Source organism: Anthonomus grandis, chromosome 2 (assembly GCF_022605725.1).
Source record: "Anthonomus grandis grandis chromosome 2, icAntGran1.3, whole genome shotgun sequence".
NCBI lineage: Eukaryota > Metazoa > Arthropoda > Insecta > Coleoptera > Curculionidae > Anthonomus > Anthonomus grandis.
This window is the reverse complement of record NC_065547.1, coordinates 31,421,660-31,493,748: the sequence shown is the minus strand read 5'-3', so window position 1 is coordinate 31,493,748 and position 72,089 is coordinate 31,421,660. Positions and strand designations below refer to the sequence as shown.

Here is a 72,089-nt window from a genome sequence, read left to right as displayed (position 1 = left end):
ATAGCTATAGAAACCCCTATCAGTGGCTTATTCCCATCACCTACATCACGAAAACACCGGGTTATAACGGAATTCGACCGAAACAAGTGGAATTATAGCACTTTGAAAATTCGGAAAAAAGTCAATTTTTGACCCCGTTTTTGAGCCCAAAAATGGGCCCTAAAAATGCAAGATCTTAGCTAATATGAGAGCTACGACCTTGCGGACGGTCTCGTTAGATTCAAAAGGACGAAACTAAGACAAAACCGTTGGAAATTTCCCGATAGCTCCCATAGAAGTTGAGATATCGGCCTTCAAAGTTTGGGTTTTATCATTTTTCGGGTATACCCCCCCGTATCGAATTTTTCACCAAAAATTGATTTTTTTCGTATTTGAACTAATTATACCAGCGGCTTTTTCCCATCACCTACAACACGAAAACACCGGGTTATAATGAGTTTCGAGAAAAACTAAGGGAATTATAGCACTTTGAAAATGCGAAAAATCGATTTTCTTTAAACCTAAAAATAGCTATAGAAACCCCTATTAGTGGCTTATTCCCATCACCTACATCACAAAAACACTGGGTTATAACGGAATTCGACCGAAATAAGTGAAATTATAGCACTTTGAAAATTCGGAAAAAAGTCAATTTTTGACCCCGTTTTTGAGCCCAAAAATGGGCCCTAAAAATGCAAGATCTCAGCTAATATGAGAGCTACGACCTTGCGGATGGTCTTGTTGGATTCAGAAGGACGAAACTAGGACAAAACCGTTGGAATGTTCCCGATAGCTCCCATAGAAGTTGAGATATCGGCCTTCAAAGTTTGGGTTTTATCATTTTTCGGGTATACCCCCCCGTATCGAATTTTTCACCAAAAATTGATTTTTTTCGTATTTGAACTAACTATACCAGCGGCTTTTTCCCATCACCTACAACACGAAAACACCGGGTTATAATGAGTTTCGAGAAAAACTAAGGGAATTATAGCACTTTGAAAATGCGAAAAATCGATTTTCTTTAAACCTAAAAATAGCTATAGAAACCCCTATTAGTGGCTTATTCCCATCACCTACATCACGAAAACACCGGGTTATAACGGAATTCGACCGAAACAAGTGGAATTATAGCACTTTGAAAACTCGGAAAAAAGTCAATTTTTGACCCCGTTTTTGAGCCCAAAAATGGGCCCTAAAAATGCAAGATCTCAGCTAATATGAGAGCTACGACCTTGCGGATGGTCTCGTTGGATTCAGAAGGACGAAACTAAGACAAAACCGTTGGAATTTTCCCGATAGCTCCCATAGAAGTTGAGATATCGGCCTTCAAAGTTTGGGTTTTATCATTTTTCGGGTATACCCCCCCGTATCGAATTTTTCACCAAAAATTGATTTTTTTCGTATTTAAACTAACTATACCAGCGGCTTTTTCCCATCACCTACAACACGAAAACACCGGGTTATAATGAGTTTCGAGAAAAACTAAGGGAATTATAGCACTTTGAAAATGCGAAAAATCGATTTTCTTTAAACCTAAAAATAGCTATAGAAACCCCTATTAGTGGCTTATTCCCATCACCTACATCACGAAAACACCGGGTTATAACGGAATTCGACCGAAACAAGTGGAATTATAGCACTTTGAAAACTCGGAGAAAAGCCAATTTTTGACCCCGTTTTTGAGCCCAAAAATGGGCCCTAAAAATGCAAGATCTCAGCTAATATGAGAGCTACGACCTTGCGGATGGTCTCGTTGGATTCAGAAGGACGAAACTAAGACAAAACCGTTGGAATTTTTCCGATAGCTCCCATAGAAGTTGAGATATCGGCCCTCAAAGTTTGGGTTTTATCATTTTTCGGGTATACCCCCCGTATCGAATTTTTCACCAAAAATTGATTTTTTTCGTATTTGAACTAACTATACCAGCGGCTTTTTCCCATTACCTACAACACGAAAACACCGGGTTATAATGAGTTTCGAGAAAAACTAAGATAATTATAGCACTTTGAAAATGCGAAAAATCGATTTTCTTTAAACCTAAAAATAGCTATAGAAACCCCTATTAGTGGCTTATTCCCTTCACCTACATCACGAAAACACCGGGTTATAACGGAATTCGACCGAAACAAGTGGAATTATAGCACTTTGAAAATTCGGAAAAAAGTCAATTTTTGACCCCGTTTTTGAGCCCAAAAATGGGCCCTAAAAATGCAAGATCTCAGCTAATATGAGAGCTACGACCTTGCGGATGGTCTCGTTGGATTCAGAAGGACGAAACTAGGACAAAACCGTTGGAATGTTCCCGATAGCTCCCATAGAAGTTGAGATATCGGCCTTCAAAGTTTGGGTTTTATCATTTTTCGGGTATACCCCCCCGTATCGAATTTTTCACCAAAAATTGATTTTTTTCGTATTTGAACTAACTATACCAGCGGCTTTTTCCCATCACCTACAACACGAAAACACCGGGTTGTAATGAGTTTCGAGAAAAACTAAGGGAATTATAGCATGGAATTATAGAATGGAATTTTCCCGATAGCTCCCATAGAAGTTGAGATATCGGCCTTCAAAGTTTGGGTTTTATCATTTTTCGGGTATACCCCCCCGTATCGAATTTTTCACCAAAAATTGATTTTTGTCGTATTTGAACTAACTATACCAGCGGCTTTTTCCCATCACCTACAACACGAAAACACCGGGTTATAATGAGTTTCGAGAAAAACTAAGGGAATTATAGCACTTTAAAAATGCAAAAAATCGATTTTCTTTAAACCTAAAAATAGCTATAGAAACCCCTATTAGTGGCTTATTCCCATCACCTACATCACGAAAACACCGGGTTATAACGGAATTTGACCGAAACAAGTGGAATTATAGCACTTTGAAAATTCGGAAAAAAGTCAATTTTTGACCTCGTTTTTAAGCCCAAAAATGGGCCCTAAAAATGCAAGATCTCAGCTAATATGAGAGCTACGACCTTGCGGATGGTCTCGTTGGATTCAGAAGGACGAAACTAAGACAAAACCGTTGGAATTTTCCCGATAGCTCCTATAGAAGTTGAGATATCGGCCTTCAAAGTTTGGGTTTTATCATTTTTTGGGTATACCCCCCCGTATCGAATTTTTCACCAAAAATTGATTTTTTTCGTATTTGAACTAACTATACCAGCGGCTTTTTCCCATCACCTACAACACGAAAACACCGGGTTATAATGAGTTTCGAGAAAAACTAAGGGAATTATAGCATGGAATTATAGAATGGAATTTTCCCGATAGCTCCCATAGAAGTTGAGATATCGGCCTTCAAAGTTTGGGTTTTATCATTTTTCGGGTATACCCCCCCGTATGGAATTTTTCACCAAAAATTGATTTTTTTCGTATTTGAACTAACTATACCAGCGGCTTTTTCCCATCACCTACAACACGAAAACACCGGGTTATAATGAGTTTCGAGAAAAACTAAGGGAATTATAGCACTTTGAAAATGCGAAAAATCGATTTTCTTTAAACCTAAAAATAGCTATAGAAACCCCTATTAGTGGCTTATTCCCATCACCTACATCACAAAAACACCGGGTTATAACAAAATTCAACCGAAACAAGTGGAATTATAGCACTTTGAAAATTCGGAAAAAAGTCAATTTTTGACCCCGTTTTTGAGCCCAAAAATGGGCCCTAAAAATGCAAGATCTCAGCTAATATAAGAGCTACGACCTTGCGGACGGTCTCGTTGGATTCAGAAGGACAAAACTAAGACAAAACCGTTGGAATTTTCCCGATAGCTCCCATAGAAGTTGAGATATCGGCCTTCAAAGTTTGGGTTTTATCATTTTTCGGGTATACCCCCCGTATCAAATTTTTCACCAAAAATTGATTTTTTTCGTATTTGAACTAACTATACCAGCGGCTTTTTCCCATCACCTACAACACGAAAACACCGGGTTATAATGAGTTTCGAGAAAAACTAAGGGAATTATAGCACTTTGAAAATGCGAAAAATCGATTTTCTTTAAACCTAAAAATAGCTATAGAAACCCCTATTAGTGGCTTATTCCCATCACCTACATCACAAAAACACCGGGTTATAACAAAATTCAACCGAAACAAGTGGAATTATAGCACTTTGAAAATTCGGAAAAAAGTCAATTTTTGACCCCGTTTTTGAGCCCAAAAATGGGCCCTAAAAATGCAAGATCTCAGCTAATATAAGAGCTACGACCTTGCGGACGGTCTCGTTGGATTCAGAAGGACGAAACTAAGACAAAACCGTTGGAATTTTCCCGATAGCTCCCATAGAAGTTGAGATATCGGCCTTCAAAGTTTGGGTTTTATCATTTTTCGGGTATACCCCCCCGTATCGAATTTTTCACCAAAAATTGATTTTTTTCGTAATTGAACTAACTATACCAGCGGCTTTTTCCCATCACCTACAACACGAAAACACCGGGTTATAATGAGTTTCGAGAAAAACTAAGGGAATTATAGCACTTTGAAAATGTGAAAAATTGATTTTCTTTAAACTTAAAAATAGCTATAGAAACCCCTATTAGTGGCTTATTCCCATCACGAAAACACCGGGTTAAACGGAATTCGACCGAAACAAGTGGAATTATAGCACTTTGAAAATTCGGAAAAAAGTCAATTTTTGACCCCGTTTTTGAGCTAAAAAATGGGCCCTAAAAATGCAAGATCTCAGCTAATATGAGAGCTACGACCTTGCGGATGGTCTCGTTGGATTCAGAAGGACGAAACTAAGACAAAACCGTTGGAATTTTCCCGATAGCTCCCATAGAAGTTGAGATATCGGCCTCCAAAGTTTGGGTTTTATCATTTTTCGGGTATACACCCCCGTATCGAATTTTTCACCAAAAATTGATTTTTTTCGTATTTGAACTAACTATACCAGCGGCTTTTTCCCATCACCTACAACACGAAAACACCGGGTTATAATGAGTTTCGAGAAAGACTAAGGGAATTATAGCACTTTGAAAATGCGAAAAATCGATTTTCTTCAAACCTAAAAATAGCTATAGAAACCCCTATCAGTGGTTTATTCCCATCACCTACATCACGAAAACACCGGGTTATAACAAAATTCGACCGAAAGAAGTGGAATTATAGCACTTTGAAAATTCGGAAAAAAGTCAATTTTTGACCCCGTTTTTGAGCCCAAAAATGGGCCCTAAAAATGCAAGATCTCAGCTAATATGGGAGCTACGAGCTTGCGAATGGTCTCGTTGAATTCAGAAGGACGAGACTAGGACAAAACCGTTGGAATTTTCCCGATAGCTCCCATAGAAGTTGAGATATCGGCCTCCAAAGTTTGGGTTTTATCATTTTTCGGGTATACACCCCCGTATCGAATTTTTCACCAAAAATTGATTTTTTTCGTATTTGAACTAACTATACCAGCGGCTTTTTCCCATCACCTACAACACGAAAACACCGGGTTATAATGAGTTTCGAGAAAGACTAAGGGAATTATAGCACTTTGAAAATGCGAAAAATCGATTTTCTTCAAACCCAAAAATAGCTATAGAAACCCCTATCAGTGGCTTATTCCCATCACCTACATCACGAAAATACCGGGTTATAACAAAATTCGACCGAAACAAGTGGAATTATAGCACTTTGAAAATTCAGAAAAAAGTCAATTTTTGACCCCGTTTTTGAGCCCAAAAATGGGCCCTAAAAATGCAAGATCTCAGCTAATATAAGAGCTACGACCTTGCGGACGGTCTCGTTGGATTCAGAAGGACAAAACTAAGACAAAACCGTTGGAATTTTCCCGATAGCTCCCATAGAAGTTGAGATATCGGCCTTCAAAGTTTGGGTTTTATCATTTTTCGGGTATACCCCCGTATCAAATTTTTCACCAAAAATTGATTTTTTTCGTATTTGAACTAACTATACCAGCGGCTTTTTCCCATCACCTACAACACGAAAACACCGGGTTATAATGAGTTTCGAGAAAAACTAAGGGAATTATAGCACATTGAAAATGCGAAAAATCGATTTTCTTTAAACCTAAAAATAGCTTTAGAAACCCCTATTAGTGGCTTATTCCCATCACCTACATCACGAAAACACCGGCTTATAACGGAATTCGACCGAAACAAGTGGAATTATAGCACTTTGAAAATTCGGAAAAAAGTCAATTTTTGACCCCGTTTTTGAGCCCAAAAATGGGCCCTAAAAATGCAAGATCTCAGCTAATATGAGAGCTACGACCTTGCGGACGGTCTCGTTGGATTCAGAAGGACGAAACTAAGACAAAACCGTTGGAATTTTCCCGATAGCTCCCATAGAAGTTGAGATATCGGCCTTCAAAGTTTGGGTTTTATCATTTTTCGGGTATACCCCCCCGTATCGAATTTTTCACCAAAAATTGATTTTTTTCGTATTTGAACTAACTATACCAGCGGCTTTTTCCCATCACCTACAACACGAAAACACCGGGTTATAATGAGTTTCGAGAAAACTAAGGGAATTATAGCACTTTGAAAATGCGAAAAATCGATTTTCTTTAAACCTAAAAATAGCTTTAGAAACCCCTATTAGTGGCTTATTCCCATCACCTACATCACGAAAACACCGGCTTATAACGGAATTCGACCGAAACAAGTGGAATTATAGCACTTTGAAAATTCGGAAAAAAGTCAATTTTTGACCCCGTTTTTGAGCCCAAAAATGGGCCCTAAAAATGCAAGATCTCAGCTAATATGAGAGCTACGACCTTGCGGATGGTCTCGTTGGATTCAGAAGAACAAAACTACGACAAAATTGTTGGAATGTTCCCGATAGCTCCCATAGAAGTTGAGATATCGGCCTTCAAAGTTTGGGTTTTATCATTTTTTGGGTATACCCCCCCGTATCGAATTTTTTACCAAAAATTGATTTTTTTCGTATTTGAACTAACTATACCAGCGGCTTTTTCCCATCACCTACAACACGAAAACACCGGGTTATAATGAGTTTCGAGAAAAACTAAGGGAATTATAGCACTTTGAAAATGCGAAAAATCGATTTTCTTCAAACCCGAAAATAGCTATAGAAACCCCTATCAGTGGCTTATTCCCATCACCTACATCACGAAAACACCGGGTTATAACGGAATTCGACCGAAACAAGTGGAATTATAGCACTTTGAAAACTCGGAAAAAAGCCCATTTTTGACCCCGTTTTTGAGCCCAAAAATGGGCCCTAAAAATGCAAGATCTCAGCTAATATGAGAGCTACGACCTTGCGGATGGTCTCGTTGGATTCAGAAGGACGAAACTAGGACAAAACCGTTGGAATGTTCCCGATAGCTTCCATAGAAGTTGAGATATCGGCCTTCAAAGTTTGGGTTTTATCATTTTTCGGGTATACCCCCCCGTATCGAATTTTTCACCAAAAATTGATTTTTTTCGTATTTGAACTAACTATACCAGCGGCTTTTTCCCATCACCTACAACACGAAAACACCGGGTTATAATGAGTTTCGAGAAAAACTAAGGGAATTATAGCACTTTGAAAATGCGAAAAATCGATTTTCTTTAAACCTAAAAATAGCTATAGAAACCCCTATTAGTGGCTTATTCCCATCACCTTAATCACGAAAACACCGGGTTATAACGGAATTCGACCGAAACAAGTGGAATTATAGCACTTTGAAAATTCGGAAAAAAGTCAATTTTTGACCCCGTTTTTGAGCCCAAAAATGGGCCCTAAAAATGCAAGATCTCAGCTAATATAAGAGCTACGACCTTGCGGATGGTCTCGTTGGATTCAGAAGGACGAAACTAGGACAAAACCGTTGGAATGTTCCCGATAGCTTCCACAGAAGTTGAGATATCGGCCTTCAAAGTTTGGGTTTTATCATTTTTCGGGTATACCCCCCCGTATCGAATTTTTCACCAAAAATTGATTTTTTTCGTATTTGAACTAACTATACCAGCGGCTTTTTCCCATCACCTACAACACGAAAACACCGGGTTATAATGAGTTTCGAGAAAAACTAAGGGAATTATAGCACTTTGAAAATGCGAAAAATCGATTTTCTTTAAACCTAAAAATAGCTATAGAAACCCCTATCAGTGGCTTATTCCCATCACCTACATCACGAAAACACCGGGTTATAACGGAATTCGACCGAAACAAGTGGAATTATAGCACTTTGAAAACTCGGAAAAAAGCCAATTTTTGACCCCGTTTTTGAGCCCAAAAATGGGCCCTAAAAATGCAAGATCTCAGCTAATATGAGAGCTACGACCTTGCGGATGGTCTCGTTGGATTCAGAAGGACGAAACTAGGACAAAACCGTTGGAATGTTCCCGATAGCTTCCATAGAAGTTGAGATATCGGCCTTCAAAGTTTGGGTTTTATCATTTTTCGGGTATACCCCCCCGTATCGAATTTTTCACCAAAAATTGATTTTTTTCGTATTTGAACTAACTATACCAGCGGCTTTTTCCCATCACCTACAACACGAAAACACCGGGTTATAATGAGTTTCGAGAAAAACTAAGGGAATTATAGCACTTTGAAAATGCGAAAAATCGATTTTCTTTAAACCTAAAAATAGCTATAGAAACCCCTATTAGTGGCTTATTCCCATCACCTTAATCACGAAAACACCGGGTTATAACGGAATTCGACCGAAACAAGTGGAATTATAGCACTTTGAAAATTCGGAAAAAAGTCAATTTTTGACCCCGTTTTTGAGCCCAAAAATGGGCCCTAAAAATGCAAGATCTCAGCTAATATAAGAGCTACGACCTTGCGGATGGTCTCGTTGGATTCAGAAGGACGAAACTAGGACAAAACCGTTGGAATGTTCCCGATAGCTTCCACAGAAGTTGAGATATCGGCCTTCAAAGTTTGGGTTTTATCATTTTTCGGGTATACCCCCCCGTATCGAATTTTTCACCAAAAATTGATTTTTTTCGTATTTGAACTAACTATACCAGCGGCTTTTTCCCATCACCTACAACACGAAAACACCGGGTTATAATGAGTTTCGAGAAAAACTAAGGGAATTATAGCACTTTGAAAATGCGAAAAATCGATTTTCTTTAAACCTAAAAATAGCTATAGAAACCCCTATTAGTGGCTTATTCCCATCACCTACATCACGAAAACACCGGGTTATAACGGAATTCGACCGAAACAAGTGGAATTATAGCACTTTGAAAACTCGGAAAAAAGCCAATTTTTGACCCCGTTTTTGAGCCCAAAAATGGGCCCTAAAAATGCAAGATCTCAGCTAATATGAGAGCTACGACCTTGCGGATGGTCTCGTTGGATTCAGAAGGACGAAACTAAGACAAAACCGTTGGAATTTTCCCGATAGCTCCCATAGAAGTTGAGATATCGGCCTTCAAAGTTTGGGTTTTATCATTTTTCGGGTATACCCCCCCGTATCGAATTTTTCACCAAAAATTGATTTTTTTCGTATTTGAACTAACTATACGAGCGGCTTTTTCCCATCACCTACACCACGAAAACACCGGGTTATAATGAGTTTCGAGAAAAACTAAGGGAATTATAGCACTTTGAAAATGCGAAAAATCGATTTTCTTTAAACCTAAAAATAGCTATAGAAACCCCTATCAGTGGCTTATTCCCATCACCTACATCACGAAAACACCGGGTTATAACAAAATTCGACCGAAACAAGTGGAATTATAGCACTTTGAAAATTCGGAAAAAAGTCAATTTTTGACCCCGTTTTTGAGCCCAAAAATGGGCCCTAAAAATGCAAGATCTCAGCTAATATGAGAGCTACGACCTTGCGGATGGTCTTGTTGGATTCAGAAGGACGAAACTAGGACAAAACCGTTGGAATGTTCCCGATAGCTCCCATAGAAGTTGAGATATCGGCCTTCAAAGTTTGGGTTTTATCATTTTTCGGGTATACCCCCCCGCATCGGATTTTTCACCAAAAATTGATTTTTTTCGTATTTGAACTAATTATACCAGCGGCTTTTTCCCATCACCTACATCACGAAAACACCGGGTTATAATGAGTTTTGAGAAAAACTAAGGGAATTATAGCACTTTGAAAATGCGAAAAATCGATTTTCTTTAAACCTAAAAATAGCTATAGAAACCCCTATTAGTGGCTTATTCCCTTCACCTACATCACGAAAACACCGGGTTATAACGGAATTCGACCGAAACAAGTGGAATTATAGCACTTTGAAAATTCGGAAAAAAGTCAATTTTTGACCCCGTTTTTGAGCCCAAAAATGGGCCCTAAAAATGCAAGATCTCAGCTAATATGAGAGGTACGACCTTGCGGATGGTCTCGTTGGATTCAGAAGGACGAAACTAAGACAAAACCGTTGGAATGTTCCCGATAGCTCCTATAGAAGTTAAGATATCGGCCTTCAAAGTTTGGGTTTTATCATTTCTCGGGTATACCCCCCCGTATCGAATTTTTCACCAAAAATTGATTTTTTTCGTATTTGAACTAACTATACCAGCGGCTTTTTCCCATCACCTACAACACGAAAACACCGGGTTGTAATGAGTTTCGAGAAAAACTAAGGGAATTATAGCATGGAATTATAGAATGGAATTTTCCCGATAGCTCCCATAGAAGTTGAGATATCGGCCTTCAAAGTTTGGGTTTTATCATTTTTCGGGTATACCCCCCCGTATCGAATTTTTCACCAAAAATTGATTTTTGTCGTATTTGAACTAACTATACCAGCGGCTTTTTCCCATCACCTACAACACGAAAACACCGGGTTATAATGAGTTTCGAGAAAAACTAAGGGAATTATAGCACTTTAAAAATGCAAAAAATCGATTTTCTTTAAACCTAAAAATAGCTATAGAAACCCCTATTAGTGGCTTATTCCCATCACCTACATCACGAAAACACCGGGTTATAACGGAATTTGACCGAAACAAGTGGAATTATAGCACTTTGAAAATTCGGAAAAAAGTCAATTTTTGACCCCGTTTTTAAGCCCAAAAATGGGCCCTAAAAATGCAAGATCTCAGCTAATATGAGAGCTACGACCTTGCGGATGGTCTCGTTGGATTCAGAAGGACGAAACTAAGACAAAACCGTTGGAATTTTCCCGATAGCTCCTATAGAAGTTGAGATATCGGCCTTCAAAGTTTGGGTTTTATCATTTTTCGGGTATACCCCCCCCTATCGAATTTTTCACCAAAAATTGATTTTTTTCGTATTTGAACTAACTATACCAGCGGCTTTTTCCCATCACCTACAACACGAAAACACCATGTTATAATGAGTTTTAAGAAAAACTAAGGGAATTATAGCACTTTGAAAATGCGAAAAATCGATTTTCTTTAAACCTAAAAATAGCTATAGAAACCCCTATTAGTGGCTTATTCCCATCACCTACATCACGAAAACACCAGGTTATAACAAAATTCGACCGAAACAAGTGGAATTATAGCACTTTGAAAATTCGGAAAAAAGTCAATTTTTGACCCCGTTTTTGAGCCCAAAAATGGGCCCTAAAAATGCAAGATCTCAGCTAATATGAGAGCTACGACCTTGCGGATGGTCTCGTTGGATTCAGAAGGACGAAACTAAGACAAAAATGTTGGAATTTTTCTGGTAGCTCCCATAGAAGTTGAGATATCAGCCTTCAAAGTTTGGGTTTTATCATTTTTCGGGTATACCCCCCCGTATCGAATTTTTCACCAAAAATTGATTTTTTTCGTATTTGAACTAACTATACCAGCGGCTTTTTCCCATCACCTACATCACGAAAACACCGGAATATAACAAAATTCGACCGAAACAAGTGGAATTATAGCACTTTGAAAATTCGGAAAAAAGTCAATTTTTGACCCCGTTTTTGAGCCCAAAAATGGGCCCTAAAAATGCAAGATCTCAGCTAATATGAGAGCTACGACTTTGCAGATGGTCTTGTTGGATTCAGAAGGACGAAACTAAGACAAAACCGTTGGAATGTTCAATCAAAATGCCATATCTCGGCTATCGTAAAAGCTACAACCTTGCGGATGGCCTCGTTGGATTCAGAACGAATCGAAGACAAAACCGTTGGAATTTTCCAGATAGCTCCCATAGAAGCCGAGATATCGGCCTTCAAAGTTTGGGTTTTTTCATTTTTCGGGTATACCTCCCCGTTTGGATTTTTTTTTTCAGAATTTTTTTTTTTTCGAATTCGAACTAACTATACCAGCGGATTGTTCTCATTAAGTAGATCATGAAAAAACCGGGTTATAAAAGAATCCGAGCAGAACTAAGAAATCGAGTATTTTTTCGACCTCGTTTTTGAGGCCAAAAATGGTAAAAACTACGACCTTGCGGATGATCTCGTTGGATTCAGAACGACGAAACTAAGACAAAACCGTTGGAATTTTCCAGATAGCTCCCATAGAAGTTGAGATATCGGCCTTCAAAATTTGGGTTTTTTCATTTTTCGGGTATGCCCCCCCGTTTGTATTGTTTTCAGATTTTTTTTTTCGAATTCGAACTAGCTATACCAGCGGATTGTTCTCATCAAGTAGATCACAAAAATACCGGGTTATAAGGGAATCCGAGCAGAACTAAGAAATCGAGTATTTTTTCGACCGATTTTTTAATCTTTACTTACGTAGGCAATAAAGGTATATTCTATTCTTACTTGAATAAAAACATGTTGAATTAAATTGAAATGAATTTAGATTTTTTTATTATAGGCACAATTTTTTTTTTATATTTCATCCAAACCGGGTCAACAGGTGCAAACCTATCTTTTCTCCAGCTGGAGTAGCACATTTATATAAATTACTTACTTTTTACGAATCGTACGAAAAATTGTGTCCAAATGTAGCATTTTATTTTTCCATTTAAATTGGTTTTTACTAAAATAAGCTAAATGCTCTATTAGTTACTTAAATAAATCACAATATGCATTGTTTTTAATTATCAAGAAAATAAGGCAACAATTTCTCATGATTAATATAACTGAAATATATTTTTATTGCTTATCTTAAAGTAGTAAACACCTGTTCGGTATACTGGCGGCGCTGGTATCGCTATGCCGCGGATTTCTTGATTTAGTTGATTTTTCTCCCTTCTTTGGTTCTTCATGGGTCTATCACTTGTCAAGATCGATATCGAATGCCACTTCCGATATTTCCCTTGACAGGGTTCCGGTGTGTTGGTAGGAGCGCACGTAAAGCTTTACGGCCCAACCAAAGAAGTAAAGATGCAAGTTATATGAAATATTTCTTAATTTTGATTCATTGGAACCTCTTTTACTCTATCAAGACAAGATTTGGTAATTTCTTGGCAGGATGCCTAGAGTTTAATTGGAAACCTAGCAAGGTGAGTGATTCTTTGTTTGTACCGGCATTGTGACATGGGCTTTGTTAATATCATTGAAAAATTATTTCAGTGTTTTCTTTTCTTTTTTCTTCATTTCTTTTCTGTTCTTATCTTCGATTGCTTCTTAACCTTACTACTGCCTTGAGGGTGTGATGGTCTAGAGTTCTGTGAAGTGCCGCCACTGACACCAGAACTATGGAATTCATTTCATACAGATAGGACGTGGACAGACTGCCCAGCTTGTCTTGGTAAAGATCCAAGTGTTGCTGACTGGAGACTAGGAAAATTCAGGCCAGTTTCATTATATTAATTAATTTTTAAATCTTTTTTTCTGTTTCTAATTAATTTATTAATATGTACTATTTTCCATACAATTAACTTTTATATACTTTGTCAAACTGTTGGGTATTCGCTAAAAATTCCATATTTTGGTAGTAATTTTAATAATACAACCACTAAACAAGGTTCATGAACTTTTCCTGTGGTATTCCTTTAATTATTTTCATTTAAATTCAATCTGATGAAGTAAAGCATTGAATACCCATAAGCTATAATCTAACCGAAGGTGTAACATAATATTTCAAATTATTAATCTTTAAGAGTTATCATTGATTATATTTTACAAATATTGTAAAAGTGTAAAAAGGGGTTTGTGAATAAAATGGGTTATTGTTGGGAACTGTTGCCTCTGATTGCCACAGCATAATCCAAGTCTTACTTTTAGTAAAACTAAGTGGCGCCTATTTGGTTCTCTTTATTATTAATTTATTAATTTGCCATCTGTGACTTATATTGAATCCTTACCTCAGCCTCCAATAATTTTGAGCTACCGTCTGCAATACTTGTGTACAATTTAACATTGTGCGACACTACTTGAAAAGAATCATTCCCATTTTTTCATATAAAAATAAATATTTTTAAGATATATCTTAACCGGGTCAACAGTTGCAGGTCCTGTTATCTTTAACTCGGGTATAGCATTTATCAAAATAACTTATAAGAGTCGTATGAACAATTATATAGATATTAAAATGGTCTTGCTCGACAAAACTTATTTGTACTTTTTTTTAATATAGAAATTACAATTTTTTAAATATTTCGTTTAAACATACTCATTAGTTGCAGCCTCCTATGGCCTTGAATTGGTGGATTAACATTATCCATTTTAATTATTTTCTATCAATCGTACGAAAAAATATGTAGATATCAAAATTCTTGGGCAATTTCTGCTCGACAAAATTTATTCATATTCTTTTGTTATAGAAACAATTCTTTTTAAGATATTTCACTTAAACCGAGTCAACACTTCCATGCTCCCAATGCCTTGAGCTGGAGGGTCATATTATCCAAATAACTCGTTTCCTACCTATGAAAAATTGTGTGAATAAGAACTGTAGGGAAGTCTTGCTTGACGAAAATGATATATATACACATATATCTTTATTATCAAAGTAAAACTTTTTTAAATATTTCATCTAAGACGGGTCAACAGTGGCAGGAACCTATTGGCCTTAGCTGGGGTCACAAATTTCTCTAATCAACTCACTTTCTACCAGTCGTTTGGAAAATTAGGAAGATACCAAAATTATAGGGTAGATCTTGCTTAGCAAAAATCAATTATGCATTTTTGTTACAAACATAATAGGTTTTTAAGATATTTTATCTAAATTAAGTTAAGATTTACAGATCTGCAGTAGCGATAATTTTTCAAAAATTACTTTGCTGCAAACCCAATAATATTTTAAGATAACGGGAATGTCGGTATGTTATTATGGCGCTTAAACTAAACACTATTTCCAATTAACCGGCCATATATTGCATTTCGCTAATAATACAATCGGGTTTATCTTTCGGCCATAGAGAGAGAGTTATATTTGTATTCCAGTTTAAATTGGAAATGGTGGCTGAAGCACTGATTGCTGTCGAAAATCTATCATGAATTTTAATTTCATCACGTCACATACCGGAATCGGCTTTGGGAATTAAATAGTTTATTAAAATTACTGTACTCTGCGGTCTATGATTGACACAGATCCTTAAACTTGGACCCACATTACGCCAACAAAACTTAATCATAACTTTCACCCAGTCTCTGAGGGAAGAGGTGAGGGAGGAGGCTCTGTTTGAAATTCCGGCCGGATCGTCATTGTTTGTCCTCACAAGGAAACTTAAATGTTGTTTAATTCCAGTTTGGAAACTCAAACTGCAGAACGGAGACTTCGAAGATGCTTTTGTGTGTGTGCAACAATAAGAACGGAGACACTGAAATTATCTTTGAGACCCTCACGAACAATATTATGGAGCGTATATGAGTTACAATCGTGGCATATTGATGAAATATTGAGGTGATTGCTTTAATATTATTGATGTAAAAATATGTAAGAAGAGGGTTAATATTTATAATAAAAATATGGCTGTACAGAGATGGAAGAATATACAAATATGACTTTTGTTTTTATCAGCATATTCATAAACCAACCCATGTTGGTCGTTGGTGGTTTAATTTCAAGTAAGGCTTGATAGAATTGATCAGTTCTTTACCGTTAAAAGTACAGATGTAATTCAAAGGCTGGAAAATGTTTCAATCAATAAAGTAACTTTTATGCATAATCATAATTTGTCTTTTACTGCCATTTTTGTGTTTCAGGTGACTTTGTAAACTTAATAATTTCCTTGCTTTTAAAGATAAAAACGTGATTCAAACACTGGCATGTGCTTCAATCAAAGAAGTAACTTTAATACAGTAACAAAACAGTTTGAGAAATACGTACATAGTTTCTTAAGAAAAATCACATTTTTTTTCTAGTTTTTATGTTTTAAGTAATTTCCACGAAACTGCATTTATAAACCCTATGCATCAATAAAAAATCTAGGAAATCAATAATTTTGAGAAAAATCACAATTTTTTGCCAGTATTAATGCTTGAAGTAATTTTTAGGAAACTCCATTACTAAATTCTATATACATCAATGGTAAGAATAAAAATTAACCTTATCAATCAATCAATCAATCAATCAATTTATTAATGCCAATATACAAAATAGTATTCACACAAGTCAAGAATTACAAAGTTAAAGTTAAAAGTTAAAAAATAGGGTGACTGTTTATAAAAACTGATAATAAAATTTTTCCTAAAACACTACATAAAACTCATTAAAACCAAAACACAGTGATTGATACATACTATGAATAATACACAATCACAATGTCTTAAATAAAATGCAATATACCATGCTTTTCTTTGAAGTCCCCCCCCCCTATTTATTTTTTGAACGGGTCAAAAAAAATTTTTGAAACTTGGCATAAGTAAATTGGTCTATAGATACTATTTTTCACTGTAAACTAGGTAGTTGTAAATTCCAAGATGGCGGCTGAGCGACATCTTGAGAAAAAAATTTAAATAGGAAGGGGGGTCGTGTGGTACCTCATTTAAAAGGTCTCAATGAGTACTTTATAACCCTAAAATATTAGACCCATATCTTAACTCGTTTCAAAATGGCGGCCTAATAAAAAAGTATTTTTTTTATTTTAACGTTTTACATTTTTATGATTTTTGAATAGGTAAAAATCAGTGTACGAAAATAAATGCGTCACTATTTTATTTTGACATAAAAACGACAGTTCTAAATGTCAAAATAACACATAAGCGCCATCTTGAATAAATGCATTAAATAGAAATCTTGTGTTACCTCATTTAAAAGGTTTTATTGAGTACTTTTAATATTTATTACATGGACTCGGTGGACTCCGTTTTGACCTGTCTAAAAGTAACAGCCAAAAAAATACACTGTTGCGATTTTATTAACGTTTTTAATAATAATATACAAATAATTTATAATTTTTGAATTTTGGATTTAAAGATTAACTTTTTGGTTTCTAAAGACTTACTGAACCGCCCTCGTATGTCACATTTCACGTTAAAGGTTATTGAACATTATTTAGACATTCCAAAAACCAAATAGCTATTAAAAAAAACTCGAAAAAAAATTTTAAGATATTTTTCCTTAACCGGTAAATTACTCTTGTATCGGTCATTGTTAGATATTGTTTAGTGTGTTTGGCAGTTTGAATTTATTGTTTTTTTCAAAATGGTTAATTCTCGTCCATTGGAGGAAAAAGTAGAAGCAATTTTTATTTATGGAGCAACGCGTAATTTTCCTGAGACTGGTTTTCAACGAACGTTTTCCTGATCGTCCTATTTGCCGTAAATATTTAAGGGAACTTGTAAATAAATTTACAACTACTGGTACTGTCCAGGATAAAAAACGCCTAGGCCATATGTCTATTTCAGAAGAAAAGCAAGTCCAAATAATTGGCGAAATAATAGAAAATCCCCAACATTCTACTCCAACTGTTGCTGATATCTGTGAAGTTTCAACTTCGACGGCATGGAGAGTTTTAAAAAAAAATAAGTTTCACCCATACAAGATCCAAATAGTCTATCAACTGACTGAAGATGATCCTGACCGAAGAGTGCAATTCTGTGAAATTATGGCAGAGAGAGTAGAAAGGCAACCTACGTACGTGCGCAACATTTGTTTTAGCGACGAATGTACATTTTTTTTAAATGGTAATGTCCACAGACAAAATTGTCGATATTGGAGTGATACCAATCCACACATTTTTCGTGAAACCCGATCTCAGTATCCGCAAAAAATCAATGTATGGGCAGGAATATTAGGGAATAATATCGTAGGGCCTCTGTTTTTAGAAGAAAATTTAAAAGGTGAATTGTACTTAAATATGCTGGAAAATGCTATCGATCCTCTCATAACAGAAATTGTTGAGGCTAATGTACATGAATTTGACATGGAAATTACATTTCAACAAGATGGTGCTCCTCCGCATTTTGCCAGGAATGTGAGAAATTATTTAAATGATAATTATTGTGGTCGTTGGATAGGTCGTCGGGGTCCTATTGAATGGCCAGCTCGGTCACCAGATTTAACGCCGCTAGACTTTTTTTTGTGGGGATACCTAAAGCAAAAGGTATACGAAACAGAACCTGCCTCAATTTTTGAGCTACGACAAAGAATCACTAACATTTGTCAAAATATTGAGGCAGATGTATTTGAAAATGTTCGACGTGAATTTTCAGATAGGTTATTTATGTGTCAAGAGGTACAAGGAAATCATTTCCAGCATCTTTTAAATTAAATATTGTTTTTCTTTTGATAAATTGTTTATTTGCTAATTGTAAATTAGTATTTCATTGTATTCTATTAAAAACGTTAATAAAATCGCAACAGTGTATTTTTTTGGCTGTTACTTTTAGACAGGTCATTGAGACCTTTAAAATGAGGTACCACACGACCCCCCTTTCTATTTAAAATTTTTTCTCAAGATGTCGCCCAGCCGCTATCTTGGAATTTAGAACTACCTAGTTTACAGTGAAAAATAGTATCTATAGACCAATTTACTTATGCCAAGTTTCAAAATTTTTTTTTGACCCGTTCAAAAAATAAATGGGGGGGGGACTTCAAAGAAAAGCACTGTATAGGTAGGTACTCAATATCACAGATAGAATGTGAAGTTTAAAAACTCTTCAGAAGAATGAATAGAAGGCATCGGAGACTAGAATTTGTTTTATTTTATTCTTAAAACGTTCCAAATCTAAATCCACATAGTCGGTAGGAAATTTATTATATATCTTAACAGCTAGAAATCCGGGACCACTCTGACACCTTGTTAAGCGTTGGTAAATTGGAACTAGCCAATTTATGTTTCTAGTACCATAGTTGTGTATATCACCATGTACTTTATACCGATCCCTATTCCTGTGTACCCATAAAAGATTTTCCAATATACAGTGAGAGCCAAAAGTTCGGAATAAATTCATTTAAAATTCAGGGGTATGTTAAAAAAAAAACGCTCGGACACGTCGATTTTTATTTTTAACTGCGGGTTTTCTTACTATAATTTTATGTATACAGGGTGGTCCAAAAATAAGTTACGACCATCAACTTCAATTTTTGAAATGGAAATACCTATTTTTTATTCTGTATTCTTAAAGAACAGAACATTCTAGACATATTTCATGTACAATATTCTATACTTATCTTCATTTGTTTTTGAGTTATTGAGAGTTGAAGATCGGCATATTTGCACTTTTGACATGTTATAAAATCCAAACGGTTAGACATAGACAAAGGCGGTTTGCACTTTTTATCGAAGCTTTTTTAAAACCATCTGTTGACACTAGCTAGTAAGTGTCTAGGTACTGAGAAATTTACGGTTGAATTTCTAAAGAAACATTCAAAATATTAATGTATTTAATTAAAAGTATTGTATAAACGTTGAACAACAATAGAGAAGATAAATCGCAATACCAATTTAAAATCAATTTGTAGACAGGGATTATTAATGGTGAAATTATAGGAGGACCGTTTGAGTTGCCGCAAAATCTCAATGCTGAATATTATCTCCATTTTTTTGCAAAATATTCTCCCTATCCTTTTGGAAAATGTTCCTTACGACATTCGCAGAAATATGTGGCTGCAACACGACGGATATCCTGCGCACTACGGTGTGCAAGTTAGAAATTTTTTAAATGAATCCTACCCTAACCGATGAATCGGACGTCTAGGACCTATACTGTGGCCCTTACGGTCACCTGACCTAAATCCTCTTAATTTTTTTTACTGGGGATGCCTCAAAGAAATTGTATACAGGAAACCCATACAAAACATTGAAAATCTGCGCGAGCGCATCCAAACTGCTGCTCAAGAGATAAATAGAGCTGGCCACGCTCAACGGAATAAGCGATCCTTTATAAGAAGGTGTAGGGCGTGTATAGCAGCAGGTGGTTGCCATTTTGAACACCAAAAAGTTTTTGTCTTTAATACGGCATAGGATAAATAGGTTTTTACGCTAATGGGCACCAAGATTCTATTATTATTTTATTGCGTCATAGGACTTCAAACTTTTTGAAAAAAAAAAAATCCGATATTGCAATTTGAAAATTTTTTTCTGTAAAAAATATTTGAATAACTGAAAATTTTAATACGCATCATAAAGCGCATCTATCGGCAAATAATATCCAACCGAAGAAATTGTGATTTTTTTTTCATTTAGTGACACACCATAAAAAAACTGATTACAGGTAGGTAGGTATTTCTTAAAATTTCGCAAAAATCAAAATATATCGAAAACCGTAACACTTTCGTTAGAGCTATATTGGATTATTCTGATTGGAAATAGTCCAATCTATTAGGAGTTTATTTACGGACCACTATTTACGGGACACCCTGTATACCGGACTACTCTATTCGAACGCTCATTTTCTTATCCGATTTCTAAATATTATAACAAAGTTTCAGCCGAACTTAAAACTTTACGAGTGCCGTATTTCAAAGCTAAAATTAGGAGAATAATTCAATCAATAATCTAACTTACTTGCGTTGTTGTATTTCTATTTTATTTACCACCAAATCCAAAGTCCGACAGCCGATTTTCAATGTATGTACTATTGAACTGCATTTTTTTAGACAAATTTTTGTATATTCATTTGGTAAATATAAAGTGCTCTACATACCGGGTAGTGCGTCGCCAAGCGGAACGCGTATTGTATTTGCCTCAGCGTTGCAGAACCAGTAGTAAATACTGCCACCCGGTTGGTCACGTACACATTCGTTTCCACCGAATCGCCCGCTTAATGTATCATTGGAGGTGCGACACGTCCACCAAACTGTAAACAAAACCAGAACCATACCATTTCTATATTTTCATTTTTTTTTTCTGTGTTTTCAAAACACTGTTTTGTATTTTTTATTTTTATAATTATCTTTTGAAAACCCAATTGGGGGCTCCGGTAAAGTTAAAGGGACGTCTAAAATCGATTTTTTTTGAAAATTTTTACATAGAATGTTGAGATTGAACATTTTATTGATAAAAAAGTGAGGATGAAGTCAAAAAATGTAAAATTTTAAAAATTATAAAGGATTATCTACTTACGTATAATTCACAATTACACCCGGCTTAACTACACTCTATTTGCGACTAGGCATCACGTTGACTCTTATATATGCTAATAATTTAAATTTAAAGCCTTAAGTAACAAAATTCTGTAATTCTACATCAGTTTTACATCACTTCTTTAGGTCATAAACACAAAATTTCACACGCAAATCAGGAATATCAAATATGTAAATACGGATTTATTCATAGATATATAAAAAAGACTGTCAAATGTCACTTACGTTAACTAATATTATTTATTGGGAGTGGCTACTCTACTAGTACTATCGTAACTTTCTGTCCTGTCTCATTATAGGTAAAGTCTGGCAAACTAAAGAGTAACGCGTAGCGCGTAGCCGATCGATAATTCTAGCGTTGATTGAATATTTGGGAAGATACGCAACCTTATAGGCCAAAGCGTGACCGCAAATATGCGTGAAAAATAGATGGCGATTCTCTCCAGTATGCGCGAAAATAATTTCGTCCGTCGCTTCTCTTTAGTAATCGGCCGATCATCCCTGAGACGTGTGGGAGAGTTTTTGCACAGGTTCGTGTTTGCCGTATTGCAATTTGGTAGTTGTTAAAAAATTTTCTTGGATATTAAAATCACAAATAGATAGGTATATGTAAATGTGTTTAGTTTGTGAGACAATGGCTCCTTTAGGCAAAATTAATCAGTGTGCGTATCGTGGGTGCAATAATGTAAGAAAATGTAAAAACAATGTTCTCAGTTTTTCAAATTTCCGATTTTAAAACCAGTGTTGCTTAACTAGTGTATAAAAAATATAGGCAATGCGGAAACATATGTTATGGATAAAAATGTATTAAAAAACAAAGTGGTTGGCCAGAAACATTTTGACAAAATATATATTGCAGTAAGTAATAAGCGAAAGAGACTTTTAAAATCAGCTGTACCAATTTCATGGAAAGGTATTATTTTTGATATTTTACTGTTTCCTTCCAAATTAGTGTTATAAATTTACTCTAAATTATAGAACCGGCCTCTAGAAACACAATTTCTTTGCCTGATACCTCATGTAACGCTCAAAGCCTTGAGAATTTAGATGCAAAAGTTTCATCCATAAATTGGGAAAATGGTAAGTAAAGAATATTATAATATTACTTAAACATGACACTTTATTTTTTAGAGGCAGATTTTTTTAACTGTTGTATTAAAAGTACATGAGTGGGTATACTTTTAATGCTCATTATCGTGCTCGCATTACTGAAAATATTCCTATTTGCCCTTTTGCATATTTTCAAACTCTTTTACAAGTTGGTGACAAACCTTACCTATTACGACAATAAGTATTATAATATTATTATAACTATAATTATTATTATATATTACTTACATATAGACAGGATAATTCTTTTAATGCACAAATGTAAATGGACGATAGATCTCATCATTTTAGGATAAAAAGTTTGTTTGTTTTTTAGCAAAATTTGGAAATGCCTATTTATTTTAAGAAAGCTTCGCTTTTCAAAAAAAGTTCTACAGAAAACAAATATTTTAAATTTAACAGGCCACTTAATTTCCTAACTAGAAGATGTTAAAGACGTATCACAAAAATTTTTGGGCGGGATAAAGAAGCTTTTTATAGGATATTACTTTTCATTTATAGGGTCTATATTTACATCTATAGGTATATCTATAGGTATATATTTATTTATGTAAGATTTATTTTCATTAATTCTTATTGGTAATGGTCTACAGGTTTCACCTATGTAAAATTTACCACAAGTACAAAGAATTTTATATATTAGATTTTTATTAAGTTCATTTTAATTGAAAGGTTAAGTTTTTCTTAATAAATATCGTAATGAGTTTTGTGATTTAAAAATAATTCTTATGTTAAATTTTTTAGCAATGCTTTTTATCTTAAATAATCTTCTTAAATAAGACTTGTCGTAAAAATTGGTTGATTCAATTTTATACGTGCATTATCAAACTCTAATTAAACTAACAAACTAAAATAATTATTTTGTATTAAGATATCTTTATTAAAATCTTTTTCAGTTGTTAAATATTGATTATTACAAGTAATGTATTTTTAATAGTATTTTCTAAATTGATTTTTGCTATAAGTGACGTAATACCCAATAAAATAAGTAACTTATAACAGATCTAAGTAATAAAATACAGTGAAAACTACTTTTGGGTGATTACTTTTCAATTTTCTGTTAGATACTTTAGCCTTTGACGGTGTTTCGAAAATCGTAATATTATTATATATATTTATAATAATCCTAATATATAACAAACAAAAAACTGAATGCACTGGTCAATTTTGAGCACTTGTACTTAAATGTCTCTAAATTTACCAGATAGTATAATACAAGTCTTTACAAAGTTTTTATTTGTAGATACAATTGATACAAATGTATTGCCTGGCACGCATATTCAAGTTGATATTTTGCAGCATAGTCCAAAAAATGGTAAGTGTTTGGTAAATTTTTCCAAATTTGCTTTTGTTTGCAATAAAATCTAAATAAGAAATGAATTACTTGAATTTTAAGGAGATATATTTTCTTTAAAAATTAGTAAAATTGGTAACACTTGATCTATTCTGGTCTTCGAATAGATCAAGCATATGTCAACGAGTAAGCATATGTGAGAATGATCAACCATAAACCATATGTTTCTAAATAAAGGAAGTTAAAATTTTCTTTTAAACTTTAGTGTTTTTATAGAATTTGAATATTCTTTAGCAATTGTCCAAAAATAATTCTACACCTGTTATTTTTAGTGATATAGAACAAATTTAGCTTTAACTGGCTGGTTGTAATATAATGATACAACTTAAGAGAGAGGTATATAATATTTAATAGGGATGATTCCAACTACTCACTAGAAATTACCTCGTTGAAAAGGTAATTAAAAGGGTTATTCAAAACTGCAAGTGGCCAACATGGCGTCGACAAGAAGAAACAAAGTTGATTATGACTCTCTAAAGAAGGAACGTCGTATTTAAAAGTTAAAGATGTTAACTTGTAAATGAGAGAAAGTGTTTACAACAATGTATAAATGATTTTATTTTATATTTTCAAATAACGCCAGAAAAAAATAAAGAACCATTTTGGCAAATTTCACCTTTTTCCTGAATATTAGGAAGTATTTGGCATTTTTCTAATTTTTAGATTGCATTTATTCAATCATTGCATTTATATTGCGCAACTTTTGCCTAATTAAATATTTACTGCTCATCCTTATTTTGGACATCCTGTATAATCGCGATGAGACCCTTCATACTGTTAAACAAAATATTTGTTTTTTTTTCTTATTAACTTTTTCTAATTTTAAGAATTAGTAATTAAGTGTTTGCCTGTATTGCAAATTAAAATGTGGCCTATTTTCTATTTCTATTATAACATCCTCACTCACAACCCCTTACTTTACAGATCTCACTACTCTGCACAATTTTTCAGATATTGAATCACATGACAAAATGGGTTACTTTTTACAAAAAATTATTGATCAAGAAGTTATATTACCATCGGTATTAAGTCTTATGAATTATTTCAATTATTCTTTATAATATTTACGTGAAACCTACTTATATCTTAAAATTTGTTCCACATATTTTTTGTATATTAGTTTTTAGTTAATTAAGTGCAACGGGTTTTTTTTTTTAAACTTGACCCTCTTGAACACAAAATGGAGGAAACATAATGTTTGTTAGAATTATAACTTGTATTAAACTTTGTTGGTAATTTTGTAAAAATAGCTTTTTATATATATTTTTGTATTAATTTTTGTCTCAAAAACATATTTTGGTAAGTAATTATTTGTTTATAAAATTTAACTTTTAAGAAATTTCAATATGCCTCCACCCTTAAGTATATCACTTATCACTTGACCACCACATAAATGACACCGTGTTGTATGTTCAAAAAAAATTATAAAAACATAGTTGGCAGTTCCCATATCTTAAAAAAATATCCAACACCCGGCCGCGTAACCGGAGATTCCAGCGTCGTTGAAAACCTGACTCAAAGAAGCCAAAAGCCAAGTCCACGCAGCTAAAATAAATCGTTCCTTGATTTGACGCTTTGCGGCAGCACCACACGGTGCACAAAACTGAACGGCAATCCGATAGTCGACCGGGTACACTTTTTAACATAGGATTGCGTATCTTCCCAAATATTCAATCAACGATTCTAGCCTGGACATTTATTCCTTGCTTCCATCGATACCTCACAACAGAAGCCGAAATCATGCGAGGCGACGACCACATCGCGATAGCAAAAATTCCGCGCTGGGGCACATATTTTGCGTTGATTCGAAATAATATTTTACTGCAGTTATTATTGTAGTTTATAGTAAAATTACGCATTTAAAATTTTAAACTACCAAACTATTTTGATACTCGCTTTGAGTTTTAAAAATTAAAATTCGGTATTTAAATTAGGTGGGTAAATTAACAATTTTATTTTTAACTTACATTTTACAATCTTAATTTTATTTAGAATAATGCCTACCTCTTGCTGCATTCCTGGGTGCAAAAGCAATTATAAAGTGCTACTATTAAAGCTCAGAAAAAATTAAAATGGATTTTTAATTTTTATTTTTTTTTGGTTTTTTTTGATTATCTTCGGAATCATTCAAATTTTCGATTTTTTAAATAAGCAAAAATTTGGCGTAGATACCTACCTAATTTTGTTTTCGGCATTAACATTTTTACGAAAAAGTAATACAGCAATGCACAAACTTCCCCATAGCAACCAAGATAACCCACAAGTGTCAAGAATAAGTTTTTGAAAATTTTGTTTTTTTTTCTCAAATAATCTTCAAAACCACATAAAATATATATACAGTATCGGGCAAAATTAGAGAGACTCGACTACTTACGTCTTTTATGTAAGATAAAAATGATTAAATTCCTCTTTTTGTGCTGAAGGATGTTATGTTTTGAAGTAGTTTAAAAAGGCACTAAAATAAATTAAAAAAAAAAAAACATTTCTCAAGATTTATTAGGAAAAATAAAAAAATGCAAAAAATTCTGTGCGACAAAATTAAAGAGACTTATCCTTAAAGTACATTTGTACCCTATACTAATGAAACTAACCTAATACTTTGTCCAGTACCCTTTATTCTGGATAACTTTTTCACATCTATTTGGCATCGATCCAATGAGATTCGAAATTACAGCCGAATCCATTGATTTCCAGGCATTTCTTCAAATAATTGAGCACGATTCCCGATGTTTTTAGTGCGAATCTTTTTCTCTATAATCTCCCAAAGATTTTCAATTGGGTTCAAGTCCGGCGATTGCGGTGGCCATTTTAAAACTTGAATTTTGTTAACCATTCCTTCACAAGTTTGGCCGTATGTTTGGGGTCATTATCGTGTTGGAACGTGAATCTTAGCGGCATTTCCCATTCGGCGTAAGGCAACATTACATCTTCCAGTATAGTCCGATACATAAATCTATCCATAGTGCCCTCAATTTTGTGGATAGGACCCATTCCATAACCCGAAAAACAACCCCAAACCATTAAATTGCCACCTCCGTGCTTCACAGTACCAGAAACATATTTTGGATCAAGCCTTTTGTTTGCTGGGCGATGTACGAACTGCGCTCCATCACTTCCAAAAATATTATATTTAGACTCGTCACTAAACAAAACCTTATTCCAGTCCTTAGCTGTCCAGTAACGGTGACGTGTTGCAAATAACATTCTAGCAGCTACATTTTTTTTTTGATAGATGGGGTTTTTTTGCTGGTCTCCTTTCAGGAAGCCCCGCCTCCACTAATCGCCGCTGCACAGTCCTGGATGAAACCCCAGGCGCCTCCAATTCAGCCAAAATCTGTGTTGAAGATAGACGCGGATTATTCTGACTTAGTCGTTTAATTCTCCTGTCCAGCAGTACTGAGGTTTTTCTCTTGCGGCCACCTCTTTTAGGGTTTGTCACTCTTCCACGGAGCTGATAATTTTTTATTGTTCTGGAAACCATTTGTTTACTGACGTTGAATTGCTCTTTTATTAATTTTTGTGAGCGACCTGAGTTATAGGCTTCTATAATTTTTTCTTTTAGGTCTATGGAATAATGTTTACCACGAGGCATTGCTAATGATATTCTCAAACTAATAAACAGAAATTAAACTAATCGCGACTTCAGCGAAACTAAATACAAAATGAGTCTCTTTAATTCTGTCGCAGTAATTTTTTATCAATGTTAAAAACATTCTTTAAATAAATGTAAACATGAGCTACAAAAATGAATTGTTGATAATAGAATTCTTATCAACTCCGGTATATACTGCTTAACAAATATTAATATTATTTCAAGTACAAAAAATTGGAGTTGGCAAATAGAGAAGTCTCTCTAATTTTGTCCGATACTGTATATTTTTTTATATGGCATATTCTTTTATAAATAAATAATGTGCAACTTTGGGGTAAATTATCCATTTTCGTATTTTGAGGGTAGACGAATTTGAAACACCGTTTATGTATATTTTTCCAACAAAAAAAAAATAAATATTTAAAACATTTATCATATCGACGGCTATATTCCAAATGTAGCTATCTACAAAACCTTCATTTTTCAGGAAATGAAATTTAAAGTTTGAGAGGCTCCAACAAATCAGGTTTCGAGAATTTAATAATAAATATTTACCAGTATTTTCGTTTAGATGTTAGTAAGTAGATTCTAAGAAATATCCTTCATTATTTAACTACACTATTTTTTTGGACCTAAATTTAAATAAAAAAAGTCGGATAGCCATATTTGGCACTAACATTTTATTCAAAATATAAGGTTTCACAAAGTAGCCGCTTAACAGGTAATCTAGAATTTAACAATCTATTATAGATTATTACTAAAAAAGTCGATATCTTCTTCGTCGTTCACATCCGGCAAAACAGTTTCGTCCTCAACACCATCAGCAGCAGTAAGACTTCGGAAAAACAGTTTGCAGTCATCAGGTACGGCCCCCGAATCACAAATTTCATTTAAATGCTTTAGCTTTAATGCGGAAAACCTTCTTTTTTATTCGTGTAAAGGTTTTAAACATTTCTCCATGGTATTAACAGTAACTCGGCGGCCTCTACGTGGAATAATATAAATAGAACGAAAATATTCGTCAAAATTAGTTTTGACTTTTATTATAAAAGGACTTTCCTTTTCATGTCGTATCCACTTAATGTGATGCCAATTTATTATATTCTCATCTTCAACCTTATTGCGATTGACCATAACTAATTTTGCTAGTGATTTCCAATCCAAAAAACCAAAATCATTTTTTTGAAAAACTTGGTATTTTGGTTCATTTTGTTACGCGTTTTTAGCAATGGTCATCCACTTATGAGGCAAGTATACCGGTCTATTTTTAGAAGCTATTTCAATTCGAGCGTGCATGGAGTCACATTCCATCTGGCTATGACCACTTTTATTTTATTAATTGAAACTTCCTTTTTTAAAAACAATACGTTTAATTAAAAAGAAGAATACAATTAAAGCAACTTACAAACTAACATGAAGTTTGCTTAAAGACTATCGTTTAATGACTGACTTGCGCCTGCAAAGTAACTGGTATATATATATATAAAATAAATGCTGAACAAACTGGATGAAGCGAAAGAGAATGAATAAAAATATACATAGGCATAAATGGCCATATAACTCCTCCCCTCTTTAGGTCTCAGAAAACCGGGGTTGGTTTTTGAGGGATGTTAATTCTATGTCAATTTTTACATTATTCCTATGTTTCCTACAATAGTAATAATACATACATGCTACAAGAATAATTATAATAATTATAATTATCAATAATGTGATTGATAGTCCTGAATTTACAATATCGAAATCTTTCAGAGGGTGTACAGATAATCGCTGAGCGTTCTCTAAATCTTCTTTTATGTTTTCAAGATTGATTTCTGTAAGTTCCAGAGGTTCAATATTTTGTACTAATTGATCGTCAATAGTTATTGAAGGCAATTTAAGTCTTAGACTAATAGTTTCTGGTTCTTGTGAATCATAAACCTTGTCTTTAATTTTTACATTGCATTCCGAAGGAATAATAAGGGATGGTTTATTAAGTGTTTCAATGCTGTGTTGATTTGGACATGTAAGGTAAATGTTTTGTTCTAGAGCTGGAATTACTATGATAGAATTATCACTTAATTGTGTAGCAGATGTATCTGTGTATTTAACAGGTATCATAGGGCAATGGCTTGTCAAGTTAATAGTTTGAATGATACAAGGTTCATTCTGACTCAATAGGTAATTTTGGCATAAAAACATGTCTTCTATTTTATAACAACTTTCTTTCACGTTGTAAAAATCATTACTTGATCTTAATAGATAGGGGTTGTTAATTTTTACTATTTGCCTATTAATGGGAATTGGATAAATGTGATAAAACATATAGGGATTATTAGATATTAAAGGGATCCCTACGTAAAATATGATTAGGTCGTTTTTTATGGTTACATCCGCATGTGCGACTTCATAATATTTGATAATATTATCAAAAGGAATTCTGGTTTTTGGGTCAAGTTTCATAATGATGTCATTTAACTGCTGATATTTAAAAATGCTATGGTGCATGATGTTAATTTCGGCGAAGGTTATCGCGGTTTGTACATTGTTGTACGTCTCATATAATATGCGAATATTATTTTCTACATTGTCGAGTAAGAGAATAAAATAAGATGTTATGGTGGCGGATTGTGTTAACTGTTTCAAATCATTGACCTGGGTCATTAACTTTTGTTGATTGTTTTTAATATTACTCAGCTGTAAGTCTATATCTTTGGTTAAATTTTTAACAATGGTCTGGGTTAAAGAAATATCATGGTGTAAGATATTTTGATTGTCTTGCAGGGTTTTAATATATTTATTATAACGTTCTGCATCATCATCGTCTAGGGTTCCAAACAAGAACTTTTGAGCTTTACCAATAATATTAAATAATCCTCTTTTAAATCTCGTTTGTGGTGTGGTATAATGTTCAATAAATAATTCAATCGATTTTATTTGATCGAATAAGTTATTTGTTCTGGTTAAGAGTAATTTATATAGGGAATAATAGGGTGATGTTACGCTAATATTGCCAAGGGTCTTATTGATTTGTATTAGGGTGGATTTTGTTATATCTAGGCAATCCTTCATATTAGTTAAATTTACATGATAGTATACATGATGGTAATTGGTAACTATATAACTATTTCCTTGATAGACTGGCAGCAAGGGATTGGTTAATTCTTCTATTTTATATTGAGCGTCTATTCCGATTAGTAGTGGAAGTAATAAGATTATTACAATCCTCATTTCCGTTCCTGAAAAATAATTACGAACGTCGTTTAATATTTTTAGGATGTCTTTGACCTTTAAATTTGGTTATTTTATATTTTGGTTGTAACTTCTGAGGTAATTTCCGCGGAGTACCTACTAATTGATTAGTAGCTTCGGGAATTTCTGGGTCATTTTCGCGTTTCTTGTTTAGTTTAGATAGAACATTTGCCTTTTTAGCATTTAATTTTGAATTAATATTTTCATTTAATTCTTTGAAAATTTCGGCAAGTTCATATACGTAATCAGTTTGCATTTGGTTAATATCTTTTTCGAAATTTAACTGATAGTTCAAGTTTCCTTTAAGAATTTGAAACGGAGTATATTCGTGTGAAGAGTGGATGCTATTATTATAATTTAATATTGCTATATCTACTAATTCTTGTATAGTTTTACTTCTATGATCATTTCTAAGAGCAATAAGGCTTTCCTGAAGGGTTGAGTGGAATCTTTCGACAGGTGAATTCGAGTTGGGGTTATAAGGGGTGGTAAAATGTAGTTCAATTCGATAAGTTCTACATAAATCTTGAATTAGATTACTCTTAAAAGATGTTCCGTTATCTGTTGTAATTTTACAGGGGGTTCCGTGATGTGAAAAGTATTTTATTAAACTTTGACATATCTCTATAGAGGTTTCGTTTATAGGATATGCTGTTGCGAATTTAGAGAAATTATCGATTAGGGTTAAATATTTTTGTCCAGATATGGAATAAATATCCATGTAAATATGTTCAAGAGGTTTTGATCCTGTTGGTGTAGGCTTATAAATTACTTTATATGGATGTCGATCGTATTTTGTCTTTTGACATGTTTCACATGTATTTACAAAATTAATTACATCACGCTCTAAGCTTGGCCAATAATATCGTTGTTTGATATTTTTAATATTTTCCGTAATTCCTCGATGTGAAGTTTTCGTCGTGTGGTATCTCTCGATAACTTCCTTTTGTTCATCAGGGGTTAAAATGTCTTCTAATAGGGTGTTTGAAATTAATAACTTATACGCGTTATGCTTAAACGTTTCCTGAAATATTCTTATGACAACTGGTTCTAATTCTTTGTTTTGAAAAAACAAACAATAAGTATCGGGTGGTAAGTTGTTTCTGAATAGGATTTGTATTTCATTAGTTATAGGGTTGTTATTTATAAAAATTATAAATCTCTTTTTTGTTTCAAATAATCGATCTTTCTGTATGTATGGCTTTTCTTTAGTTGTCCATTTAAAAATAATTTGGTTTTTAAATGTATTTATCGATTTATTTACATATGGTGCTCCTAAGATTGGGTCTTCTTGTGACGTGTGCACCGTATCTGTTTCTGAGTTGTCTTTCTTGTATTTATCCTTTTCTAGTTGTTCTAATGTCAATTTTTCCAATGAACTAGCTGTGTCTGTTTCTGAATTATCTTTTCCTGGTATATCTACTATTTCCTTTTTAGTTGTAGTAGGTTTTGGTGATTCTTGTTGTGGTAGGTTAGGTAGTTCATTAACCTTTGGTTGATCAGCTGGTCTTAATAAAACATTAGAGATTATATTTATTTTCTTTTTTTCTTTCTTTTTCTTTGGTCTTTCAAATAAGTTTTCTTGTGTATCAAAGAAATGTTTTATCTTATCATGCCATGTATATTGATCGTAATCTTCGTTATCTTCACAAGTTGCTGACATATGCGTGGGTGATGGTTTTCTTATTTCCATAGGATGAATTTCTCTTGGTGGTCTAGAAAGTGCATCGGCATTGACGTTGTGTTTTCCTTTTTTATATTGAATGGTATATTCGTATTCTTGGAGTTTTAATCGCCATCTTACCAATTTTGAATTTGGTTCCTTAATCGAAAATAGCCACTGCAGTGGTTTATGATCTGTCACGATGGTAAATTTTCGACCAAATAAATATGGACGGAAGTATTTTGTTGCCCATACAATTGCCAATAATTCTTTCTCTATTGTGCTATAATTACATTCTGCTGTGTTTAGCGTTCTACTTGCATAAGAGATAGGTAAATCTGATCCGATGGATCCTTGAGATAAAATTGCTCCTATTGCATATTCTGATGCGTCAGTTGTCAAGATGAAAGGTTTATTAAAGTCGGGGTACTGCAATATTGGATCGTTTGTTAAAATGTTTTTGCATAATTCAAAAGATGTACGAAATGCCTTATCGTGGACTATTTTTACGTTTTTCTTTAAGCAGTTTGTCAGTGGTTTTGTAATTTTTGCGAAGTCTTTTATGAATTTCCTATAATATCCAATGAGACCTAAGAAGGATTTGATTTCTTTTGGTGTATTTGGTATTTTAAAGTTTTTAACAGCTTCTATTTTGCGAGGGTTGGGTTTAACACCTTCCGCAGTTACTATATGTCCTAAGAATTCGACTGTTTTTTGTAGGAATTCTGACTTATCTAGTTGTATTTTCATGTTGTGCGACATAAGTCTTTCAAATACTAATTTTAAGGAATTCATATGTTCTTGTAAGCTGGTAGAGAAAATTATAATATCATCCACGTAAACTAAACATATTTTTCCTAATAAACCACGTAATATGTTGTCCATTGTACGCTGGAATGTAGCAGGTGCATTACTTAATCCGAATGGCATGCGTGTGTACTCATAATGTCCATGTTCGACATTGAATGCAGTTTTTGGGATGCTTTTAGGGTCCATTTCTATTTGATGGAAGCCGCTAGCAAGGTCTAATGTGGTAAAGTAGTTGCATTTTCCTAATTTGTCCAATATATCAGTGATGTTAGGTATTGGATATCTGTCACTGATCGTCTTCCCATTCACTTTTCTATAGTCAATCACCATTCTCCATTTCTTTTGTCCTGTTGCATCTAACTTCTTCGGTACTATCCATACTGGTGAACTCCATGGCGAATTAGATGGTTGAATTATTCCGCTGTCTAACATTTGTTCTATTTGTTTGTTTATTTCCTCTTTATGAATATAGGGATACCTGTAATTTTTTGTATATACTGGAATTTCATCTTTGGTGTTTATAACGTGTTTAACTTGACTAGAGAATGTTAGTATGTCTCCAGGTTTATGTAAAATACTACTATATTTGTTAATTAATTTAAAGAGTTGTTCTCGTTCCTCTTTATTTAAGTGTTCATGACGTAACAAGGTTTTTAAATCTAATGGTTCTGTACATTTAGATTGACTAGAATTTTCGCCTATTTGTATATTAAAGATTTCAAAGTTATTAAGTTCAATTGGTTCAATCGGAAATCCATTATCTAAATTTCCTTCTAAAGCTATGTACCTGTTCGAACGATTATAAATATCTACAATATAGGAACTTTCTTTAATTGTAACAAGAGTGGGTTGAATTTCAATTTCACCGTCAAAGTAATATGGAACAAACCATGTTGTATTTTCGGGTAAATTTGTCTTAATCGGGGTTTTTTGTATAGTCTCTGGTGGTATTTCGACAATAAATTTTTCAAAATCCTGTCTATACTTAAATGGAATAATTAAATAATCATTGTATAGGGTTTGATTTTGTAAATCAATATTTAGATTTAATTTACGAAGATCTTTTATACCTAAAATTCCGTCAAAGTAATCATGAAAAGAGTATAGAATAAATTCGATGGGTTCTGAAATAGCAAAGCTTGCGAATAAGGGTATAAGAGCTTTATATTTAGCTTTTTGCGAACCTGTACATGTTTGCAGGGTGCTAATATAAGGTCTTATGGTTTCTGGGAAAAACATTTCTACTATGGAGGGTCTAAGTAATGAAGCATGTGAGCCTGTATCTATTAATAAACGAATCTTAAAATCAGGGCTCTTGATTTCTATAAAGGGTAGTTTATTTACCTGAAAGCTATTTAATGTTAAGCATGGTTTTGTTTCTCCGAGGCTTGGATATGAAAATTTTCGAATTGATCTGTTAAATCTTCTTCATAAGATTGTAATTGATTATTATCGAGGTTTTCATAGTCTTGCTCATAGTCACAAAAATCAGAAAAATTAGGGTTATCATGATTAATAGAGTAATCATCTTGAGGGTAAGGGAAATTTAAATCAGTATTTTCAAGATGAGCTAAATCGTGTCTCATTTGAGGTTGAGGGATTTTTCTTGGTTGAACACTTACTCCGGACATAGGTTTTGGAAATTGGGATATAGCTGAGGTATATTGTATACCTGACATTGGTTGTGGAAATTCATTTTTATTTTGTTGGGGTTTTCTTTGAGAGAAATCTTGATTTTGTGGACCTTGGGGTCTGACAAAGTTTTGATTCTGTTGTCTATAATTGGGATTAAATGGTCTATAACTACTATATTGATTCTGAGGTTTTGGAATCTGACTTGGGTAATGTTTATTTTGATTGTGATTGTGTTGTGTTCTTTGTATATTATTTTGAGGTTGATTTAAAGGTTTTTGTGTATTTTGTTTGTGTGGGTTGTGATTTTGTAAATAGTTATTTTTAAAATGGTTCTGACTGATTAATATTTCATAGTTAGTAATTATGTCAATTGCCTGATCTAGAGTTTGAGGGTTTTGCACTATCAATAATGTTCTCAATTCACTAGAGATATTAGCAAGAAGATTTTGAGTTGCTGTTAGCTCGTTTTGATTTATAAGTATAGTTCTGGCTTCTATATTATTTATTTCTGAACAAATTTTATTATTAATTTTATTTACTAAAGCTTTTAATCTTTGAATGTAGTCATTTGTTGACTCATTCTTTCTAGTAAGGAAAATCAATTGTTGTTGTAGATTTGCTCTAGTTATAGGGTCACTAAATTTTTGTTGTAAGGCTAATTTAATTTCATTCCATGAATTCAAATCGCTTCTAGTAAGTAAAAAGTCTTCTGCTTCTCCTATGATTTTACTCTTAATAGCTAAAATAACATATTCCTGTTGCGATGGATCTGCATTGTAATATCTTGTATGAAATAAATTAATTTGGTTAATGAAAGTATCTAACCGTGATGGCGTACCATCAAACGTTTTCAAAAGGGTTACAGTGGATCGCAAAGTATCAGCCATATTGTTATTATCTGATTTCAAATTAAAATCTAAATTATTTACAGTGGAACTTTCTGCAAAATTTTCGTTATTTACAAGACCTAGGGTTACTAAGCTATTCGCAGAAATTTCAGCGTATTGTTGTTCTAAACCTAAATTGCTAGAATCGTTTTCAAAAATTGTAGTTTCAGTACTACGACGACTAACTCTTGGATAAGTTATATCACTTAACCGATCATTAAATTTTTTCATTTATAAAACATGTGTTTCAATCTTAATTAACAAGATGTACAACTATAAGAAACAATTCTGTAAACACTTACAATTGAAAGTTTCTCAGTTTCGTTCTTGTATCAACTATCTGCTGCTGCTGCCGTAGATGGTTGTAGTGGACACTAGCATACGCCAAATTTTCCTACTGGCCTCTCACAATGGCGAACCAATAATTGAGATGATCTGCCAGGAGCCAAAAATGTAGTCTTGTTGCCTGAGATGTTCTAGATCCTTCTTTAACTGTTGAAACAGACGAGCGTTGAACTCAATCGATCGGATGCTATCACATACACTAAGTATCTAGTACTACTGACTATAAGATACTGGTAAGCACTGATAACTATCACTTAGCACTGACACTAGCACTCACGTACTCACTGAGTATTCGCGTACTCAATTTTCGTGTTACTCGAAATGGATCAACTTTTCGCTCTTAAAGGATCCTACCGACTGCGCCACTTTTATTTTATTAATTGAAACTTCCTTTTTTAAAAACAATACGTTTAATTAAAAAGAAGAATACAATTAAAGCAACTTACAAACTAACATGAAGTTTGCTTAAAGACTACCGTTTAATGACTGACTTGCGCCTGCAAAGTAACTGGTATATATATAAAATAAATGCTGAACAAGCTGGATGAAGCGAAAGAGAATGAATAAAAATATACATAGGCATAAATGGCCATATAACTGACCCGAAACGAGGAACTTTTGATCAATGGTATTTATTGGTAGGACCTGCACAGCATAAATAAACATAGCGGCCACGTATTGGTTCTTATTTTGGCTTCCACATGTGCCGCTAAATAATCTTACGTCCTGAGTACTTAACGGAAGACTCTTCAGGTGGTGAAATAGACATGATGCAATTTCAGATGGTCCACGAGCATCCTCTACTTCAGTGCACATGTAGCATTTTCCTGTATTATTGCAGTTGAATATTGTAAAATTGTACATTGCCAACTTTGTTTTGTAGAAAAGAATGGGATTCGTAGCATCCGTTGGGACGTACAGTACTTGTCGAAATTACATGAATGGGTCTTTTCAATATCTGATTTGGCTTCGATTTTGTTTAGATGTTTTTCATTCCTTGCTTTATCCTTTAAGTTAATATAAAAAATATAACTTTCTCCTAATAATATCTTTGCTTCATTATTGGCCGATTCGTATGCTGTACAAGTTGGGCATTGGTCCTTTCTTGGTTTATGGAATGAGAGGTTAAAATGGTTATTAAAAATATGGCGATAATAACTTTCTTTTAAACATTCCATACCACTTTCTGTACATTCTTTTTTATACAATTTGTACATTTGGGCAATATTCAATTTTGGATCCAAGTATTGTTTTTTAGAATCTTTCCTACAATAATGTGATGCAACCGTTGGGAATTTTCTAATGTGATTTTTTAAAAAGGATATTGAAGCTTCAGGAATTTTTGATACCCCATAACCACCTCTTTTATCTTTTTCTGTTGTAATCGAATTATTACTTGGAAAGCGCTTTTTAATAGCGAAATTTAATATGCCTTTTTTAATGTCCAACGTATTTAGAAACATTATTCTGCAGACTTGTATTGGAGAATTTTGAATGCTAAAGAAAAACTTTAGAGATTTTGATCGTCTTGAATCCTCTGCAGATACAGTTCTTCTTTTACAGTCACCAATCTTCACGAGGTTATTAATGAAATCAACGTTGTCTGTCGATATTAGATAATTTCCAGTAGGATGTAAAAATTTCTGTTCTTTGTTGTTCAGAGATTAGCATTAGCATTACAGTGCAATCTAAAAAAGTCCCTTGAAAATTTGCAATGTTTTAAGCATAAAATTATAATCTAATTCCATGGAATGTTTGGCAAAATGAGCATCACAGTGTTATCTGCCATACCGAAATGACCATGTTAGAATAAACAAAAGATAAGTAAAATCCAAATCATTATCTTCTGCTGATGCTAACATGGTCAACGAAACGCGCGGCGAATTGTAAATAATTAATCTTTCGGTAATATGGATAAAACTATGTTGTAGGAAAAAATTGGCTATAAAAATTATTTCAAAGTCAATCTTACCGGCATATAATAAGAAATTAGATTTATATCCAGGAACACAGCAGGGACTTGGCATGTTCAAAGGATCTAATAAAACTTTTTTATGTAATTAACAACTTTTTTGCTATTGATCCGATTGGGATGAAATTTGGTATTTGGAGTTTATTTAGGATGCAAATAATAAATTTTGACAGATAATTCAAATTTGTAGTTCAGGTCACGTGACACCGTAACTCTTTTGCTACTGATCCGATTGGGTTGAAATTTGCTATTTAGAGTTTATTAAGGATGCAATTAATATACGTTGACAGATATTTGACATATGTAACACATAATAACACATTTTATTGACACACAACGCGACTATATAACACATTATGGTTCTTTGAAGCATGATACCCCAACATATTAGATATCTAAACCTTTTAACACCATCTACTGGTAGTTTGAGTAAAGTGCCGTATTCAGTATGTCGTGTTGCCTAACCGCTTGTAATATAAACTGTCAGTATTAAAAATAAAGTAGTAGTTGTCATGATCTTATCTGAACCGCGTGTCGTTTCATTTCAATCCCCAATTATCCACTGATAATTCAATATTACTCATATTACATTTGTGCTTGCTTGCTTTTTTAGAGTTTGCGATGAAGAAGCGTCTGAGAATTCCCTTAAATTGCCTCTGAAACGTAAGATAGACAGGATATCTCTTTACACTGGGGTCGGCGTAACGACTGTTCGAAGAATTCATCTTGAAGATCAAGAAAGAATTCGCAATAACCCTAATAGAATGTTAGCAAGCCCTGGGAAAAAAAGACCACGTCAGTCGCTTGTTGAAAATGATGACGATTTTGACTTTCAAATAGTCAGGCATTTGATCAACAGATGTTATACGGAATTTAAAGTTGTCTCCACATTAAGGAAGCTAATTCAAAAATTGCGGGAAGACTCTAACTTTCCGTATTCTAGGGAAACCCTTAGAAAACTGCTCAAGCAAAATGGTTTTTTTCGGCGTAAATGCCAGAATAAAAGAAAAATATTAATGGAGCGACCCAACTTACTACACTGGAGATATAAATACCTTCGTGAAATACGGAAATATCGTCAAGAAAAACGGAATATTGTTTATTTGGATAAGACCTGGGAAGACAACGACCTAACTTTTAAGAAATGCTGGCAGAGCGACACTGTTTCTGGTGTAATTAGAAATATAGGCTCGAGAGGTAAGTGAAATATAGCTATAATCTTATAAGTTAACAAAGTAATCATCATAGTTTATATACTTATAATAAAATTATTTTTCTGCCAGGAATACATTTTTAATTTGTGGATTCAAAAAACTTAGACCCACATTTCAAAATTGTGGTAATATGCAAAAATCCGTCAAAATACATATTTGACTATCTTAGGGTCTGTGTAGATAAAAATAAATTATAAAAATACAAACAATATGTACAATTTTTTTTTACATATATTTTAGGTCGACTGATAATTGTGCATGCTGGTTCAGTAAATGGATTTGTTGACAATGCGTGTTTAATATTTAAAGCGGGGTTAGCTACTGGTGACTACCATGGCCAGATGAACAAGGAAAGTTTTACTCGGTGGCTTACAGAAAAACTGCTTTCTAATATACCGCCCAATTCAGTAATCGTTTATGACAATGCTCCGTATCACTCCGTCCAAGAGGATGTAAGACTCCAACCAAGTCATCTTTGAAAAAAGACATAGTAGCTTGGTTAACGAAAAAAGGTATAGAATACAGGAGGTAAAAACAAATTTATGTTAAACTTAAAAAATATTTTATAGGAATTAATCATGACGCGACCGCAAGAAAATTTGATTTGTTTGATCTAGTTCTAATCCACAAGCCTCCTGATCATGAAAAAAATTATGTAGTGGATCGCATTTTTAAATCACATGGCCATATACCAGTCCGAACGCCCCCGTATCTATGTGAATTGAACCCAATAGAGCTGGCTTGGGCAAAACTAAAATATATTATAAGAAGCCGCAATACAACTGGAAACTTCAACCTAACGGCACTAAAAGAAGTGACCAATGAAGCTATGTCTTTAATATCCCCTCATGATTGGCAGAAATTTTGCCAACATGTTAAGGATATTGAAGACAAATTTTGGGAGAATGATCAGGTTATGGAAGAAATTGAACCCGTGGTAATAAGTCAAGATGATGACACTGAAAGTGAAGAGAGCAGTGACGATGATCATGCTTCCGATAACGAACCTGAGAATTAGTTGGATACATTACAGGTATAATTCCAGACAAAAACAACATTTCAAAAAATATAACCGTTGAATCCTTTTATAATTTTATTATTGTTTACCTTTTATCTATCATTTATCCTCATAATACATTTAACAGTCATATCATTTATCATTTATTTAAAATTATTCACTTAGTAGCTACATATCTAAACACGCAATATTAAATAGCGCATGCGTGTTGAGCATACCTAATTACTACAAATTTTGCTTCAAAAAGTTGCTTATTCCTAATCCGATTTTAAAGTAATTTGCACTTTTACATTGCCACTTTTTCTGTGCAACATGGTGGGGTCATCATCAACTTTGTTTTTCCTTATAGGCGCCATAAGGAAAAATGGATTTTTGCATTTTAAATAGTTCATTTAATTACCTTTGCAACGATGTATCACGCGTGTATGTCAAAACATTATAACATTTGTCAATATTTGTAATTTTTTTTTTATTAGTCTACTACTTTGAACGGTTCTAGAATGGTTCCAGTGAGAAACCCTAACACGACTATATTTACTATAAAATAATATTAGTAAATATTTTGTCGTTTTTTCGTTTCAGAGGATTGTATTTATTATCATTGTTTAATAAATTCTAAAAATTTTTTAATAAATATTAACAAATATTTCTTGGAGATCTTTAAAATCCGGCACGCGCCAATGGTCATTTTATGAATGAAATCAAGCTGCTGATGGATGCCACAAGATGCTGATCATAGAACAATATAATAAGGGGAAATGCTGATAAATATCTATCAGCATACAAATTGTATTCAGGGACAAACTGGATTCGAAATGGGAAGTTAAAAGATCCGCAAAGGTAGGGATTTTAACTATTTTTAGGTAAATGTTCGTTATAGCGATTTAACGAACATTTACCTATTTTTATTATAAAATAAGTTCTTATTTGGGGTTTTCTTTAGAGTTGTGTATCATAAATATTATGTGTGCCAACATAGTTCAATAAATAAGAAAAGAAGTTTTACCAAGACTGAAATGAATACAGGATGTGTTGCAACAATAGATGTTAAAATTAAAAAAATTACAACGAAAACAAAAAGAAATGATGAATACCTAAAGTTAGATATTCCTTTATGTGGTATTATAAATTTTAATTTAAATCATAACCATAATCTTGGCACAAGTGGTAGTTTGAAATTTATGAAGCTTTCTGAAGAGGTAGGCAGCAAAGTTTAAATATAATTATGTATAACCCATAAATAGTCGTTTTTCTTTTCGTTATTCAAGCTGGTTCTTTTAAATTTTAGACTAAAAAGATGTTTGAAGGATATTTTGAGAATGGAATGAGCCCTGCCGAAGCAAGAAGATACCATGAAAGTTTGTTATTATTGGATGAAAAAGGTTGGAAAAAATGGCAGATGCCTCTCTAAATCCTACTAAAAATGCACTTTATTACCTTCATAAAAAATGGACTTTAAGGCATTTTGGACAGGTATTTGAGCCAATACCAAAACTTCAAGAAAAAAAGTTTTATCATCAATCAGGTAATTAAACATTTTTAAATGCCCACTCTTATGTGTACATGTCAATTTTTGTGGTTTTCTTTTTACAATCAAATACATAACTATGTATGTAAAAACACCCATTTTTTTTTAAATCTTTTCATTTACCTACATTATTTACTGCATTTCTTTGTAAATTTAAGCTGATTTATTTTTAACAAAATTAATATTTAAAATATTTTTATTTTTTACAGGAATAAATATTGAAATTGCAACAGCCCCATGGGCAATATTGGTAGTTACGCCAATCATAAAAAGAGCACAGGAACTGCAGTCCTCCAAGGAACTGATATTTTGCGACAGTACATCAAGTTGCGACACCAGTGAGACCCTTAGAACATTGAAAGGCTAGAATTAGTAAACAACAACTTTGTTTGAGTCCAACATGTGCACAGGGGCAAGAGGGGTGTTTTGTTTACAAACATATTAGCCGATTCTCTGTTGTCAAGTCGACGCAAATTTCCAACGGAGGAAATTTTTAGCTAGTTTTTAACAACCATTATAACGTTAATTTAACTTATTTGTGTTGTATTGTATAGGAAAATTTAAAATAAAAAGTATAAATACTACAGTTAACCTATTTTAGGAATAAATATATCCTTAAGCAAAAAAAAAAACAAAATTATTAACATTCTTATCCCTAAAACTGCTTCTAAAAAATTTGAAGCGACAACACCGGAGCTTAAGCGCCTGAGCCATACGCGTAGTGTCATCTGTCAAACGGCCTCTGTTTATTTTCGGGATTCGTGTATTTTCATTCATTTTTGGTTTAAAAAGGAAAAAGGCCACATTTTAGTGTTTTTTTAAATTGCTAGGATGGCAAAAACTTGTGTCGTTTGTGCCGCATCATGATAAAAAGGTGATTCCAGCCGATCTTTTCACAAGTAAGTACCGATACTTTCATAACATCACATCATAGGGTTACCATCATCATAAACGTAGAATAGGGGATCTTATAGATATAAACCTAATAAAAACTTGAACGTGAAAGTGTGCGTAAAATACCAAAATATTTATATTTTTAAATCTGTACATTTAAAAATATAAATATTATAGAAAATATAAAAACATAGTATTTGTTAGGTACCTATCTATATATAGTTATGTTTTTTTAATATAGACATTGGGTAGATAGATGAAATTACTAATTTTTTATTGCCTTTAAAGAATTTTGAAATTTATTTAGATATTGATATCTATGTATAAAGTTAATTTTGTCTTTCCCTAAAATTTGGTCGATAATTTTTTGTTTGTTTTACCATATTGCAACTTACAATAATACATATAGTAATTGGCACCACATATTAATTTATTACTGTAATTTTTTTTGCTTTTTGATTAAATATCAAATACTTATTATAGATTGCCTAATATATGCCCAAAGGGAACAATGGATTTCATTAATGGAAATCAACACAATTAAAAAGAACATATTTGTTTGTTCAGATTACATCCTTAGAAGTGATTTCTTATATAAGGAAGATAATATTATCAGTAGCCAGACTTTATTAAAAAAATCAGCTCTACCTCAAAGGTAATTTTTTTTTAAATATATTTTTCTAGTATAAAAAAATCGTCACAAAAAGTATTAGTGTTACTCATATAGACTTAATTTATACCTAACACTTATTAAATTAGGTATGTGTGTAAAACTATTTTTTTACTAGGATTTCTGATGCACTGGTTAAAAATACAGCAGCCGATAATTCAGATAATTTACCAAGTGATTAACCCTTCAAAGCTGCAGGGGTAGTTTTCCTGAAGAGTGCAAAAACTTCTTTAGCTTCCAAAATGGTATATAGTACAAACAGTGAAGCTAATATAGACACGTATGGATAACTAAAATAGACTAATATTCTTGATACACCAAATTTTGTATAATTACAGATCTGATCATTCATTATCAACAATAACTGCATCTGAGACTAATAGTTACCGTGGGGTCTAGGTCAACAATTACTATTTCTCATCCAAGTCGTTTTTGTTTAACTGCTACACATTCCCTGACTCTGCCAAGGAAAAGGTAAAAATACACTCAGAATAGACTACTAGTTTTATGCCATGTATCATCCTATTCTATATATCTTATTTAGAAGTGATACAGTGTTTTATTGTGTTATATTTGTTTAATTAAATTTAATTAATCAAATGTATGATATTACAAAGATTCTTTATACATTTTATTGATCAATTGGATTGTCATAATAAATTTTTTTAATTTTTTCTTTTTAATTTTGGTATTACTATTTTTTTATGTATATTATTCTAGGGTAAAATCAAAATGATATCCTGAGGACCTAAGCACTGATGATTCCACCGTTTCAAACGCTAAATCACTTGTCATAAAATTATGGAAAAAAAAATTAAGAACAAAAAATTAAAATTCAAAGATTGCAACAAACAAATTTGCGCCAAAGAAATTGAATTAGATTTCTCAAGTCATTATTAAAATACTTAAGAAATAATAACATGATTTTCGAAAAAGCCCAACATACTATATATTTTATTTGACTTGTAAAAGTACTTGTTTGTATATTACTACTAATAAACTATCTAATCTAATCTATTGTACATAGTCTTTATTCTTAGGTAAGCTTTGTTTTTTAGTATAAATTAATATGATATAATAATTGGTATTAGGTATTATATAGGTCACTGTTAAATGTCTCAAAACCATTGTACAGGCTAAATACTCATAATAAAAATCTTATAGCCTATAAAAAACCTGCAACTCCTTCACAATTTGAACATCCTTGTAGTTTTAACTCTTTCCGCTGAAGCAATACTGTCCCTTAAAAACTCAGCACCATAGAAGTATATATTATGTGATATAAAGTAAGTGAGTAAAACTGAGTTTTGTCCAATATAACAATAACAATAAAATTATGCAAAATAATAAAAATTTGTGTCTTAAAACATGATTTATTAAGCAATCTATAATATTATATTAATAAAATATTTAATTTCCATAAAAATGATTTGACAAAAATGCTGCCTTTTATTAGGACCTTCCTCTAACGAAGTCCGTTAAAAAAACACATAAATAGCTCGTAAATGGTAATATTACTTATACTCAAACTCTATAAAAATTAATAAAAATTTATCAGGTAAATATTTGTTGACGACGTCACTGGTAGAGAGTGCTTGTATCGGTGGCATCAACAATGCGATCGAGCGGCGTTGCGATGCCATTACCGTTTTCTCGTTGCTTCGTACTTTATTTTCATTTATTTAACGTATATTGACTTCGATATAGAGTATCTTATAAAATTTATTTTAAAAAAATGCTTGATGTTTTATTAAAGGGGAGCAGTAGTATTGTTTTGAGCCTTCGGAAACAACTGAAAATTATTATAAAATTATAAAGTAATTTTTGCCATTTCTCTATGAGCATTTGGCATCATTGCATCAGAGATGTTGCAAGCAAACAAACCCGCCCATAGTTCCACGGCATGCTACTTCTAGCCTTTCAATGTTCTAAGGTGAGACCACAGTTACTGTGTTACTAACAGCTACAAAAGCTGGTGCCATTCCCATTGCGATACTTTTGCATGATGGGCAAACTACTGAAAGTTATGAACAAGCCTATGGATTGCTAAAGCAGACATTTCCAAACTCTTTTGGAGGGAACTTTGTAAGTAAATTATTAAATAGTAATTTAACTTAAAATTTTTTAATTTGGTTTCTATGACATTTTAACCTTTTAAAATTAAAAACTACAAAGATACCTACATACACGACAATTTACGCTTACTGAATTAGATCAAATTTAAATATAAATCGTCCATAATAATGATAAAACAATATAGGGAGGGAATCTCTCTTAACACATGTATGTTCTTTTTTTATGAATAGCTGTACCACCCATAATACTCTAAAAGAATAATTAGAAACTAGGCAAAAATTACTCGTATTTAAATAGAATATTTTTAAATACACTATGTGATAATGATAATATTATAATATAATTATAATATGTGATAATGATTATATATTTTTAGCTAATTATTTCCACTAAGAAAAACAACACAAATGAATCTTTTGTAAGTACATTGTATGTTGATTTATTCATATGGGGTTATGGTTTAATATTTTGGTGTATTAGTTTTTTTAATTAATTATTATATTGGTGTTATATTGGTGGTTATGGTTTTATGTTGTTTCTTCTAGGTATTGGTTAATAATTTTATAATATTACTCTAATGTAATCCAAACATTTTTCAGGAGCCTATATGTTTTATGACAGACGAAAGCGTCAAATCTTAATGCATTCGTTTCGTAAGGTATAATATAAAATTATTGCATAATGTAAATAATTTTTTTTTCCTTTTTTCTTCTTTAGTTTTGTCAACAAGTTTACCTTTATTTAGTAATTGATTGTTTTATTTAGTTATCTTTAATTCAAGTATGTTCAAAAAGTTTTGTCTTCTTGTGTTTAATTTTGTTCATTGTTTTGTCAATTTTTGAAATTGTATTTATGTTTTGTTTTTTTTAGCTTGTAGGATGCTTGTACACAAGATTATTCTTACGTAATATAGCACATTTTCTTCTTTCTTCTTTCTTTCTATGTTAATACATTTATTTTTTAATGCTTACGATATAGTGCTCATTTTTTAACTATTTTTATTTTTTTTAACTTTACTTAATTACTTAATTTTATTTATTGTTAATAAGAAATTTACATATTTCTATAATTCTATCAATTGTTTACGTATATTTAAATATATTAGGCATAAATGGCAATAACAAGCATTAAGGGTTTGAACTTTAAATGTCGAACGTGCATATATTTTTTTGGTCACAGTGGCAACTGCGCTTTCTTCGCGCCGCGCAACCGGACGCGAGAGCCGAACGTCGTCGTCAACCTGCAGTGTTGCCAGACGTACCATAATTATGGAATTGTACCATAATTTTGCAACACTTTTTGCTTGCTCCATAATTTGTACCATAATCATAAATGTACCATAGTTGTACCATAATTTTGTTTTTTTTTTCGTATATATCTTTATTCATTTTTTATTATACCTAACATTTCAATAATGTTTTTATGCAATATTTTTATGTTGTTCTTGTTTGGTTAAACCAAATTATCCAATATATAAATTTGGATATGTATTTGTGTTAATGTTTATCTATTTTTAATTTAGATTTTGAGAGCAATGTTTTGTTCATTTTTTAATAAATTACTATCTTTGTTAAAAAACTATTTTATTTCTACTAGAAATCGTTCTTTTAATTAAAAGAAATGATCAGAATAGGAAATTTGATTAAATTCATAATCCATTATCAACAAAATGTAACACATTTTATAAGTTTGGCGACGACGTGACGTCATACATAGGAAAAGGTTGTGTATTGACAGAATTGTATGATTGTAGCATAATTTTGTACAAAATTCCATAATTTTGGCCAGAATGTACCATAATTCTCACCCAATCATCTGGCCACACTGTCAACCTGACGAGACAGACGAGAGACGTTTCCGAGAACGATTCAGTTTATATTTCTTACTTATAATTTTGTGGTTTACAGTCTTGTAATTTTAATTTAATAAAGTCCACGACTATTAGTGATAATAATTGGGGTTAGTGATTGATTCCCAACAATTTTTTGGTTCTTCGTCGCCGCATACAAGAAAAAGCCGGCATTTTTTCAAGCGGAAATTCCTGAGTGTCGTTAGGTAGCCATCTTGCAGCATAAACGACCAGCCGAGACTCGAGATCAAACAGTGCAATTTGGTGAGTTTGTTCTTTTTTACCAATATTTTCCTTTTTTGCCTGCTAAAACCGCTAACAATCACTTTGTATTGCTATTTTTACTCTTGCCTGTTTCGTATTTAGGGTTTACCTACCGATTTTTGATCGATATTTATCTAGTAATTTATTCATTATAGCATTATCAAATCGATATTTTTACACAAGCTAAACGTAGAGCACTTAAATGGGATTTGTTTAAATACATTTTTTTTTGCTGCTCTAGTCTCGAATGTTTTTTGAGTCCTGCCAAGCGTCTACTTATTTATGCGTAGACCCTCTAAATCGATATTAATTTAACACTTTAGATCGATATTTTTGTTTGATTTTCGAATGCCCTAGGCCCTATTTACCGAGTTGCGATAGTTTACCGATCCTTGTATTTTACTTTTGTCAAATATCGATACTGTTTTTACGCTATCGAATTTATTATCGAGTTTTGCCGCTCAACCGATTTTACGAATTCTATCGACTTTTCTTGGGCTCTAATATTGTTTGAAGTTATACGATATCCTATATTTTTATGCTTTAAACTTGCTACCGTACTGAGCGCGTTCGCGACTTTTTTGATTTTTTCGCATGAATTAATGCGACTGACGTTGTAAGTGATTCGTTGTATCACAGATGTTGTTTATTTATTGCTTACAGCTATTGAACCGAAATTAATAAATGGATTTACGTATTTCATGCGGTGTTTTACCCTAAACCCTAAATAAAGATATTTACCTGTGTTTTACTAATTTTTACTCGAGTTGATACTAAGAGCTACTAGATGTTTTGTGGCCGAATAGGTATATGGTATATGGTAAGTATCTATTAATCTATTGACATATTTATTATGATACTCTAATGTTTTTTGATTGATTTTTTCTTTTCTATTTTTACCGACAATTTATACACAATGACAGAGGATCCCGTTAAACTTTTTAATATCAAAGCAAAAAATCTAAAGTGAAACCTTACGCGATTTTCTAATTATTTAAATAGTTTTAAGCCCGAACATGACCTAAATTGTTTATCTGCTCGTCTTGAGAAGGTAGAATCGGTTTTGCTCTATGACTATGATGAATGTCTAACCCAATTGGAGTTTTTAGCTGTTGAGTCAGATTATGAGACTGAAAAAGAAGATTTTGAAAACAAATATTATGATAGTGTTTCTCGTGCCAAATCTTTACTTTCAGCTCATAATTCTCCACCCTCTAGTGTTATAGCTGAGCGTCAAGCCTCTAACATCTCACCAGACATTCAGGCCGTTCGTTTACCCGCTATTAATCTCCCAGTATTCGATAGTTCCTTTGATCGATTTTTACAATTTTTTGACACGTTTAAAACACTTATCTATGACAATAAAACCCTAGCACCGACCCAAAAATTTTATTACTTACAATCTTCCCTTAAGGGCGAAGCCTTACAAACCATTCAATCAATACAAATAAGTGATCAAAACTACTCTATTGCTTGGAAACTTCTCTGTGATAGGTATCAGAATCAACGAATTATTATCAACAGCCAGAATCAAGGCTATTTTTGACATCCAATCATTAAACCGTGAGTCCAAAGATGGATTGCGTAATATTCTAGATTCAGTGCTAAAAAATGTACGATCCCTTGAAGCTCTCGAGCAACCCGTAAACAAGTGGGATTCAATCTTAAACTATTTAATCAATTCTAAACTCGACAACAACGCCAGAAGAGAGTGGGAGTGTTCCATAAAAGACCCAAATTTACCAAATTTTCAAGAACTTGTTGATTTTTTGAACAAGAAATGTCAGATGTTGGAAACACTTGTGCATGATAGCTCGAAATGTTCCGCACCAAGTTCTACGCCTAAGCAAAGGATTTTCTCGCACGTTTCCAATGCCTCAGGGGCCAAATGCTTTGATTGTAAAGGCACGCATTGGCTTAATCAATGCAAAGATTTTCTTGACCTTTCCCCACAAAATCGATTAAACCAAACGAATCATCGAATAAAAAACTCCATCTTTGCCTTAATTGCTTAAGAAACAATCATACTTCGAGTGAGTGCCGTTCGTCAAGTTGCAGAAAATGTAATAAAAGGCATCACACCCTGCTACATTTCGAATCCCACCACGTGGGCCACAAACCTCTTCTGATGTGCCTCAATCCAATTTATCGATTGAAAAGTCTAGTAATCCCATATAGTGCGATTCGCAACCTATAAGCGACTCAATCGTGACTGGCGTATCGAGAAAAATATTTTCAGACGTCTTACTATCCACAGCCAATGTCTGTATTTTTAACCAAGCTGGCGAGTCCATTTTATGTCATGTTTTATTGGATTCTGGCTCGCAAAGCAACTACATAACCTATGACTTAGCCAATAAATTAGACTTGAAGCTAAACAAAATAAATTTACCTGTCAGTGGCATAAGTCAAAATCTAATTAATAGAAAGCATTCTTTGACAGCGACTATAAAATCGGTGTACAACGGTTATACCACATCTTGGATTTTTTGGTGATAAAAAAGATCACTGAAAACTTGCCGAGCATTTCTATCAAAAATAATGTCCTATCTATTCCCCAAGATATTAAATTGGCCGATGTCAATTTTAATAAGTATGGTCCCATCGAGCTTTTGTTAGGTGCTGGCATTTTTTACTCCCTACTATGTGTTGGCCAAATCAGACTAGGCGAAAATATGCCAATCCTACAGAAAACCCATCTAGGCTGGATTGTTTCTGGACCATTGCCTTTAATTACAACTAACTCCCTCCTTTCGGTTAATTGTTTATCTACCAGTTGCAATTTAAATGTCTCCAACAAAAACATTGAAAATCAACTCGAAAGGTTCTGAGAACTGGAGAACTGCAAAATCACAAGGTATTCCCGCGAAGAGTCCGAATGCGAGGAACACTTTTGCAATACCTTTATGCGTGACGAAACTGGACGCTTTGTTGTGAGTTTACCGTTTAAGCAAGATGTATCAATTCTGGGAGACTCAAAGGAAACTGCCATTAAACGCTTTTATGGACTTGAAAAAAGGCTCAATAAAAACTCCCTATTGCGCGAGCAATATTCCTCTTTTATGAAAGAATATATCTCCTTGGGTCATATGTCTTTAAAAAATGAGTCAAATCCCAATTAAGTTGTTTATTTTCTTAAACACCATTGTGTCTTGAAAGAAACAAGCCAAACCACAAAGTGTCGTGTGGTATTCGACGCTTCCGCAAAAACCACCTCAGGGGTGTCTTTAAACGATATCCTAAAAGTTGGCCCTATGATTCAGGAAGATCTCCTGTCTATAATTTTACGTTTTCGAGTACACAACTATGTAATAACCAGCGACATTGAAAAAATGTATCGCGTGGTTGAGGTATCAAACAAAGATCGCAATCTTCAACAAATTCTCTGGCGTTTTAGTCACGAGAAAGAGCTCCAAACCTACACTCTTAACGCCGTGACATACGGCAATGCTCCGGCATCATTTCTTACCGTCAGGTGTTTACATCAGTTATGAGAATATGGATAAATTTTCTGACGCGTGTAAGATTATACTTAGAGATTTCTACGTAGATGACCTAATCTCAGGAACTTCTACTAGATCTGAAGCTATTCGTATAAAAAACGAGATTTTTCAAATTCTGGAAAGTGCAGGATTTATTCTTAGAAAATGGGCTTTTAATGACAAAGAAATTTTGAAAACTTTGAAAAATAGCATTGACAATCTGCCTAACTTCTTTATTAGTAACGATAAAACCCTTAAAACTCTTGGTATTTTTTTGGACCCTAATAGCGATATTTTGAAATACCAAGTCAATTTTTCCTCAAAAATCGAAAATAGAGTAACAAAACGATTTATTCTAGGAGTTTTATCTCGAATTTTTGATCCCTTAGATCTTTTAGGCCCCATCACCATAAGAGCCAAACTGATCCTGCAGGAATTGTGGAAGCAGAAATTAGAATGGGATGAAGTAGTGTTACCTCAACTATTTTCTGTGTTCATGCAGTTTTACAATCGACTTGTGAACTTAAACGATATATCTATAACAATGCATTCTTTAAAAAAGGATGCAATTGACGTCACCTTGCACATGTTTTGCGACGCTTCTCAGCTGGCTTACGGAGCTTGTACATATTTGGTTTCAGAGGATGCCCACGGCAACTACTCCTCACATTTCCTTACCGCTAAGTCACGAGTAATCCCTCTAAAAGTCGTTTCATTGTCAAGACTGGAACTATGCGGCGCAGTTGTAGCAGCCCAGTTGGCAGAAAAAATTCTACATTCTCTGAGTAACATTTCCATTAAAGGGATATTTTTGTGGACCGATTCAACTATTGTCCTCAATTGTCTTCGCATAGAACCAAGCAATTTAAAAACTTTTGTTTCAAATCGTGTCTCAGAGATTATTACTCTGACTAATCCCGATGACTGGAATCACGTCAGATCGTTTGAGAACCCCGCTGATATAATATTACGCGGCATGTACCCAGACGAATTAGTCGATGCTAGTCTCTGGTGGTTTGGTCCTACGTGGCTGCAGTCCAGGCCATCTAATTGGACTCATGCAACCTATATTGACGTTAACATACCAAATGAAAACCTTGAACTTAAAGCTAGTACTACTTTGAATTTTCTGAACACCTTTAATGACTTCAGCATTCTCCATCAATTTTCCTCTTTAAGCAAATTAAAGCATGTTGTAGCTTACTGTAAGCGATTCATTAATAATTGTTCCAAAAACAAGTTAGAAGGCCTTACTGGTCCACTTTCAGTTTAGGAACTTCAAGAATCCCTAAAGACTTTAATCTACATTGCGCAAATGCAGGACTTCTATAGTGACATTCAAGCACTTAAAAGGAATTCAATTGCTCGAAGTAGTAGATTGGGCTCTTTGAGTCCTTTTCTCGATTCTGACTTGCTTAGAGTTGGAGGCAGATTAAGAAATTCAAGCTTGTCAGTCGATCACAAGCACCCTTATATCTTAGATAATAAAAATCCCCTTTCTAAATGAATTATAGAAAATGAGCATAAACGATTAATGCACGCTGGTCCACAGGCTGTATTAACAAGTTTAAGATCTCAATTTTGGATTTTAAATGCAAAAAACACTATAAAGGGTGTCATACGAAAATGTCTAATTTGCTTTAAGGCAAAACCACGATTTGTAATACCTTAAATGTCCGATTTACCCTCGTCGCGAGTAACAATAAATAGACCATTTTCTATTTGCGGTGTGGATTTTGCCGGTCCTTTTCTAATAAAAGACGGAAAGGCAAGATCAAGAACTATTGTTAAGGCATATTTGTGCGTATTTGTCTGCTTTGCGACTAGAGCGGCACATCTCGAGTTAGTGAGCGATATGTCCCTTGACGCGTTATCTACTCACCAAGTTTGAATTACTCTGCCTTGTTGACAAAACTTCTGCGAAAAAATGGGCAGCCTCAAACCATGTTAACTTTGGGGTGTAAATGTCTTCTGTTCCACAGCCACTTTGTTTGCTTCGTTCTATTTTGGCCAGTTCTTGACGAAACACATCTTTCAAATTTTTAATTTTGTTTTTCAATTGTTTTTCATCCGTTCCTTTTAGAAGCCCTTTATCATCTAATTGTTCATACATGTTCTTGAATAATACGTCTTTCAGTTTAATATTTAGATAATCTTTGTGTTTAATATTCCATAATACTGGAAACTGTTCATAAATATTTAAAAACTCTATAATTTGATTACTATTGCATTTACCAGACATTTTGAATATATACAAAACAAACAACTTCCAAAAATTCAATACCCTGCGAGTAAAGCGATTTAACTAGCCCGGTGTAGTTTGCGCTCGCTGAGCGTGTTCTAACTCGCTCAGTCGCTTTAAATTTTACTCGTCGGCGACTGGCTAGTAATCTCGCCCTGTATAATAGATGCTATAGGAGGCTTGGCTCAACTTCGCCGTTAAAAAGTAACTTTTATGCATCAATAAAACAATTGGAAAAATCAATATTAGAATAAATAATATAATCTTTATTTTTTGTTTCAAGGGATTTTCAAGAGACTCAACCCTTTCTTTATTGTGAGAAGTAGAGACGTGATCGAAAAACTGGCTGATTTAGTTCAAATTTTTCCCCAAGAAAGAACATTTGATCTATCATTCGCTGTATAAAATACGATATTGAATATTTTCCAATGCCGCAGCAATATCCGAAAGTAGCCGAGCGCCCTTTTAAAAAGAAAATCACCCTTTTTAAGGTTTCATTCAGATTCGTGCCCCGAAAACCGTCATTATGCGACGTAACAAACAGCCGCTACGTGAACGTAGTGCGAATTCTATTGACAACATTATGAAATGCCCTTTTGGAATTTGAATAGGGTCGCGGAGGAAGGGGGGCGGCGCCCCTAAAGTGTCCCGACGTGACGGCCCCTTTTTGCCAAAACGTCGATCACCACGCTTTTATATAGAAATCTCGTTTTATTTATAAATGAGTGAGGAGGAGAAAAGTCTTTGGAAAATTGATTTTAAGCTTGGGGAAAAAGTTTTTTTTAATTAAAATTTTGGTTTTGGCGAGAGATTGAGGTGGGAAAGGGCGTCAAATAATGCCACCGACCCTTTTATTAATGACCTGCCTTTTTGGATTCTTAGTTTTAATGAAAAAAATTATTTGTAATCATTTTTTTTTTATCTGAAAGAAGAAATTTATATATGATTGCACGTGTTTCGCTGACTTCAAAGCATCATCGAGCTTAAATAAACGAGAATTTTTCAATGTTTATATCCATATACAGTGACCGCCTAAACTTTCGCATAAATTCGATAAAAATTAAACACATGATTTTTTGAGAAAACGCTGGGACCCGTCGATTTTGATTTTAAGTTGCGCATTATTTCACATAAATTTTTGTATACAGGGTGGAACAAAAAAAAAAAAGATATGACGTCATCGGTTATTTTTTTAAACGGAATGCTATATTTTTTTATTGCATTTATGAAATATAGGCGAAATTCCAAGCAAGTTTCGTATAACAAACCTTATCTGAAAACTCAACTGTTTCAGAAATATTTACATATAACCAACAAGAAAGCAAGTAAGTACGTCTTTTTACAAATTAAGATAAAATGGAGGATAAATTGATATAACCTGTGAAAACCCTTATTAATGTATCAAGTGTTCTGACTCAACTGATCCCCATTTACTTCTTGGCAGAAAGCAAGACGGTTTACAAACTCATGTAAAACACTATCAATTATTCGGTAGTGTTTCGGGTGATATACGTCTAATTTCATATCTAATTCTATTTTTCAAATCTTCTACGTTGTTTGGCTTCTCAAGATAAACTTTACTTTTCAGGTATCCCCATAGAAAATAGTCGCAGGGATTTAGGTCTGGTGCCTTGGCCGGCCACTCTATTGACCCTCTTCGTCCTATCCATCTTCCTGGGAACACTGTATCCAAGTAATTACGGACATCTCGAAAGAAATGTGGCGGTGCGCCGTCTTGCTGAAACCACAAATTATCTGTTGGAACAGGAGTCTTGTTCGTCTGGGTATAGAGCAGCCAAAGCAGGGATAAGATCTTGAAGAAAATTCAAATAGCGTTGTCCTTTTAAGTTTTCTTCGAAAAAGTATGGCCCTATTACTTTATTTTCCACGATACCAGCTCAAACATTAATAGATTGATTTACGGTACTGTGTATGAGCCTCAGTTGCCCAGTGTGGATTTAACACTGACCAGTACCGACAATTTTGCCGATTTACGACAACGTTGAAACAAAAAGTTACTTCATCCGAAAACAAAACTCGTAACACAAACTGACGGTTATTATTGCAAATATTCATCATTTGCTCGCAAAATTGGTTTCTTCGATCAGGATCGTCCTCATTTAATTCGTGTATTAGTCTAATTTTATAAGGGTGATATTCATTTGCTTTTAAGATGCGTCTTACTGACGTTCCGGCTATATTATTATCAACTGAAATTTGTGAAGTTGCATTGTTTGGATTTTCTTCGACGGAGAGTAGAACGTTTAATTTTGTTTCTTCAGAAATTTTTGGACAACCTGATATTGGCAAATCCCTAACATGACCTGAAGTTATGAATTTGTGCTCGATTTTACTAACTGTTGACTGAGAAATAGGATGGTTTGGGTATTTGACATTAAGCAGTTCACTTATCTGCGCACTCGATCCCCGTACCCCAGCATCATCAAAATTTCAATTCGTTGGGTTTCCGTTAAATTAGCCATAATTTATTCTAATAAAAACTATTAATTTTCGAACTGACAGTGACATTCGAAAACGGAGATTCTTTACGTGTAACCATGGAAATAGAAACAATTAGCAGTGTTTATAACATTATTTTTATCCTCGATTTTACCTTAATTTGTAAATAGACGTACTTATTTGTTCTCTTGTTATTTAAATGTGAATATTTTGGAAACAGTTGAGTTTTGAGATAAGGTGTGTTATACGAAACTTGCTTGGAATTTCCGTATATTTCAAAAATGCAATAAAAAATATAGCATTCCATTTAAAAAAATACCCGATGACGTTATATCTTTTTTTGTTCCACCCTGTATACAAAAATTTATGTGAAATAATGCGCAACATAAAATAAAAATCGAGCGTTTTCTCAACATTTTTTTCTCCTCAGTCTATTCCTCCATTAGTCTATAATTTTTATCGAATTTATGCGGAACTTTAGACGGTCACTGTATATAAATATATTCAAAATATTTGCTTGGTCTCCTGGAGCAAATCAATAATATATTTTTATTTGTTTTGAACATTGATTGTATGCATTTTTATATATTTAATTTTTTTTTTTGAATTTATATTAATTGACTCCATAATATCTTATTAACAGTGACTTTCACAAAAAAAATATTTTTACTTTTTTTTATATAAACTCCTCAGCTATATTTCACATTTTAATATTTTGCTGATAAATTATACGACATTTGAAATATTTGCAGATTTTGAAAAAAAAATTTTTGTTTCAAGCTCTAGATTACAGGCATTTTTTATGTTGAAGGTCTTTTAAAATTTCATCCATTACACGTTGAAAGGTACTAGAGGCATTTTTTAAACCAAAAGGCATTCTAAGAACTTCATAATGACCATTTTCTATACAAAAGGTAGTTTTTGAATAGAATTTGGAGCCATTTCGATTTGATGAAGGCCACTTACTAAATCGAGAGTGGTGAAGTATTGTGAACGTCCAAGCTTATCAAAAATATCTGTAATATTTGGAATAGGAAAACGATCATTAATTATTGTTTTCTCATTTATTTTTCTATAATCAATAACGACACGCCATTTTTGTTGATTAGGGGCGTCTAGTTTTTTTTGAAACAATCCATATAGGAGAACTCCATGGGCTTGCAGAAGGTCTAATTTATTATTTTTTGAATTGTTTTTTATTATTTCAATGGAATAAAAATCAAAATAATTTGAAATAAAAGGCTCGACATTAATAGGTCTATTTAAAATCAAAGTTGCAATTTTATCCGAATTGTTTATTATCTCAGTTACTGCCATTTGTTGCATAGCTAAGCGTTTGTAGAATATACAGCTGATTAATGCGTATATGAGGAATTAATATTTCTCTTTTTTGGAAAAGAGAAAAAACGCATTTTTGAAAACTTTTTGAAAGCCCAAACGATACATTAAAGACCAATTAAAAGTCCGGAATCTATGAGAATGATTATAACAATTGTGGTAAAAATTCCATATGGCAAACAAGAAAGTCAGTAAATGTCAAATTTCAAGAACATGTACCTCATGTGAAATATGGAAGAGTTGAAAAGTCAATATTGGTGCAAATCTTATTTTAATGCTGATAGTCCACATACAGCTAGAATCACACAAAATTTTGTGGAAGAGAAAAAAATCCGTGTTTTAGACTGGCCAGCACAATTATTAAATCACAATCCTATAGAGCATGCCTGGGATATGCTTCAGCAAAGAGTTCTTCAGAACCAGAATTAGTTTCAAAACCAGAGATTAGCTGTTTCAAGCTCTTCAATGGTGTTGGATAGTAATTCCTTAAGAAGATCAATGGACGAGGAGGTCACATTTCATATTATTTTTTTTCTGTTCTAGGTTTGTGTAAAATTTTCATTACAAATTCTTTGTCGTTTTGTACATATAGTAAATAAATTTCGATTTTTCTCACGAAAATCAGTATTTTGATATCACGTCATAATTAACTTGTTATTGGGGTATCTCTACTTATGATAATTACAGAAAATTATTTAAAATCACTTTGTAATTAAAATAATCCAATATCCCTAGACTTTGAGCCTGTGTGTAAATGATATCCCTTTTCTATAGCACAAAAAGAGAATTAAGAGGATATTGACTGCAGCAACCCTATAGAATATAATGCCATATCTCAAAAAGTGGCTCGCTCAGTTCCACCTAAACTTCGCAATAGTTTTTCTGCGCAAATCCTCGTTTCTTATTTTCTCCCAAGTTCACACCAATCATGGATCTCTCCATCTTCCTTTGTGCAAGTTTCTTAGCTGTTGATGATTAGCTGTAGTGTTAGCGTTTCTCAGCCATATGTAGCCCGCACTGATCTAAAACCCTTCTTTTAAGTATAGCGGGTTAGGGAGGGCGGGAAGATTTTTCTCCGTGAATAACAATTTCACGGAGAGAGAGTTCACTCATCTTCATCATACTCTTACACATAGCTGTAAAATCAAAATCGCTATGTTATTGCACTCCACTCTCAGAATGTACTTCTACTTGCAAATAAAATCTTCTTTTTAGATTGACGAGCATGCCATCCTTAAAAACGGCTTCAAATCTTCCAAAAGGTATACATGAGAAACTGAACCTTCTCTTTAGTTCGCATATATGGTAATCCTTTCATCCTACATTTTTCACACACCTCTTGCAGGTCCTGCAACATCAGTCGCATTTTTTCTAGATTATCCAAGAATAGCACTATATTATCTGCAAAACATGCTTTGTGTAGGTTATTGCTCAGCAAATACTGTAAAGTCCTTAGTGTCCAGGTAGAGTCATTGATGTATAGCAAAAATAATGTAGTGTCAAGGACAAAACCATATCATATTGAACAAACATCAGAAATATTACCCGAGGATGGAACAATTTGTTTTCTACTTGATGAGAACGATCTAAACCACTTTAGAGCAAAACCTCTAAAACCATAATTGAACAGATGGTCGAGCAGTACCTCATATTATTACATAAATATTGATAGAGCCCATCGATACCAGACCCTTTTGATTTCATTTAGGTCTGTATGTGAAAAAAATTAGTCCTAATATTAGTTTCGTAGAGTATGTAGAAATCTTAGATTAGTTGAAGAAATTCAATGGACCAATTATGGTTTACTTTATTTATTTTTAATTTTAAGCTAAAATTTTATTAAATATATTTAAAACTAAGTCCTTCTAGAAGTACAAGTAGGTATGGTCCTTTTATTCTTACTTGAAGAAGCCAAATATTAAGCGACCGCAAAAAATATATTGAACTCTGCCGTCCTCAGAGGAGTGCCGTTAAAATAAAACGGGTGGGTAATATAATAAAGTTATCTTCATAGTTTCAATTCAGCTTTTTTTTATAATAGTTTTACTAACAAAATTAACTTCAATTGCTTTGATCTGAGGGAATTTTTATCAGTTCTAAATATGTTTTTGGTTTTGAACAGATATAGAATTATTGATATTATTAAAATGTATTATTGTAAAGCTTACATGAGTTGTTTAAACGCTATACAATGTTTTAAGTTAGGGACGTAAGGTTTAATTTAAAATACAATGTGGTTTAAAAATTCACCTATTATACAATACCTTTTTATATTAAATTGCCTACTTTTTCGCAATAGATCAAGCAATCCGAAATTTATTGTCGGAATTGACAGATGCAATAGTGAATCGATTTGATACCCAACAACGTGCGTTTTATATCCATAGCTTTTATAAATTAAATCATTCCTACATCGCAGTTTTACGTCGGTTGGGTGCTCGTTATGCTCTTCACAACGTCAGTGAAGCACCTAGTACCAATCTCGTCAATTCTTGGATAAATAAATTTGGAGAATGGGATTGAAACTATTCATCCTTCTGGAATCGTACGAAATGTGCGCACTAATCAAAATATTCACCGTGTTAGCGATGCAGTTGTGCAATATCCACACAGATCAGTGCAAAAATATGCTGCGGTTCTCCAGTTACATGAATCTAGTTTTTCTTGTATCTTAATGAAAGACCTTAATCCCTTTTTGAATAGGATTTTGTCGTCAACAGGAATGTCCTTAATTTTCATAAATGGTATATGTATATTGTTTTTTGAAACTAGTATTTGGTATTTTATTTAGCATTCTTGGATGGTTAGTTGCATTATCCATAACAATTACTGAATTTGGATAAACGTTAGATAATGTTGCTTATTAGAAAACCATTTTTCAAATAATGCCGCAGTCATATCTTCAAGGGAATCAGCTGAAGATTGAAAAATATTTTAAGCAGACAAAAGTAACGCATTTTTTAACAAATCCTTCTGTACTTTCCGCATGAAGTATAATGACTCATTTGCCTATTGAGCATGGTGTATTCGAAACACAATACGTAGAATTATCAACCCAACGGTATTTAATTAGGGTAAGGTTGCCTATATTGGACCGGCACCTAAATTGGACCTTTGAAGATTTGAGCAAACCGACAATAAGTGGCGCCATCTGTCAATGCCAACTAAAACTACACCTGGAAAACTGTTAGAGTTTCAACACGTGTGCGTCTGTAAACAACGTTTGAGGAAATATTAGTGTTTTCGTGATTTTTTAACTTCCGATACAAATATACTAGTACTTACCGTTCAAGTAAGTAATCACAACATTTATAATATCATTATTTCTCAAGATTCATTAAAGAGGCCATAGTTTAGGGATTATTTTAGTGACCTAACCTCCAAATTGGTAAAATCCGTTGTGGGTGAAATTTGATATTGTTTAGTTTTGAGAACGAGGTTCTTAAATTGGACAGCAATTGACTTGTAAATTGGACCGGTCCAATTTAGGCAACCACTTCCATTTACTTAGTTCTTAATTTTTTTTTTCAGAATGTCATCACGTGGTAAATACTGCAAGTGGAGCACAGAAGATTTAAGCAGTGCTATTTCCGCTTTTCGTAATGGTTCTTATGGGCTTAATGAATGTGCAAGGTTGTTTAAAGTACCTAAAGCTACACTAAAAAGACATCTCGAAGAGAAAAACAAACGGGCAAATAATTCAATTAAAAAAATGGGCAGGTTTAGTGTATTTAATGAAGAAGTTGAAGCAGAATTGGCCAGGCATATTTTGATTTTCGAAGAGCGAATGTTCGGGATGGGCATACGAGACGTCCGCAAACTGGCATTTGAATTGGCAACAAGAAACAATTTGAAACACAATTTCAACACAGATAAACGTATGGCAAGCAAAAAGTGGTATTATGGTTTCATGTCAAGACATAAAGAAATATCGTTACGGCAGCCGGAGAAAACATCAATGGCAAGGGCTGCAGGATTTAGCAAAGTACGAGTTAATAAATTCTATGAACTTTAAAAAAAAATCTGTGAAGAGGATAAATTTACCGCCACACGCATATTCAACGTCGACGAGACATAGTCACGTGGCAGCTGCTCAACCGTACAACGGCAATGTCAGCAAATATTAGCCAAGAAGGGAAAACATCAAATTGGGAGCATTTCTAGTGGAGAGAGGGGGGCAAATACTACTGTGGTTTGTTGTGCAAGTGCAGCAGGGCAGTTTGTACCACCCATGATAATTTTTAAGAGGAAACGTTTTCAAGAGGAACTTTCATTAGGTGCTCCACCTGGCAGCATTGTCACTATTAGCGATACTGGATATATCAGTAGCGATCTTTTTGTGACATGGCTTAAACATTTCATTGAAACAGTTAAGCCAAGCCCTGAGGCCCCTGTTTTGTTATTGTTGGACGGCCACAGTACCCACAGCAAAAACCTAAAAGCTCTACAGATTGCCAGGGATACTGGAATTAGGTTGTTGCAGTTACCAAGTCACACAACACACAGACTCCAACCGTTGGATGTTGGATTCTTCAGAGCCTTTCAAAATATTTATGGACAATGCATTCAAAAATGATTGCGAAATAACGTGGGTCGAACTGTATCAATGTTTCAGGTTTTCAGGATAATTGGAGAGGCTTATGGGCTTGCTGCAACAGTGACAAACGCACAGAACGCTTTTCGTGCTAGTGGCATTTGGCCTATAGATGAAAATGTTTTTAAAGAATCTGATTTTGCAGCTTCAATGATGTTTGACAGTGCATCAAACTCTAACCATGAATCCCAACAGGAGGCATCTTCTTCTGAAGAAGATAATATTCCACTGGCGCAAGTCGTTAGGTCGCAAGGATTACGAACAAAGAGAGCAGCATCAACTTCCCTAAATATTTCAGTCCAGGATATTTCGCCGTTACCTATAAAAAAATCAAAATCATCAAAAGTTTGCCGCACCCAGGACGCAGTTGAATTGACTAGTTCCCCGTACAAAAACGAACTTGAAGCAAGAGCTAAGACATCTAAAGCACAATCGGTTAAAACTACTTTAAAATTTTCAAAGATTAGTGATAAAAAAAAAGGTAGCAAAATTAGGTGGAGCTAAATCGGACAGTTGGTATTGTGAATATGCGAGTCTGAATCAGTCGAAGAAATGATCCAGTGTCTTAAATGTAAAATTTGGTTTCATGCAAAATGTGTCAATGTATCGCTAAAAACTAAGATATTTTATTGTTCAAACTGTAAAACTTAAGATTATGATTTTTAATATTACATAATAATAAAGATTTTGTACATTTAGGTTAAGTTTATCAGTTAAAAAACGTTGAATATTAGTTTATGTTATGCTAATATATATCTTTTTTCGCGTTCCTCATGGTTAAATATAAGTTTTAACATCCGTCCAATTTAGGGCGCTAATGGTCCAATTAAGGATACCGGTATCCCAAATTGGACTTTTGTTTATATTTTTTTCATTTGAAAAATAAAATATTATAAAGTACCATGTATCTATTATTTGTGAATTTTTGGAATATAAACAGTACTTAGTAAATGATTTTTATAATAAAATTTTGAAATATTTATTAACATGTGTAATACAATAGATGTTTGAAAAGTGGTCCAAATTAGGATACCTTACCCTATGTCATGCGTAAAACCATGTTTCATCTAAATATATTTTATTATTAAGTTTATTTAATTTACGATATAACTTAATACTACGCCAATGTTTTAAAATAATCCAATTAAAATAAATGCAATTTTTTTGCTGCGGCATGGGCATTGATTGATCTGCTATTGAGGACCGATGCCGACGCAGACCTGCATCGTGCGGTCTCTTTGCAAATCCACTGCGGCATAGTATGCTGCCAGTGTACCGCCATCTTAAGATAATTCTGGGAAAAGAAGAACGTTTAAAACTGGCCTCGGTCTATCGGGCTTTTCGTCGGCACGCTTTCATCGTTTTTATCGTCATTCAAGCGAGATTGAAAAGACTATACAAGAAAATGATAAACTCCTGTCCTACTAGTAGCTTTACACAGATAATGAAATTGGTCAAATGTCACTTTAAATAAACCTACGTTAACTGCCTCGGTGCCAAAATTCAAATACAAATAATCTACTACAGTTTTTAAATAAGTCTTGTGGCCTGTGGAGAAAATGATGCCGATAATAACCTCACATGACCTCACTGTCACTATTATTACTAGGCGATAAATACATATAACATTCAAATCGTCAAACAAAATCGTAAATATATCTCACAGTGAATTCAAATTTAGCCTGAACGACAGCAATAAAGCGAAATTACCACCTCGAGATTGCACACACTGCCAAGCATCTAATATGTCATATAAAATGGAGCTATACTTTGTAGCTTTTTAGGTTCTAGAATTTTGGCGCTTTCTTTTTTACTTAAGTGGACATTTGTAAAATGCTTTTTTGCTTTTTATATAATTATTGAATAAGAACAGAAATAAATGTTAAAAACGTTAATATTGCTTTTGCATTAATTGGTATTGCCATAGACTTTTTTTGTCAAGGATGGCCTAAAACCTTTAGTTACCTTCTCAGACTTAATACTAGGTAAGTTAGAATGGTCTTTGTAATAAGTGGCCCTACAAGAGTTGGTAGGCTTTAAGCTTATTTATTAATGATAAATTGTTTGGGTTAAACTAGGCTCTTTAATTTTTAATTCACCTTTGTCTTTAAAAGAAAATATTACACTTAACTTAATAATGTGTCTCTTTGACTTACACCACTGTTGTGTGGCCCAATAAAATCTTTTATAATATATTTGAAATAAAAAAATTGAGTCAAAAAGTCTATTTAAAAATGTCTTTTTCCATGAATATGAAGAACTTACCACTTTTTATCCTATAGAGCCGACAACAGATTATCCACCAAGCTGATGGATTGTCATGTATTATCTTCAAAAGTAAATAAAATGAAACAGTAGCATTCTACATTGAAAATAGGGCTTGCCCTATTTTCAAGTAAATTTTTTTTAATTTAATTTTTAAAATTAATAGTCTAAAATATGCTTTCTACTTCTAGTCATCGGACGTTAGCAGAACTCATCTCATTTCTGGATAGACTTTTTGATAGCCTCAATATAAAACTGATGTCAAACCTGAGAGAAGAGCAGTTGCAATGCATGGGCAATTTTGGAGAGATTCTATACAAATCTTGAAAATTGAAATTTTTAAAGGCATTGTAATACCTGTAAATTTTACTTAAACAGTTTTACTTATTGTGTTTCACTGATATTTATTTAATTTATAATATTTACTAAATAACATTACTGGTAAATGAAGTAGGAGGTAATTCTTTGCTGAATTTACTTTTAACATTTTTACTAAGATTTCTACTTTGTAAGCATTGCTCTTCACTTAACATAGTTTCTAATTAAATTAAGTTGTTTAGTTAAGTTGTTATTTGTTGTTATTTTGTTAAGTTGTTTTTAAGTTTATACATTATGGAATTTGAACGAATTTTGATATTTTATTTAACGTTTTTATAAGTGTATATAACTGCTAGTTCTAATGGTATAACCTGTGAATGTTTAAATATAATTTCTTTTTATAATATAGTAATATACAGAGTGATTGATGGTTGATGGTACCTTACACGTTTACAAAAAACGGAAAATAGAATTTTTTTGAAAATTTGGCATCATGGGTTTTAGCTAGTGATCTAACAATTAAAAATATTTCTAGCGATGCGGCATTGCCGTTTATACCAAAAAGTAGTAACAACTTTGTTATTTTAAAGAATACCCTGTATATTATTTTATTTTCTTATCCGCTTTCGCTTTATGATTGTTTTTGTATAAGGTGTTCCTATACCTATTTTTAGTGGTTTTCGAGAAATTAATTATTTTCTCTATTTTTTGACCAAAACATAGCTCCAAATAAATTTTTATTACTACGGCACTGGAACGCGCAGAAAATTGAAACTATGAGTGTAATTTACGGAAGTATTATACATTAGTCTTCACTATACAAATTTGTTTTACATTATACAGGGTTGGTCAAAATTGGTGATTTTACCGTTAGATACAATACATGTCAAAAATGGCATTTCTTTAAATGGAACACACTGTATATTTTAACATACTCTAAAAGAACATTGAAATTCCTTTCTAACGAGGTATCATGTTCCTATATGTAAGTAGTTCGGTTTCTAAAATAAAAGCAAGTTTTTGTAAAAATCGGAATATTTTGACATATTTGCCTTGCGCGGCCATGAAAGGTCATGAAAGGTCATACCAAACAATGCTATGCTATTGACGTTTGTCAGTTATATTTAGTTGATCAATAATAGTAATACACGTGGGTGTTTCTTTAAAATAGTTACCTAAAAATTAATTGAAATAGAAAGAAATAGTTATTCAAATGTAGTTTTGATGAATCTATTTATTATTCATAAACAATGTGACAAAACTGTAGCATGAACATGCCGAAAGTTCAACAAAATGCACCGTAATTTACAAAAAATTAATAAAAGAAAACTTGTGCGAATACACAATAACTTTATACAATTTGTTTCATAACTTAAGAATGATTTAATTAGTTATCCTAAAATTATAAGTAATTTACAATAAGTTTTCAAAATGATTGCCATTGACTTCTAAGCACTTCAAAATCCTGCGTTGTACAGTATGTGTTGTCGCTGCTTGTATTTCAAAAGGATCTTATTGACCAATGCTGCAATTGATAAGTCGTTGACGCAGATCCTGTGTACTGTTTACCGGTGTCTTGTATACCATTTGCTTAAAATTACCCCAAAAGTAAATATCAAGTGGTGTAAGATCAGGTAATCTCGCAGGCCAAGTCCATGGTCTTAAGCGCCTAAACCAGCGGCCATCGAATTTCTCAAATAACTCACGTATCACCTTCTCAGTGCAATGAGCGGGTGCGCCATCTAATTGGAACCACCAAGTGCGATAATCTTCAAGCGTTAAATTCTCAGAAAATCTTCTACTGCTGAACGCAAAATCTGAAGCTATTTATGAGTTTCATGACCCATCGTAAATTAAAAAAGCTATTTAATTATTTTTAGTAAACAAAAAGCATTAAAACTGAATTTTTCTTGAAATTCCATTTCCTTAACCGCATGTGAATTTTGAGTAGTCCAAAAATGTTGATTTCTTCTATTAAAAATACCTTCTCTAAAAAACTTTGCTTCGTCTGTCCATATAATTTTTTTTAGAATTTTTGGATCCTCTTGAGTGCGTATCAGAATGTCTCACAATACCAAACGCGATGTTGGTAATTATCCAGTGCAATTTAAAGGGATGCATATTATTGTCGTCCAGAATTTTTTGCATAGAATAATAAGTTAGACTTAAATCATCTGCTGCACTCCGGATGTAGGCTAAAACATTCACGATGTTGTCCTCATCAAACGTTACAGGCTTTACCCAAGTCTTGTACTTGTATCATTCTTAAGTTGTGAACCAAATTGTATAAAGTTATTTTGTATTCGCAGAAATTTTCTTTTTTACATTTTTTGTAAATTTGGGTACATTTCGTTGAACTTTCTGCATGTTCTTGCTACAATTTTGTCACATTGCCCATGAATAATAAATAGATTCATCAAAACTTCATTTCAATAACTATTTCTTTCCATTTTAATGAAGTTTTAGGTCACTATTTTAAAAAACACCCAAGCGTATTTACTATTAATCAACTAAATCTCAAACATCAATAGCATAGCATTATTGCGTCATGACCTTTCATGGCCACCTAAAGCAAATATGTTTTTTTTATTCTTTCTTTATTTAGCAAAATCTGCTACATACATAATAAAATACATAGTATGGCATTTCATATAATATTAAAAACTAATAAACTAAAATTAATATAAAAACATTTCGATTTTTACAAAAAATTGCTTTTATTTCAGAAACCGAACTACTTAGATAGAGGAACATGATACCTCGTTAGGAAGGGATTTTAATTTCCTTTTAGAATATGTTATAATATACAGTGTCCATTTTAAAAAATGCACGTATCACAACTTTTGTATCAACTTTGGAGCTATATTTTGGTCAAAAAATAAAATAATATACAGGGTATTCCATTTAAAATAACAAAGTTGCTACTATTTTTTGGTATAAACGGCAACGCTGTATTGCTAAAAATATTTTTAATCGTTAGATCACCAGCTAAAACCCAGGATGCCAAATTTTCAAAAAAAATTCATTTTCCGTTCTCCGTAAACAACTAAAGGCGAGTTTAGACTTGACAACGCAGGAACTGATCCACCGCGAATGCTCAAATGTAAACTGTTGTGCGCGCATGCTCAGCCTGTACGTTACCGTGCGCGAGTACCCACGCACGCGATCCGCCGACTGTCGGTCTCGGGACCGTGTTCAAAAGGAATTAATGAACCGGCGAACGCTCAGTCTGAACGAGTTTAGCTGGGTGGTCAGTGTTCGCCTCGTGTTTTGGCAAATATGGAGTGGAATAACGATACTGCTCTTGTGTTGATTGAAGAATATAGAAAATTTGAAATACTTTGGAATGTAAAGCACTCAGAATATTATTCAAAAATTAAAAAAATGACGCATGGGAAAGTCTTGTTCGGAATGGGAATCTGCCACAGCTTTATGTTGAAGAAGCGCAAAAAAAAAATGAAAAGTTTACTGGGCTCGTTCCGACGTGAGAAATCCAAAATAAGGAGCAGCGGAGGAACAGGAAAGGGTAATTTGAACACAAAAATCGTATTGCTGAATGTGTTGAATTGTTTATTTTTGTTGTCAGGTGCAAAGGATATTTACATATCGAAATGGTTCGCGTTTGACAGCATGCAGTTCTTAATGGATAGGGATGAACCAAGGAGAGGATTAAACACAGAAAATGTAAGTAATTTAGAAATAGTTATGCATATTATAGGTATATTTATACATATTTACAAAAAGGTAAAAATCTACGTGTAGCAAATATACCGGGTGTCACTTAAGTCCCCGAACGGCTGAATTTTTCGCGTATGGGTCATTTTTTGTGTAAAAGGTGCGTTTGAGAAATATTTAGTCGTTCCGGAACTTAATTGACACCCCGTATATTTGTACGAGCGCATAGGAATTAAAAACAACCCTGTACTCTGTAGTAGTTATGCATATGTGTCTTGCCAAACGAGAGCCCCGGTGGTTACAAAAAAGTCTGCAAACTCGTCACGGATGGTTTGTGCTGTACGTGTAGATCTTCGAGGTATAACTGTCATTGGCAGCATCGAACTTTGACTATTTGTGGCTATTTCTCGACGCCCTTGGCCTTCCACTAATGCCCCACAATTTTCAGTGTCCAAAAAATTCTGGGGAGTGTAGGTATTGCTTGAAGTATGGCGGCGTAAAAAATTATGAAGATAGGCAACTGCCATAATCACGATCTGTGCCTTTTTCGGTTCTAACAACAAGGGCTTACGCAATACTCTAAACACTGCTGACATAATTCCAAAAACGTTTTCAACTATTCTGCGTGCTCTGCTAAGTCGATAGTTGAAAATCCTTTTTGTCGATCCTCCAGGGTGAACTCCTGAATACGGCTTCAATATATTTTCCTCCAGAGGGAATGCTTCATCGGAAACAATAACATACGGAACTTCGGTGTGTCTTCCCGACAAAGCCTTCGGAGGTGGTAGTCCTAATGTTTTTCTCACGAGATGTTGATGCAGCTCTGTTTTCTTGAAAACTCCCCCATCCGAGATTCGTCCTTGAGTACCAGCATCAAGAAAGATTATGTTGTAATTGGCATCTACCAATGCAAACATTACAATACTATGCGATGACTTGTAGTTATAAAATTCGCTTCCGCTTTTAATAGGGGTTTGCAGTACGACATGTTACACATCTCGTGAGAGTAGACAGTTTGGAAAATTCCACATCTTGTAGAATTGCTCCGATACCAGCATCCATTCTTCTGGCGTTTTTGGCATCTGAAACAAGACAAAACATATTTCTAATTATTTATATTATTAGTTATTAGTTCATAATAATATAGTAATATAATTTATTATAAACTACTTGTAACGCTTAAATGGACTTTTGTAGGACGAAGCAGGACCAGACCAAGAGGTTTCAGAGGAAAGTCAACAAAAGCCGCTGCAGTCGCATTTGGAGGATGAGGGGAGAGACATGAGTCCGGTTCCATCTACTCAAAGCTTGCCATCGCAGTTCACTACTGGTTCACAACCAAACTCGGTAAACATACAAAAGAAGAGAAAACAGCAAACAGAGGACCCAAGAATACAAAAAGCTTTTGAGATCTTGGAATCCAGTTCTAAACGCAGCAGAAGTGAAAACAAATATTCTGGTTATTGTCAGCACATTGGCCAAAAACTTATGAGTTATTCCAGCAGAACACAAACATTAGTAGAACACGAGATTAACACTGTGCTATTCAGAACTGATATGGGTTATTACGATCGTCTTTCCACTGTAGCTGCCTTATTGCCACCATATCCTGTTACCACATTATCTACCACTCCACAGCATCCACATTACACTTTCACAACTTCTAGCACACCAGCTCCATATCCGCAATACACCACTCTAACCACAAACACGCCACTTTAATCTCCTCTCACTGACCAAACTTCTAGCGCATCTACAGCCACCTCCTATTATGATAATCCATCATCGACTGATTCGGCTGTAAGCCAGTACTTGACTCAGTTTAGAGAAGAAAACTTATAGAACGAATACCTCTTTATATATATGTATTAATGAAGGTACTATGTCAATATAATAAGTATAATAAAGATTTCTAGAAATTTGACTTACTTTTATGTAATCCCGAAGTACGTCTGTAATGGCTAGGCATACTTCTGGAATAATGTTACTAATTGATTCTTTGGATACGTTAAACAGGTACTGCAGACTGCCAAAGGAATCTACGGTCGCCAAAAAACGTAAAGTTATCGCCAGACGTTCTCGTGGTGATATAGCTTCTCTTAACTGCGTGTCCTTTTTAGCATTTTTTGGTGCTACCAACCTCAGTAAGTATTCAAAGTCAGCACTTGTCATCCGTGTAAAGTTTCGAAATTGGTCACATCCAATTTCAGAAGTTAGATCCCTTAGCACATCACTTCTATCACGAAACAACTGCGTTTTCCACCAGCGCCTTTGACGTTTCTTGGTTTCTTTTTGCTTAATTAGTTTATAAAATACAATAAACGCAGCAGCCGCAATTTCCTCGTCCACCATGATTGCGCACAAATGGACACACTCTGCGAATAGAGAATTCGTGTGTGGATGATCGTATAACTAAACAAAACTGCGAGCGCAAACGCACGCTCATTCACGGTGAATCAGTTCGTGCGTGCTCAAGTCTAAACGCGCCTTAACGTACCACCAACCATCAATCAGCCTGTATAGTGTGAATATTCTTTATTTAATTTCTGAAACTCTGAAGACTGGTTTATCGCAGATAGTGGGCAATGTATGGGTCTTTTAGAAATTATAGTACACAAATAGGAAAAGTGATAAATGGAGGCCCTTTTCTAATATGGAGATTATATAAATGAAGTCATAATAAAAAAATCCTAATTTAAGAGTTTTTTAATTCGGCCATTGTAGTTTCATAAAGACCACGCATTTCCCACTAACTTTATCGCATGGTATAATAGATTTGACTTTTGCGTAACAGTTAAATTTCAAATTTTCCGCTTTTATGACATCACAAATCCATTTTCACAAATCCATCTATGACTAATTTGAAAATTGTTGCGGAGTTAAGAAGTTTTTCAATAATGATAATACACTTGTTAAAGTCCATTTCCATTTCTTCAACTTAGTTTATTTTACTTCTACTAAATAATCGTGAAATTTTTTATATTAGTTTGAAGCTTCATATCTCGTGAATCCGTCTTTGAAAAAAAGCTTATAGTGTTATTAAAGATTTTCTCATCTAAAATATAGTTTAATATACTTTTAGTGTAATATATATTTTTAATAATAACTTGAATTATGAAAAGTTTTTATGTAACTGATTAAATATAAAAATCGATTCCTATTTTTGCTTTTTCCTTTAAGAATCATTAGAATTAGAAAACTTAAGATCTATTTCCCTACAGCATTCTCCTTATCTAAATCCAAGTAAGTGTTGTTTGTTAATATGTAGTCCTAAAAATGATGTGCAAATTATTAAAAATCAAATTAATGTTAGGGTAGGTGACGTGTCTTTAGAAATATAGGAAAATATAAAAAATCTTGGTCTTACTTTTGACAAAATCTGCGCATTTGACGAGAACGTATCTTATTGTATCCAAAAAGCTTATCTTACTTATACTTATACTTACTTAAATTATTATACAGCAATCGATACATTCTATAGCAAAGATTAAAAACAATTTTATGTAAGGCTCTCGTTCTATCTGTGTTTGACTATGGAGATGTCGTTTAAGGAAACTGCTTGACACAAATTAAAAAAAAATATACAAGGAGTGCAAAATTCTTCTTTGCGGTATATCTATAGAATCCGTAGATATGAAAGAATTTCTTATAAACAAACTGGCTTAAAAAACCAGGCGTACATGCACTGTGCATCTTTTCATAATAGGTTATGATTTTATAAGACACCTACATATCTTTACAATAAAATTATCTACAGATCGCATGTACATAATATAAATATTAGATTTAAAGGTTTGATAACACTTCCTTTACATCGAACATCTATGTATTCATGAACGGAGTTTTTTCTATAATATTTCAAAGGTTTGCAACTTTATTCCCGATTGTTTCAAGATTTTGCAACCATGAATCTTTAAAATCTTTAATTATTATTTCCAGTAGAAGAGTTGAGTAAAAAAAATATGCCTATATTAAAACTTTAAACTTTTTAAATCTATCTCCTTTCTATTTGCTATTTTAAAATATATGCCCTATTGATAATTGATAATATATATTTATTTATGTTTTGTAAGATTTTTCTCTTGAATTTAGGTACTATGCATATAAGGTTAAGTAGAGCAGGGTAAATAAACCTATTTGTATAGGTTTTCTACATCTGGACTTCGCCTCTTTTCACAATAGTACAATTATTTTTAGGATAGAATTATTTGTAAATTTAACTTAAATTGTGAAACAATAATTATTATTATTGTTATTATCATTTTATAATCACATAATAAATCACCCTTTAAATTATATTAAATACAATATTCGTTAAAATAATATTAGAACGAGACTCCTTGGG

At 33.4% G+C, this 72,089-nt stretch overlaps 1 protein-coding gene and 2 long non-coding RNA genes across 4 annotated transcripts; all 3 read left to right on the top strand.

Annotated features, from left to right (window-relative positions):
- Positions 1-38,814: 38,814 nt before the first annotated feature.
- On the top strand, positions 38,815-39,965 carry LOC126733549 (uncharacterized). Its single transcript, XR_007659755.1, has 3 exons — positions 38,815-39,054; positions 39,312-39,583; positions 39,641-39,965. It is a non-coding gene; the product is annotated as an uncharacterized LOC126733549 (long non-coding RNA).
- An 885-nt stretch (positions 39,966-40,850) lies between these two features.
- On the top strand, positions 40,851-41,972 carry LOC126733489 (uncharacterized). Its single transcript, XR_007659734.1, has 4 exons — positions 40,851-40,929; positions 41,033-41,288; positions 41,378-41,614; positions 41,827-41,972. It is a non-coding gene; the product is annotated as an uncharacterized LOC126733489 (long non-coding RNA).
- A 25,347-nt stretch (positions 41,973-67,319) lies between these two features.
- On the top strand, positions 67,320-69,584 carry LOC126750464 (uncharacterized). Of its 2 annotated transcripts, XM_050460090.1 has the most exons (3): positions 67,320-67,595; positions 67,656-67,753; positions 68,942-69,584. In XM_050460090.1, exons 1-3 carry the CDS (start codon positions 67,349-67,351, stop codon positions 69,464-69,466), a joined length of 870 nt encoding a protein of 289 aa, XP_050316047.1. In that variant the 5' UTR covers positions 67,320-67,348; the 3' UTR covers positions 69,467-69,584. The 2 variants fall into 2 exon arrangements, with proteins under 2 accessions (XP_050316047.1, XP_050316048.1); XM_050460091.1 differs by lacking the exon at positions 67,320-67,595 and having other exon boundaries at positions 67,613-67,753.
- Positions 69,585-72,089: the final 2,505 nt, after the last annotated feature.

Bases quoted from the DNA above. Each gene is read 5' to 3' on its own strand.
- LOC126750464 (XM_050460090.1), top strand. From the start codon at position 67,349: ATGGAGTGGAATAACGATACTGCTCTTGTGTTGATTGAAGAATATAGA. The intron at 67,596-67,655 runs GTAATTTGAACA...TTTTGTTGTCAG, and splicing joins CAGCGGAGGAACAGGAAAGG to GTGCAAAGGATATTTACATA. The intron at 67,754-68,941 runs GTAAGTAATTTA...GGACTTTTGTAG, and splicing joins GAGGATTAAACACAGAAAAT to GACGAAGCAGGACCAGACCA.